This window comes from Macaca thibetana, chromosome 8 (genome assembly GCF_024542745.1).
Source record: "Macaca thibetana thibetana isolate TM-01 chromosome 8, ASM2454274v1, whole genome shotgun sequence".
Taxonomy (NCBI): domain Eukaryota; kingdom Metazoa; phylum Chordata; class Mammalia; order Primates; family Cercopithecidae; genus Macaca; species Macaca thibetana.
Window position 1 is genome coordinate 54,686,804 of NC_065585.1, and position 72,089 is coordinate 54,758,892.

At 38.2% G+C, this 72,089-nt stretch overlaps 1 long non-coding RNA gene across 1 annotated transcript; it reads left to right on the plus strand.

The window, feature by feature from the left end:
* Nucleotides 1–16,464: 16,464 nt before the first annotated feature.
* Nucleotides 16,465–33,766, plus strand: LOC126961849 (uncharacterized). Its single transcript, XR_007728443.1, has 4 exons — nt 16,465–23,122; nt 27,182–27,255; nt 29,582–29,649; nt 30,226–33,766. It is a non-coding gene; the product is annotated as an uncharacterized LOC126961849 (long non-coding RNA).
* The last annotated feature ends 38,323 nt before the right edge of the window (nt 33,767–72,089 follow it).

The following is a 72,089-nucleotide window of genomic DNA, read 5'->3' on the forward strand; positions in this document are numbered from 1 at the left end:
CGTACTTGCAAAAGTCAGGATTAGAAACCAGGTTTGGGCTGGACATGGTGGCTCACGCCTGTAATCCCAGCATCTTGGGAGGCCAAAGCGGGAAGATCACTTGTGGCCAGGAGTTTGAGACCAGCCTGGGCAACATACTGAGACCCTGTCTCCACAGGGGGGGAAAAAAAAAAACAAAAAACAGGCAAGGCATGCCTGTTGTCCTAACTACTTGGGAAGCTGGGAGGATTGCTTGAGCCCAAGACTTTGAGGCTACAGACACCTATGATCACGTCGCTGAATTCCAGACTCAGTAACAGAGGGATACCCCATCTCCCATCTCTCTTAAAAAAAAAAGAGAGAGAGAGAGAGAGAGAAAAGAAAAAAAAAGTTTGCCTGCAGTTTCAAATGCATGGATGCTTGTAACTACTGTAAAATGAGACCTCCTAAAAAGTTGAATGAGCTGAGGCACTATTTGAACTGAGTATCTTTGCTGAGTTTTAGTTTTTAAGAAGAGAAGCTCTTACCCTGGTCAGACCTTTCAACTATAAATCTACTAGAAAGCACTCTGAATCAGGAAAGAAAAATCCAGAAAGTTCTGATACCCTCAAACAGAATTTTTAGATGTCAGTTAGGACCCTTTCTTTAAAAAATTACCAATTCAGAATAGCTCTAATGAAAGAGGTAATTCATTCACTCAAAGTGTCATCTTTAGTGATCCAGGGTAAAGAGTTTTCTTCAGGCATGGCTCAATTTGGGTTACATAAAGTATCATCCAGACTTGCTTTCTCTCAATTCTCTCACTTGATGACTTCCAACACAGCCAGATTCATCCCTGAGGGCATCAGAAGAGCTACAGCAGCCTCTGATTCATAACCTCCCCATTTCAAGTGCAGAAGAAAAGATCAAAAGCCTTTTGGTGGGGGTAGGCCCCCTAAAAGGAACAAGAAGTAGCTTAGTTCAGGTGACCAACTCTAAAATGATCAACATTCCTTGGAAAACATTTTGATTGTCTAGACCTTTGTCAAATGCTCCACCACTGGAATCAAGAGTATAGGCCTGACAGAGCCCTCTGAGGTCATTCCAAGACAGTATACAGTCCTGGGGTCTCCTTGGATATCTGTATAGATAACATTTCAAGGGCAATACCTTGTTGGTTTTGACTGGATATTCATATAAGCTTTTTAAAGAGTTGAGTGATAGAGCTAACTCTTATCTGTAAGTTTTGAATTTATACTGTTTTATCCCATGGGCAAAACCATTTTTTCCTACAAATAGTTTGGGTTTTCGTTGTTGTTATTGTTTTATTTTTTGCATTCGGGGGTTGTAAAAGAAAAGAAAGCAGGATGTTTTATCATGGATTTTGCTTCAGCAGCTTGAGGACAAATTAAAAATCAACTCTAGTGCCAGGAAAAAAAAAAGTTGGAGTAGATTCTGGGTGGCAAGCAACCCTATCCACTAAACCTACTAAAGTACAGGATCCCAGTGTCCTCTCTCTATCTCTCATCATTCAACCCTTATCTCATATAATCAATCACCAAGTATTGCAGACTACTTCTTAAATAATCCCTTTCTTCCCATCGATATTATAACTCCATTAGTTACCTTGAAACATTTCATTCGTTCATTTCTTCAACAAGTACGCATTATCTATAATGTGCTAACATTATAAATTATCACTGAGCAAGGATATATAGATGAAGCAAACATAGATTTTGCCATTAAGGAGCTCACAGTCCACGCAGGAGAAAACAGATTATTATTATAAGATATGTGTGATATAAATATACACAGGGTGCCAAATGAATAGAATTTAAGGCTAATAAAGAATTACTAAAGGAGGTGGTATCTGACTGAAGCTAGGTAATGAGCATTATGACAAACAGAAGGAACACTTGAGCAAGGCTACTGAGGTTACAAACAGCAGAGTCAACATTCTGATTTCAATGATGCATTATAGTTATATAGGATGTCACTACTGGGGGAAACTGGGTGGTGGGTACACGGGACATCTCTGTATTATTTTTGCAACTTACCGTGAGTCTACAGTTATTTTTCCCCAACAGGTTTTTACAAATCAACATGGAATGTGAAGTGTTCTAAACTTCTTGGACACTGCTGGTGCATCTGCTTGAAAGGCAGAGTTTGGAAGATGTTGCAGAAAAGGTGGACAGGTGCCATCTTGTAAAGTAGGCTTACTACTTGTTTGGACCCTGTACCATAGTATTGGAGAACTTGTTGGGTTTTAAGCTGGAGATTGACTTGATTCCTACCTATTTGTGTCATCTTTTCCTTGTGTATCAATGTGGACACTAGTCCTTACTCTGCAACAATTTCTCGAAGCCTCTAGTTTTTAAAAATCTAGTACTTTGCTTGTTTTTCTCAGATTTTTTTACCTTTTGAACTTGGTAGGAAGATTCTTGCCTTATCCTCTGAGTGACTTCAGCAAATTCTCCAAGCCCACCATATGAGTCTTGATGCCAACCCTCTACTATAGGCTAACCTTGATACCTATGTTAGAATGTAATCACAACTGTGGAGAAGTCAGGGTGGAGAAACACAGCATTACCCAGGGGGTCTAGCCAAGAAAAGCTCAGCAACAAAGAGCCATGAAAAACAGTTTTCAGTTTGTTCCAGCGGTTTATTCATTAGCTATTAATACTTGTTTAAAAACATTTATTGTGCACCAACTTCATAGTAGATTCCATGGAAAAATTAGTAGGACAAAATCTCTGTCCGGAATCACCTTCAGCTGAGGGATCAGGGATATAAAAGTCTCAGTAGAAGACAAGAGCCATGCTTGTGGTTCATAAAAGCAGAGTGTTGGCACAAAGAGAGAGAATCAATTCATCCTGAGATGGCTGGGTCACCAAGGGGGCAAGGAATCAAATCTAACTTATGAGGCATGGAAACAGCGATGAGTAGCAATGACCTGAAGTAGATGAACTGAATTTATCTTCATGTCCTAGAGAGTCATCAATTTTGCATGTTACAAAAGCAGTCTGGTACCCTCTCCAGAGTGGAATGTGAAAAGACTTCAGCAATGCTTTCCTGAACCCCTGAACATTAGAGATTAGACATCCCAAGACATAATTTTAATACAAATTCCAGAGGGAGAATTTTCCCTAGAAATGAAAGACTCTAAATGTGTGACAACTATTTTAGATGAAGGACAAGACAGAGACTAAAGGAAAGAAGGAGATTCATTCATGGACTCATTCAATGAATATTTATTGAGCCCTACTTTATGCAAAACACTCTAGTAGTATCTCAGTATTTTGAGAATTACAAAAATCAACCATTGGCATGAGTCTCTAAAAATACTTATCTTGTTAGCAAGTTCTGATGCAGCCTCTCACAACTGCCTTCCCATTCAAAAAAAAAAAATGAAAACACAGTGAAAAAAGGAACAATTATGTTAAAGAAGGTAGGAAGCAACATAAACATTCTTTGTTGTCTTGTTCAGTTTAGAGACCTAGAAACTACTCACCCTGAAAACCTAGGTTGACATTTCTCTATTGGTTAGGTGCTACATTTTAGGTTTGCCAGAGAAGTGTCCCCACCACCCTGATATTTGTATAGCTAAACAGAGAGAGGGAAGAAAGGGTAGAATGTTATGGGAATGAGGGATGGAGGTGTAAGGATGGAGGAGGAAGAGGAGTGGAAGAGGAACTCTGCACTCCCAGGGCTGTGGATTCTATTAAAATGACTGAAGCATGAGAAAGAGCCCTGTGCTTCTAAAGGCTTGCTGTATGCTGTGGGGAGTTTTTGTTTGTTTTGTTTTGTTTTTCAATATATTCCATCATTTCCATAGGAGAAAGTCCCAACTTGGTTATGCAAAGCTTTATGAGATACAGGACTCCCAGTCTCTAGAGTGTTTAGTGGGAGCTATCAAAATGAGACTTCCAATCAAGTATCTAAGGGTTCCAAGCATCCAGATAGTCAGAGAGTGAGGTCACTAGTAACACACACCCCTCACTTAAAGACAATGTCAGAATTTGGAGAAATTTCTTCTCATTTGAGGATGATTGTTAATATTACCATCAATAATAAGAATAAGAATAATTAACATTAATTAAGGACTTTCTATGTGCTGGGCACCGAACTAAACACTCTAAATGTTTTATCTACGATATCATTTCAACTCTGAAATAAAATCGATTACTCCCTAAACTGGTTGTATTTAAAAATTCACAGAAGAGAAATTTTATGGTATAACTTATAATAATTTAATGACAATAATATTTTGTTAAAAATGGTAAGTTCTCAAACAGAACAGGTAAATAATAGGACCAAACTTTTTAAATAAGAAATACAAAAGGTCAACAAATAATGGAAAATGGTACTTTCAACTCATTAACAAAAACAGCAAGTTAAAAACAATAGGTAACAACTACATTTTAGGAAACATTGCAATATTATAATATCTAACATGTTCTTTTTAAAAAATTTTTTTATTATTATACTTTAAGTTCTAGGGCACATGTGCATAACGTGAAGGTTTGTTACATATGTATACTTGTGCCATGTTGGTGTGCTGCACTCATTAACTCGTCAGCACCCATCAACTCGTCATTTACATCAGGTATAACGCCCAATGCAATCCCTCCCCCCCCCCATAATAGGCCCCGGTATGTGATGTTCCCCTTCCCATGTCCAAGTGATCTCATTGTTCAGTTCCCACCTATGAGTGAGAACATGCGGTGTTTGGTTTTCTGTTCTTGCTATAGTTTGCTGAGAATGATGCTTTCCAGCTGCATCCATGTCCCTACAAAGGACATAAACTCATCCTTTTTTATGGCTGCATAGTGTATATGTGCCACATTTTCTTAATCCAGTCTGCCACTGATGGACATTTGGGTTGATTCCAAGTCTTTGTTATTGTGAATAGTGCTGCAGTGAACATACGTGTGCATGTGTCTTTATAGCAGCATGATTTTTAATTCTTTGGGTATATACCCAGTAATGGGATGGCTGGGTCATAAGGTACTTCTAGTGCTAGATCCTTGAGGAATCGCCATACTGTTTTCCATAATGGTTGAACTAGTTTACAATCCCACCAACAGTGGAAAAGTGTTTCTATTTCTCCACATCCTCTCCAGCACCTGTTGTTTCCTGACTTTTTAATGATTGCCATTCTAACTGGTGTAAGATGGTATCTCATTGTGGTTTTGATTTGCATTTCTCTGATGACCAGTGATGACGAGCATTTTTTCATGTGTCTGTTGGCTGTATGCATGTCTTCTTTTGAGAAATGTCTGTTCATATCCTTTGCCCACTTTTTGATGGGGTTGTTTGTTTTTTTCTTGTAAATTTGAGTTCTTTGTAGGTTCTGGGTATTAGCCCTTTGTCAGATGAGTAGATTGCAAAAATTTTCTCCCATTCTGTAGGTTGCCTGTTCACTTTGATGCTAGTTTCTTTTGCTGTGCAGAAGCTCTTTGGTTTAATTAGATCCCATTTATCAATTTTGGCTTTTGTTGCCGTTGCTTTTGGTGTTTTAGACATGAAGTCCTTGCCCATGCCTATTTCCTGAATGGTATTACCTAGGTTTTCTTCTAGGGTTTTTATGGTATTAGGTCTAACATTTCAGTCTCTAATCCATCTTGAATTAATTTTCGAATAAGGAGTAAGGAAAGGATCCAGTTTCAGCTTTCTACTTATGGCTAGCCAATTTTCCCAGCACCATTTATTAAATAGGGAATCCTTTCCCCATTTCTTGTTTCCCTCAGGTTTGTCAAAGATCAGATGGCTGTAGATGTGTGGTATTATTTCTGAGGACTCTGTTCTGCTCCATTGGTCTATATCTCTGTTTTGGTACCAGTACCATGCTGTTTTGGTTACTGTAGCCTTGTAGTATAGTTTGAAGTCAGGTAGCATGATGCCTCCAGCTTTGTTCTTTTGGCTTAGGATTGTCTTGGCAATGCGGGATGTTTTTTGGTTCCATATGAACTTTAAAGTAGTTTTTTCCAATTCTGTGAAGAAACTCACTGGTAGCTTAATGGGAATGGCATTGAATCTATAAATTACGTTGGGCAGTATGGCCATTTTCACGATATTGATTCTTCCTATCCATGAGCATGGTATGTTCTTCCATTTGTTTGTGTCCTCTTTTATTTCACTGAGCAGTGGTTTGTAGTTCTCCTTGAAGAGGTCCTTTACATCCCTTGTAAGTTGGATTCCTAGGTATTTTATTCTCTTTGAAGCAATTGTGAATGGAAGTTCATTCATGATTTGACTGTTTGTCTGTTACTGGTGTATAAGAATGCTTGTGATTTTTGCACATTGATTTTGTATCCTGAAACTTTGCTGAAGTTTCTTATCAGCTTAAGGAGATTTTGGGCAGAGATGATGGGGTTTTCTAAATATACAATCATGTCATCTGCAAACAGGGACAATTTGATTTCTTCTTTTCCTAACTGAATACCCTTGATTTCTTTCTCTTGCCTGATTGCCCTAGCCAGAACTTACAACACTATGTTGAATAGGAGTGGTGAGAGAGGGCATCCTTGCCTTGTGCCAGTTTTCAAAGGGAATCCTTCCAATTTTTGCCCATTCAGTATGATATTGGCTGTGAGTTTGTCATAAATAGCTCAAATGATTTTGAGATACGTTCCATCAATACCGAATTCATTGAGCGTTTTTAGCATGAAGGGCTGTTGAATTTTGTCAAAGGCCTTTTCTGCATCTGTTGAGATAATCATGTGGTTTTTGTCTTTGGTTCTGTTTATATGCTGGATTACTTTTATTGATTTGCATATGTTGAACCAGCCTTGCATCCCAGGGATGAAGCCCACTTGATCATAGTGGATAAACTTTGTGATGTGCTGCTGGATTTGGTTTGCCAGTATTTTATTGAGGATTTTTGCATCGATGTTCATCAGGGATATTGGTCTAAAATTCTCTTTTTTTGTTGTGTCTCTGCCAGTCTTTGGTATCAGGATGGTGTTGGCCTCATAAAATGAGTTAGGGAGGATTCCCTCTTTTTCTATTGATTGGAATAGTTTCAGAAGGAATGGTATCAGCTCCTCCTTGTATCTCTGGTATAATTCAGCTGTGAATCCATCTGGTCCTGGACTTTTTTTGGTTGGTAGGCTATTCATTATTGCCTTCATTAAGGAGCATGTTATTGGTCTATTCAGGGATTCAAATTCTTCCTGATTTAGTCTTGGGAGAGTGTAAGTGTCCAGGAAATTATCCATTTCTTCTAGATTTTCTAGTTTATTTGCGTAGAGGTGTTTATAGTATTCTCTGATGGTAGTTTGTATTTCTGTGGGGTCGGTTGTGATATCCCCTTTATCATTTTTTATTGCGTCTATTTGATTCTTCTCTCTTTTCTTCTTTATTAGTCTTGCTAGCGGTCTATCAATTTTGTTGATCTTTTCAAAAAACCAACCTCTGGATTCGTTGACTTTTTAGAGGGTTTTTTTGTGTCTCTATCTCCTTCAGTTCTGCTCTGATCTTAGTTATTTTTTGCCTTCTGCTAGCTTTTGAATGTGTTTGCTCTTGCTTCTCTAGTTCTTTTAATTGTGATGTTAGGGTGTCAATTTTAGATCTTTCCAGCTTTCTCTTGTGTGCATTTAGTGCTATAAATTTCCCTCTACACACTGCTTTAAATGTGCCCCAGAGATTCTGGTATGTTGTTTCTTTGTTCTCATTGGTTTCAAAGAACATCTTTATTTCTGCCTTCATTTTGTTATGTACCCAGTAGTCATTCAGGAGCAGGTTGTTCAGTTTCCATGTAGTTGAGCGGTTTTGGTTGAGTTTCTTAGTCCTGAGCTCTAGTTTGATTGCACTGTAGTCTGAGAGACAGTTTGTTATAATTTCTGTTCTTGTACGTTTGCTGAGGAGTGCTCTACTTCCAATTATGTGATCAATTTTGGAATAAGTGCGATGTGGTGCTGAGAAGAATGTATATTCTGTTGATTTGGGGTGGAGAGTTCTATAGATGTCTATTAGGTCTGCTTGCTGCAGAGATGAGTTCAATTCCTGGATATCCTTGTTAACTTTCTGTCTCGTTGATCTGTCTAATGTTGACAGTGGAGTGTTGAAGTCTCCCATTATTATTGTATGGGAGTCTAAGTCTCTTTGTAAGTCTCTAAGGACTTGCTTTATGAATCTGGGTGCTCCTGTATTGGGTGCATATATATTTAGGATAGTTAGCTCTTCCTGTTGAATTGATCCCTTTACCATTATGTAATGGCCTTCTTTGTGTCTTTTGATCTTTGATGGTTTAAAGTCTGTTTTATCAGAGACTAGGATTGCAACCCCTGCTTTTTTTTGATCTCCATTTGCTTGGTAGATATTCCTCCATCCCTTTATTTTGAGTCTATGTGTGTCTCTGCATGTGAGATGGGTCTCCTGAATATAGCAAACTGATGGGTCTTGACTCTTTATCCAGTTTGCCAATCTGTGTCTTTTAATTGGACCATTTAGTCCATTTACATTTAAGGTTAATATTGTTATGTGTGAACTTGATCCTGTCATTATGATATTAACTGGTTATTTTGCTCATTAGTTGATGCAGTTTCTTCCTAGCATCGATGGTCTTTACATTTTGGCATGTTTTTGCAATGGCTGGTACCATTGCATGTTGTTCCTTTCCATGTTTAGTGCTTCCTTCAGGGTCTCTTGTAAGGCAGGCCTGGTGGTGACAAAATCTCTAAGCATTTGCTTATCTGTAAAGGATTTTATTTCTCCTTCACTTATGAAACTTAGTTTGGCTAGATGTGAAATTCTGGGTTTAAAATTCTTTTCTTTAAGAATGTTGAATATTGGCCCCCACTCTCTTCTGGCTTGTAGAGTTTCTGCCTAGAGATCCGCTGTTAGTCTGATGGGCTTCCCTTTGTGGGTAACCCGACCTTTCTCTCTGGCTGCCCTTAACAGTTTTTCCTTCATTTCAACTTTGGTGAATCTGACAATTATGTGTCTTGGAATTGCTCTTCTCGAGGAGTATCTTTGTGGCGTTCTCTGTATTTCCTGAATTTGAATGTTGGCTTGCCTTACTAGGTTGGGGAAGTTCTCCTGGACGATATCTTGAAGTGTTTTCCAACTTGGTTCCATTTTCCCCCTCAGGCACCCCAATCAGATGTAGATTTGGTCTTTTCACATAATCCCATACTTCTTGAAGGCTTTGTTCATTTCTTTTTCCTCTTTTTTCTTTAGATTTCTCTTCTCGCTTCATTTCATTCATTTGATCCTCAATCGCTGATACTCTTTCTTCCGGTTGATCGAGTCGGTTACTGAAGCTTGTGCATTTGTCACATAGTTCTCGTGTCATGGTTTTTATCTCTGTCAGTTCGTTTATGGCCTTCTCTGCATTGATTATTCTAGTTATCCATTCTTCCAATCTTTTTTCAAGATTTTTAGTTTCTTTGCACTGGGTACGTAATTCCTCCTTTAGCTCTGAGAAGTTTGATGGACTGAAGCCTTCTTCTCTCATCTCGTCAAAGTCATTCATTCTCCGTCCAGCTTTGATCCGTTGCTGGCAATGAGCTGCGTTCCTTTGGAAGGGGGGATGCGCTCTTGATTTTGAATTTCCAGCTTTTCTGCCCTGCTTTCTCCCCATCTTTGTGGTTTTATCTGCCTCTGGTCTTTGATGATGGTGATGTACTGATGGGGTTTTGGTGTGGGTGTCCTTCCTGTTTGTTAGTTTTCCTTCTAACAGTCAGGACCCTCAGCTGTAGGTCTGTTGGAGATTGCTTGAGGTCCACTCCAGACCCTGTTTGCCTGGGTATCAGCAGCAGAGGCTGCAGAAGATAGAATATTGCTGACCAGCAAGTGTACCTGTCTGATTCTTGCTTTGGAAGCTTCGTCTCAGGGGTATACCCCGCCGTGTGAGGTGTGGGGTGTCGCTCTGCCCCTAGTGGGGGATGTCTCCCAGTTAGGCTACTCAGGGGTCAGGGACCCACTTTAGCAGGCAGTCTGTCCATTCTCAGATCTCAACCTCCATGTTGTGAAATCCACAGCTCTCTTCAAAGCTGTCAGACAGGGTCGTTTGCGTCTGCAGAGGTTTCTGCTGCTTTTTCTTTTTCTTTGTTTGTTTGTTTAGTTGTGCCCTGTCCCCAGAGGTGGAGTCTACAGAGACAGGCAGGCCTCCTTGAGCTGCTGTGGGCTCCACCCAGTTCGAGCTTCCCAGCGGCTTTGTTTACCTACTTGAGCCTCAGCAATGGCAGGCACCCCTCCCCCAGCCTTGCTGCTGCCTTGCAGTTAGATCGCAGACTGCTGTGCTAGCAATGAGGGAGGCTCTGCAGGCGTGGGACCCTGCCGGCCAGGTGTGGGATATAATCTCCTAGTGTGCCCTTTGCTAAGACCCTTGGTAAAGTGCAGTAGTGGGGTGGGAGTTACCCAATTTTCCAGGTGTTGTGTGTCTCAGTTCCCCTGGCTAGGAAAAGGGATTCCCTTCCCCCTTGAGCTTCCCAGGTGAGGTGATGCCTCGCCCTGCTTCAGCTCTCACTGGTCGGGCTGCAGCAGCTGACCAGCATGGATCATCCGTCACTCCCTAGTAAGATGAACCCCGTACCTCAGTTGAAAATGCAGAAATCACCCGTCTTCTGTGTCGCTTGCACTGGGAGCTGGAAACTGGAGCTGTTCCTATTTGGCCATCTTGCTCCACCCCCAATAACGTGTTCTTAAATTGAGGAAATTGTCAAGCATGCTGATAAGGCTATTATATTTTCAGAACTTTACTAAAAGCCTTTTGCGCTTATGTCACAAAACCTGCAAGTAATTCATATGTTTTCCCCTGGTAATTCAGCTCTACAAATCTTATTCTAAGGTATCAAAGATCTGCATAAAAATTTATAAAAATATTATTGCATTATGCAAAAAAGTGAAGACATCCTAAATATTCAATAATTCACAATTTGTTTTGAAACACATTGTGCATTCAAATAACAGAATCTAGGTGCAACTATTAATAATAATAATTTTGAGTTCTCCCACTTTGATTTTCATTTTCTTTTTTTTTATACATATCTATTTATTTGTATATCTACAGATACACATACATGTTTGAATGTTGAATATTTGTACATGCTCCTGTGAATACACACATACACATATGAAATATATGATTATGTGCAGTTGCATGATCTAATCTTATACTTTTCAAAAATCAGGCCAAACTCTTTTTAGGTAAACATAGCAATATAGGGGCTTCATACATAAAATAGATCAAGATAAAGTATTAGTCCACAAACCCAGAGTGAAAACATAGATTCCCAGTCTGTTTTTGTTTTCTTTTCAACACATGGTTTTTATCAGGAGATTCTTTTTTGCCAGAGATTCTTTTTTTTTTTTTTTAAAAACTAGATGTACCATATGACCCAGCCATCCCATTACTCGGTATATACCCAAAGGATTATAAATCATGCTGCTATAAAGACACATGCACACATATGTTTATTGTGGCACTATTCACAATAGCAAAGACTTGGAATCAACCCAAATGTCCATCAGTAACAGACTGGATTAAGAAAATGTGGCACATATACACCATGGAATACTATGCAGCCATAAAAAAGGATGAGTTTGTGTCCTTTGTAGGGACATGGATGCAGCTGGAAACCATCATTCTTAGCAAACTATCACAAGAACAGAAAACCAAACACCGCATGTTCTCACTCATAGGTGGGAACTGAACAATGAGATCACTTGGACTCGGGAAGGGGAACATCACACACCGGGGCCTATCATGGGGAGGGGGGAGGGGGCAGGGATTGCATTGGGAGTTATACCTGATGTAAATGACGAGTTGATGGGTGCTGACGAGTTGATGGGTGCAGCACAGCAACATAGCACAAGTATACATATGTAACAAACCTGCACGTTATGCACATGTACCCTAGAACTTAAAGTATAATAATAATAATAAATAAATTTTTAAAAAAAGATTTTCATTTTCAAGATGGTTTGGCATCTCTTTCAAGATGGTTTGTATTTCCATATGAACTTTAGGATCAGCTTGTCAATTTTTGCAAAAATACCAGCTGATATTTTGATAAGGATTTTATCAAATCAGCAGATCAATTTGAAGAGTATTGCCGTCTTTACAGTCATAAGTGATTTCTTTCCATGAATTTTTGTGGTATTCAGTGTACAAATATTGTACTTATGTCACTAAATTCATGCAAAGTATTTTATAGTTTGAGATGCTATTGCAAATATAATTATTTTCTCAGTTTCATTTTTGGATTATTAACTGCTAAGGTATAGAAATATGATTGATTTTTGTAGGTTGATGGTATGTCCTGCAACATTTCTGAACTCATTTATTAGCTCTAATAGCTTTTAGTGAATTCCTTAGGATTTTCTATACAAAAAATCATACCATCTTCAAATAGACATAATTTTTACTACATCACTTCTGAACTTGATGTCCTTTGTTTCTTTTTTTCTTTTTCTTTTTGTAATTGCCCTGGCTAGAAACTTCATTAAAATGTTGAATACTAGTGATGGAAGCAGACATCTTGTCATCCTGATCTTATAAGAAAAATATTACTCACAATTATGATACTATGAGATTTTTATAGATGTCCTTTATTGGATTGATTTTATAAGGCATTTCCCTTTTGCTTGGCTCATTCTCTCTTGCCTGCCACCATGTAAGACTATGCTTTTCACCTTCCACCATGATTGTGAGGCCTCCCCAGCAACATGGAATGGTGAGTCCATTAAACCTCTTTTTCTTTATAAATTACCCAGTCTCAGGTATGTCTTTATCATCAGTGTAAAAATAGACTAATACAGTAAATTGGTACCAGTAGAGTGGGGTGCTGCTGTAAAGATAACCAAAAATGTGGAAGTAACTTTGGAACTGGGTAACAGGCAGAGGTTGAAACAGTTTGAAGGGCTCAGAACAAGACAGAAGAATGTGGGAAAGTGTGGAACTTCCTAGAGACTTGTTGAATGGCTTTAATCAATAATGCTGATAATGGTATGGACAATGAAATCTAGGCTGATATGGTCTCAGGTGGAGATGAGGAACTTGGTGGGATCTGGAGTAAAGGTGACTCTTGCCATGTTTTATCAGAGACTAGTGGCATTTTGCTGCACCCTAGAGATTTGTGGAACTTTGAACTTGAGGGAGATGATTTAGGGTATCTGGCAGAAGAAATTTCTAAGCAGCAAAGTATTCAAGATGTGACTTGGGTGCTGTTAAAAGCATTCAGTTTTAAAAGGGAAATGGCATAAAAGTTTGAAAAATGTGCAGCCTTACAACACAATAGAAAAGAAAAACCCATTTTCTGAGGAGAAACTCATACTGGTTGCAGAAGTTTGCATAGGTAATAAGGAGCCAAATATTAATTGCCAAAACAATAGGGAAAATGTCTCCAGGGCATATGAGAGACCTTTCTGGCAGTCCCTCTCATCACGGACCCAGGGCCTAGGAGAACAAAATGGTTTCGTGGTCTGGACCCAGGGCACCCCCTGCTGTGTGCAGACTAGGGACTTGGTGGCCTGCATCCCAGCTGCTCTACCAATGGCTAAAAGGGGCCAAGGTACAGCTCGGGCCATGGCTTCAGAGGGTGCTAATCATTGATTTCTGTTTTTTTTTTTTTAATCCTTATTATTTACTTCCAAATTGCTTTGGGTTCATTTTATTCTAGCTTTTCTATTTTCATTGATAAGAGCCTAGATTATGGATTTGAGAAATTTCCTCATTTCCAATGCAAGTTTTAGTGCCTTAAATCCCACCCACCCTCAGCACAGCTTTAGCTATATGCCACATGTTTTGATATATTGCATTTCATTTTCATTCACTTCTATGGGTTTTTAATTTTCTTTGAGACTTTTTCTTTGATCCATCAGTTGTTCAGAATGTGTTGTTAAGTTCCATGTGTTGAGAGATTTTCCTATTGTCTTTCTAGCTTAATTATATTATGATCAAAGAGTGTATACTCTATAATTTCATTTCTTTTAAATTCACTGAGGTTTGTTTCATGGTCCTGGATATAATCTATGTTAGTAAATATTCCATGGGTGTATTAAAATGTGTGATTCTGCTATTGGTGGGTAAAGTGTGCTATGTAAATCAAATAGACCCTGTTGGTTGACTGCATGGGTTAGATTTTCTATATTCTTGTGGATTTTCTGTCTAATAGTTCTATCTGTTGCTGAAAAGGAAATGTCAAAATCCTCATTGAGGACTGTTGATTTGTCCATTTCTCCTTTCAGCTCTATCAGCTTTTGCTTCATACATCCTGACACTGTTTCTTGGTACATAAACACTTAAACCCTTATGTCTTCTTGGTAGACTGTTTCTTTTATCATTACAAGTTGTCCCACTTTTATTTAATAATTTCCTTTGCTGTGAAATTTAATTTATCTGATATCAATATGGCTACATGTCCCTTTTCAAAATAATGGTTGCATTAAATATCTTTTTCCATCCTTTTACTTTCAATCTACCTATGTTGTTGAATTTGAAGTTAATTTCTTATAAACATCATATTGTTGGCTTTTTCATTATGTCCACTCTACATACATCTGCCTTTTGATGGTAAATTACACCATTTACCTTACAGCAATTACTGATACTTAGTGCCTACATTTGCCATTTTATTACTTATTTTCTGTTTATTTCCCCTAAGTCTTATTCTTGTATTTCTTTTTACTTGTCTACCTGAATATTAACTGAACTTTTTGAAAAAATAATTTCTATTTCTTTATAGTGGTTTTGAGTGTATCTCCAATAGTTTTCTTAGTGGTTACTCTGAATATTTTTTTAAATGCATATATGACTGAATTACCAAGCTGGGGCTACCATAACAACATATTACAGAATGGGTAACTTAAACAACCAAAATGTATTTTCTCACAGTTCTGGAGGCTAGAAGTCTATGATCAAGGTGTCAGCAAGTTTGGTTTTTTTTCTGAGGCCTCTTTGACTTGCAGCTGGCTGCCTTCTTGCTGTGTCTCACCTGGTCTTTTCTCCATGTGCACACACATCTGTGTCTTAATCTCCTCTTCTTATAAAGACACTGGTCATATTGGATTACAGCCCATACATATGACCTCATTTTACTCTAATTCCCTCTTTAACAGCCCTATCTCCCAACACAGCCACATTTTGAAGTACTGGGGGTTAGGACTTCAACACATAAATTTTGGGGAAGCACAATTCAGCCTGTAACAGTGACTTATTTACAATCTAATGGTATCAACATTTTATTACTTCAAGTGAAATGTGGAAATTTTATGTGCATTTAGGTTCATTTACCATTTCTACTTTAAATATCATTGTTTTGAATATTAAAAGTTGCTATAATTTTTGCTTCTACCCTCAAATATTGTTTAGAAAGTTCATGAGGAAAAATATACCCATATGTCTGCTGTCTGTTATTTTTCTTCCTTTCTGATGCTCCAAGCTTGTTTCTTTTATGATTTCCTTTTTGTTTGAGTAACTTTCATTTGCCAATCTTTTTTTTTTTTTTTTTTGAGACAGGGTCTTACTCTGTTGCCCAGCCTGGAGTGCAGTGGCATGATCACAGTTCACTGTAGCCTCAATTTCCCAGGCTCAAGTGATCCACTTTATCCTCCTGATTAGCTGGGACTACAGGTGTGCACCACCACACCCAGCTAATTTTAAATTTTTTGTAGAGACAGGGTTTCATCATGTTGCCCAGACTGGTCTCAAACTCCTGACCTCACTGATCTGCCTGCCTCAGCCTCCCAAAATGCTGGGATTACAGACATGAGCTACCACATTCAGTTTTTTAAGAGAATGTTTGCTAGTAACAAATTCTTTTAACTTTACTTTCTCTGGGAATGTTTTCAGTTCCTTTTTATTCCTGAAGAATAATTTCACTGAGTTTAGACTTTGCAGTTGACAGTTCCTTTCTTTCAACACATGAAAAATGTTGTGCCACTTCCTCTGACCACCATGATTTCAAAAATAAACTCACTGTCATTCAAATTGGTATCCCCATGTATGTAATGTGTCATTTCTCTGTGCCTGCTTTCAAGATTTATCTTTGTCTTAAGTTTTCAGAAGTTTAATTATGGCATATCTTAGTATTAATTTATTTGGATTTATATTATTTGTGGTTCACTCAACTTCTTGAATCTGTGGATTCATGTCTTTCACCAATTTGGAAAACTTTAAGGCATCATTTATTCAAAGTTTCTTTCAGTCTGTCTCCTTCCCTTGCCTTTCCTTCTAGGGTTCCAATGATACAAATGTTGGATCTTTGGTTATTGTGTTAATAGGCTCCTGAGGTTCTATTTTCTGTTTTATTGTTTTGGTGTAGTATATTTTTTCTCTGTTGTTCAGACTGGGTAAATTTTATCATTCTATCTTCAAGTTCACTTATTCTATGTTTTGTTATCGCTAGTCTACTATTAAGTCCATCTAGTAAGTTTTAAATTTTCTGTTGTATGTTTTAGTTCTGTATTTACCATGTTTCTCTTTTATACCTTCACTTTCTTTGCTACAATTTTCTATTTTTTCATTTGTTTCAAGAGAATTTATAATTGATTGTTGAAACATTTTTATTATAATTGTTTTAGAATCCTTGCCAGATAATTTCAATGTGTGAGTTACTTAAGTGCTGGCATTCATTATCTCTCTGCTCTCAAGTTGTGATTTCCTTGATTCTTCATTATGTTTGGTTGTCAATTGCATTCTGGATATTTTGTCTCTTATGCTAGTAAACTCTAAGTTCTACTGAAATGCTCTATTTTAGCAAGAAATCAGCACATTTAGGTTTAGCATGCAGATCCTGGCCTACTTCATGGACTGTAGTTCCAATAAGTTTGCTTCTCAGAGCCATTGCAATGTTATTTCGGTCTGCTTTGTTTATCTGTTGCCATGGTTCCTATTTGTACCTGCTAATGCTCTCTGAGGGGATGGAAAGTGTTTCCCTAGGTCAGGCTGCTAGATGTGCTTCGTTGCAGAATTGGGAGGCAATGTGGGTGTTGAAGGAGGATTCCTGGGACTGTGGTGATGAAGATGCCTCCCAGGACAGGGGCTTGTTGTAGTAGTGTGATAGGGCCTGGTCATCCCAGGTGTCTCTGGGTAGGGAATAGGAATCTCAGGTTCACAGGTGCAAAGTCAGGTTGCTTGTTGTGGCAGGGTCTCTTTTGCTAGTGCCACAAGGACATCTCAGTTTCTCTCAGCAGGGGAGTAGTCTCAGGTCAGGTGTGAAAGGAGGGCACTTCCCTTGGCCTCTTGTTATTTGCAGGGCAGTTGATTCTACTTACCAGTGGTGCTGCGCTCACATGGTATTGTTGGAGGTATAAGCATTCTATCTAGGGAGAGGAATAAGCCTCCCTGGGCTGCCTTTTGTGGAAATTGCCTGGTCTTGGTCACTTTCTGCAGTTGAGTGAAGGTAGAAGGAATAGTTCACTATACTGCTGTGTTGTTCTTCCAGTCCTAGGGTTTCTAATTAGTTTGTCATTCTCTTACCACCTTTCAAAGTTTTCCCTTGGTTGCTCCTTGTTCTGTTTTCCAGATTTATTGTTATATTTATCAGGGAGGAGCAGAGAATAATGTATCCATAACAATGTTTCCCAGACTATAATTCCTTTCTTCCTTGGTGACTTTTCAGGCTTATGAAAATTTTCTAAAATCAGAATGTGCTGATGGTTGTATAACTCTGTGAATATACTAAAAACCACTGAATTATATGCTTACATGGATATTTTAATGGTATGTAAATTGTATCTCCAGAAATATATATATTTTTAAAAAGAAGCCAAGGTTCTTTTCATAGAAAGTGGCTTTGGACTTTGCGAAAAAAAAATGTATTTCATATTTCACAAAGCTAAAGTACATTTACAGTGAAGCTAGAAGAATGCTTTTACCAGTTCCAGCAACAGGTGACTATCTGGATACAGTGGTGGTGATGTGAAGTGCAACAAGAAGTGTTTCTGACTCCCTGGATAGTCTGTTGAAATCCATCAAACCTACTGCCAGGTCTTAGTGATCACTGACTGCATGATACATATATAAAGACAAAGTGTCATTTCTGTAATCTTGAAACCCTCAACTAAAGAAATTGCCAGTCAAGTACAGAAAAGGTTTTCATTAATTTTTCCAGTCAAGGGAAGGATATAGTACAAGTTACAAATGTCAGATTTATTATTTTAATCACTGGTTTTAATCAAGAGGATTTCAAACTTCACATATTTCTATAGCGGTTAAACAATGTCTCTGAAAAAACACAGAACAGCAGCATGGAAGACTAAAGATATACTAGAAAAATAAGCCCAGTCATTCTAAGGAAATAGTAATAAATCAAAACTAATTTCTAGAAAACCAGAGAAAGCAATGTACAAGGTATAGATAGATCATATATAGATATATAGATAAGTAAAACACTGAAACTTTTAACACCCTGAGAAAATATAAACAAAGAGTTATTAATGAGAGATTTGAAGGGATATCTCATTCTTGAAATAGAACAATAGAAATTTTCCTTTTCAAAAGAATCAGCTATAATAGTAGAAAATATTGCATGTTAACTAATGCATTAATGCATTTGTAGGACAAAAAGCTGAGAAAGTAGCAAACGGAGAGATATTGAGTTAAGATAAAAGGAGAACCAGACATTCTTTGTGGTATGTACTACAAATTTTGCAGCCTTCGCTTTGGACAGGCAAAGCATAGGAATGATGTTTTCCTAATGTCCATTATGATACCAGCACTGAGGCAAAGCTTTAAATCTCCAAGTTTTTGATGACCAATGTTATTAGGAGTCCCAAACAACAAAATTTTTTAGAAATTGTATACGAGGGTAGGGTCAAAACAATGAAAAGTGGTATTGTATACAAAGAAAAACAACACTCCTATAATATTCTGCCATAGTCCAGCCACATACAGGGACCTGAATTTATTTCCAGATTCAAAATTTTAGGAGGAAGTTTAAAAATTAAAGCATATTCCTAGGAGAGTGACAGGAAGAAGGGTACAGATACCATGTCATATGAGGAATTCTGACAGACATCTTGTCATAGGAGGCTTGGAAATAAGGCTTAATGAGACAAGGTAACAAGATACCTATCTGAAATTTGGCCCCATGAAAGGTAGACTAACAAAAGATGAGACTCTTAGAGGAAAATATCTAGCAACCATAATGAAGAAAATAGTTGACCATTCCAGCTCAGCTGGAAAATAGTTATTAACTTGCATTTTTGTCGCTACCCAGACTTAAAACCAATGAAAATTTAGGTGGGAAGTGGACTATTATTAGAGCGATCTGAAAGTCATTCTATGACGGATGGGCGAATAGATGTAGATAAGTAGAATTCTAGAACTGAACTGAAGCTTTCTATCTAATACCTAATATCTTTTCCTAATTTCTTTCTGGCTTTGGTTTATTCATGTCTTTTACATTTCTTCATATCCATCTTCATTTGTTTAGAATTTTACCTCAAACTTCAGCTAAGATATGAGGAATTCTCATTCCCAGCTATTGCTTAACTATGGGGTCAGAAAAGACTGTCAGGCCTCTCCCAGATTCACAGCTGGACTCAAGATACAAACAAGGTGCCAGGGCCAGCCAGAAGTCTTGATAGCATACACCACCTTATCCCTTCAGATGAGATGCTATAAATATTAACAAATGTTAGGAACTGACTTGAGCCTGTTGAAACTCATTTATTTAAAATAATTTGTTCAAAAGCATATTTCAGATATTTTCAAAGTACTTGGGGCAAATGCAAGGCTGTGTGTTTACCAAGCTCTCTTTCTTTCCCTCCTGGGCACACAATTTATTCACATTTCTGAGTCTTGCCTGCAGCTAGTTTGGGATGTGTAACTCATTTTGACTGGTCAAATACCAGTGGGAGTGGCATGCTTTACTTTCCAACCTTCGTTCCTCCATACTTTTCTCTCTCTACCCTCTGAAAGCAGAGGAGCATGAACAGAGGATGCAAAGCTACCTGATATGTGGATCCTGGATTCCCTAATGACTGTGTGGAGCAGAGCATCCCACTGGTCCACAATGGATGTAGTGTGAGTGAGAAATAAACTTTTATTGGGTTAACTGCAGAAATTTTGGCATTGTTGCGCAGTCAACCTATCTTGCTTGATAAGACAGATATTCATTGCTTGAAAAGGATGCTGCCAAAACAAAACCTAAAATATGTGAAATTGACTTAGCAGTCAGATAGTGCATGGTAAGGAAAAAGATACTGGAGGTTGGAATGTTGACAATTCATGCAGTGTCGGAAACATTTGGTAAAACTATCACCTGCAGCCATACACAGTGGCTCATACCTGTAATCCTGGCACTTTGGGAGGCCAAGGCAAGCAGATCACTTGAGGCCAGGAGTTCAAGACCAGCCTGGCCAACATGGTGAAGCCCCACCGCTACAAAAAAATACAAAAATTATCTTGGTGTGGTGGTGCATGCTTGTAGTCCCAGCTACTCGTGAGGCTAAGGCACGAGAGAATCGCTTGAACCTGGGAGGCAGAGGTTTCAGTGAGCTGAGATCATGCCACTGCACTACTGCCTGGGCAAAAGAGAGAGACTCTGTCTCACAAAAAACAAACAAAAAAAATTGTCACCTGCAATAACTTGGAAAGCAGATGATATGCTTCCAAGACAGAGTCTTGCTTTGTCACCAAGCTGGAGCACAGTGGTGTGATCTCGGCTCACTGCAACCTCTGCCTCCCGGGTTCAAGTGATTCTCCTGCCTCAGCCTCCCAAGTAGCTGGGACTACAGGCGCCTGCCACCCCCCCCAGCTGAATTTTTTGTATTTTTAGTAGAGATGGGGTTTCACCATGTTGGCCAGGATGGTCTTGATTTCCTGACCTCGTGATCTGCCCACCTCGGCCTCCCAAAGTGCTGTGATTACAGGTGTGAGCCACCACACCAGGCCAGTATCTTGAAGTTTTAATCCCCAGTACATGTGACCTTATTTTGAAATAGGATCTTTGCAGCTGTACTCAAGTTAAAAAGGGATTATTTGAGTAAGCCTTATTCCAACATTACTCTTCTTATAAGCAGAGGGAAATCTGGACACAGACAGAGATACATACAGACAGAGGGAAGATGATGCAAAGACAGAAGTAAAGGTTGGAGTGATGCATCAACAGCCAAAGAGACATGAAGGATTGCCAATCACCACCAGTAGCTAGGAGAGAAGCATGGGACAGACTTTCCCTCAGACCCTTGCACTAGAAACCAACCCTGCCAACAACTTGATTTCAGACTTCTAGCCCCATAACTCTGAGACAATAAATTTCTATTGTTGTAAGTCACCCAATTTGTGATACTTTGTTATGGCAGCCCTAGGAAATTATTAATAATCCATATACCTATTGAATCTGTTGCTCTAGGGGAAGTGATTAGCATTAGAGTATCACTATATTTTTATTATCATTGGTTTTCAGTGTCTGATTTTTAAGCAGAAATGAAAGGGCATATAGAATCCAGAAATATGAAGCATCCTAGAGTTAGAACAGTTGATTGCTTCAGATCCCAGTTAGTAAGATAAAAAATTAAAAGATCTTGACCAACAAGGCAGCAGGAAACATTGTCAGTTGATCAACACTACAGTAAACCCTACTGTACAGCACTAGTGTGGTCTTCCTAATCATTGGTTTAGATGATATTAAGGTAATTTATTAAACTGAGAAAGACATGAGGAAAATAAACTTAAAAATAAGGCATGTTTTACAGCTATGGTTAGAAAAGATCTATGTAGTCATTTACATGTGGAACTGACTGGGACCAAATAAATCAGAAGCCTACTGATTTGTTGAGATAATCATATTGCCAAAGACAACGTGAGTCTTTGATGGTCTGTACTATAAAACAAACTTTATGTTTTCCACTTGCTGTAGCTAGAAGCAGTTGAGATAGCTGTGCATATTCCTCAATTCCCATTTCAGATATGGTCCAGTAGAATAATAAACCAAAAAAATCTCTTAGTGTTGAGCCAGATGCTCTGGAGTAAAAACAGACACTGGAATTCTTCCCAAAAAGGGAGATCAGGCCCTAATCAAGCAACTCTCCCCACCTCTAAGTTAGACAGACTTCGGAATGTTTGTCTCAAGCATAGATCTGCAGACTACAGGCCAGGTGCATGTGTACTGTTTTTATAAATAAAGCTTCATTGAAATACAGCTGGGCTTTATGTATTCTCTATAGCTTCTTTTGAACTACAATGGCATAGTTGAGTAATAGTTGAGGCACAGTGGGCAGTATATAGCCTGCAAACCTAAAATATTGGCCATTTTAGGAAATAGGAATTGAATGTCCTTCAGGAAAGCATTTGTTTGGGTGGCTGAGGTGGGAGGATTGCTTGAGCCCAGAAGTTCAAGACCAGCCTGGGCAACCTGGCAAGGTCTCATCTCAAAAGGAGAAAGAAAGAGAAAGAGAAGAAAAAGAGAGGAAGGAAGGAAGGAAGGAAGGAAGGAAGGAAGGAAGGAAGGAAGGAAGGAAGGAAGGAGGGAAAGAAAGAAGGAAGGGAGGAAGGAAGGGAAAGGAAGAAGGGAAGAAAGGAGGGAGGGAGGGGAAAATATTTGCTCACCCCCTGGCCTAAAGTATTTTAATATGCTATGAATAAGTAACTGCTGCATCTTTTATTTTTCACTTTTCTGAATGGGAGATATTATTGAAGTTATTTTGTTCTTGTTGTACCACTATATATTGGGTGCATAAGATTGTAGTGGGGTGGCACTTGCAGAAAATTTGTCTTTCTAATTCTTAACTTCTAGGATCATGGTGGAGAGAACTGAGCATCACCAAGAGATTCTGATCTTTGAGCTGTACACTGTGATTGAATGGGACTCTGAGTTGTCTCTCCTATAAGAGAAAGAAAGACATTTGGTGGCCAGAAATGTGTATTGTGGTATAAGTAATCCTGTGTATTAACTAAATGGCATTTCTTCTTCTCCCTGACCTCACAGTTAGACTTCATTTTCCAACTCCCTGGCAGTTAGGTGGGAACAAGAGACTAAGTTCTAGTCAAAGGAACATACACGGAAGTCATATATACCTCTTCCAGGTCTACCACCTAAAAAGTAGTATACCTCTGCCCCAATTCTTTGTTTTTTTCTTTTTCTATTTTCTTTATAAAGGAGAAGAAAATAGGAGCCTGAAATATGGCAGAGTTGAATAATAAAAATAGCCTGGATTCCTGAATGACTGGGTGGAGCATAGCCTCCACTGACTCAAATTGAACTATAATGTGAGTAAGCAATAGATGTTTATTCAATAAATATTTACAGAATCAAGCCATTGAAATGTTTGTATTGTTTGTTAAAGGAGTTATCCATCCCTGATGAATACTATTAGATACTATATTTCAACATGAGGATGAATAATTTGTGGACCTGTCCTTCAAGGAACTCACAATACAATGAGAGAGACATGTACCCACAAAGTGATGATAATTAAATATTATAAGTTTTACAAAGATAATGTACTTGATACTACAGCAGAGACAACTGACCCAGTATTGGAGAATTAAGGAAGGCTTTCTAGTAGAGGTAATGCCCAAACTTGACCCTGAGTCAGGAAAACCCACAGAAAGAAAAAGTGAAATAAAGCAAAGAGATAATAAAAATAAAGATGCAGAGGCAAGAAATGGCAATTTATTTGCTCAGTGGACTCCAAGCAGGTGTTGATATTAATTTGTAGGTAAGGATGGGCAGAAGTAAAGGCCAGAATCAGATCATGATGAATCACACATTCATCATGTTGGGAGAACAAGAGGGTGAAGAGGTTGGTGGAGTAGTTCATACTGTTTGCAAATCTTATGAATTTGTGTAATTCATCTCAGATTGCTCAGATACTGCTGATGGCCTGGGAAGAAGTCAGTTTGCCCAAGTCCTTTGTCCTCATGAGCTATTGCTCAGGTCCCTGCTCACAGCTCCCACCCCACTGTGGCAGATGATGTGAGTGTTCAGCTCACTCGATGTGTTTAGACAGATGAAACATTAAAAAGTCTATTTCTAAGGTTCCAGTGGAGGAGGTTCCTTATTTGAATTAGAGTCTACCAATCAGACACACTCATGCAGAGTTTTAATTTGAAATGTAGTTACGAGTGGAGAGAAACAGCTGAAAGGCATTCAGTCAGCCATGCACACCCTGGCAGACTTGGCATGGTTCCAGAGCAGGCAGCAAGGACTCTCTCACTCTGAACCATTGGATCAGCAGCAGCACACCGCGGTGGCGGGCGCCTGTAGTCCCAGCTACTCCGGAGGCTGAGGCAGGAGAATGGCGTAAACCCGGGAGGCGGAGCTTGCAGTGAGCTGAGATCCGGCCACTGCACTCCAGCCTGGGCGACAGAGCAAGACTCCGTCTCAAAAAAAAAAAAAAAAAAAGAACCCAATTGTGTGGTGCGGTTTGGGGCTTTCCTGGAAACGAAGAGTCTGCTTCTTCAGGCTTCTCAATGATTCTACGCTGTTTATGCCTTTTAATAAATTCATCTCCATTTAAACATGCTAAAGTGGGTTTTATTGTCTGTAACTAAGAACCCGGGCCAAGACATTCACCAAATAAGTTTCCAGCACATATGAAACTGGCACTATGCTTTAAAAAGATTTATTCACTCAACTAATAGTTATTGAGGCCTTACCATGTGTTGGATGCTGTATACCACCCTTTGTACGTTAATTATTTATTCATTTAATAATAATAACAATATTAACAATACTCAGAATGTGGAAATTATAGCATGAGGTTTAAATGAAAAAGAACATAAACACTTTAAATGTAAAGTACAGTTACACTCATATAATTTTTCGTTGTGGTATCTGTGATACTTAAAGGAGTATATATAAATGCAGCCTTTCTTCAAAAGGACTGGATTATCAAGTAGAGTTGTTCAGAGATAGAATAATAATCTGACACAGATATTGTTTAAGAGATCTCTGCATTGCAGTGAAGTTTGATTAAATAATACTCAGAATCTCAGCTTATCCAAGTAGGGAATCCATATTTCAGCCCCTGCCTCACACCATCAAAGCAAAGCAACAACAATTTGCAGTGGACTCTCCAAAATTGTTCATCTCTTTTATATACGCAATTGGAGCTGGACTGTGGCTCCTTTTGGGAGACAGATGTAGCTTGAAGGGTTTCTTCCCTCCTTGTTCTTAATTCTTCCTGCCCTGATATGGCATTCCATTTCCGAACATGGCAAGCATCTTCCCCCTGGTGCCGCCCCCACCTCGCCCACACTAGGGGAGTGTGGGAGAGCAGTATGCAGCCAATGTGGACACTCTGTTCTATATTTTTGTCTCCTCCTCCAGGTGTCTGAACCTATCCTTACTGGTAATTACAGTACCAGATGCTAGTTGGAAAAAAAAAAAAGAAACCCACAGTTTCACAAAACTGCATCTCCACTCAGACTCCTAATATTCTGTCATTAGTCGCAGCTCATTTATTTGTGTTTTGATGGCAGGAATGGTTTGGTGTGTTTTCCATGGGAAGAAAAATGTATTTCAGTGAAAAGAGCTACATGTTCATGTTCCTAATATATTTATAGAGTCAGTTTATCTAATCTTAGAGAGTTGCAGTTTGAACACTTTGATGTTCAGGGATCACATAAGGGGAACAATAGTAAGCTTAATGAAGAAATCTTCCTGGTGAGCTGCAGGTGTCTCTGTCTAATGAACCATTCATATAACGATCCAGGTCATATATAAAGGTCCTTTCTGGCCGAAATTGCTGCCCACATGAGAGACTCAAATCTGGTTGGTCCCATTGGCTGGTCCCGAGTATTGAAATGTGCCCCTGAAAACTATGACTTAGGAGAAGCCTGAAAACAAACACTAATCTGTATGGCCAGGACCTAGAAGAATCTAGCTTAGTCCTAATGAAAACCAGGCAGTGGGCCAACTCCTTTTATATTTGGTTTTCATGAGAATCTGTCTGTGGGGGAGCTCTGAGTGTTTTTAGTGCAATAACAAGCTTGTGTTCTCTGGGCCAATTAGTATGTAATTAGGTGTTGGCTAATGAGGGGGAGGATAAAAGGTGGAGCTGGCAGAGAGAGCGGGTATGGGTGTGACTCATGTGTATGCAGGTGGTGAAGTGGCACATGTTGAGAACTAAATTGAATTTCTAAAGCCCAATAATTTGTTACACACTATTAGTAAGTTCTGTGCTAGACCTTCAGCAGCTTTTTCATATCTCTATTGAAACATGCTTCTATTCCTCTCTGCAAAATAAGATGTTCAGCACATGCATGTTAACGTTTTTCCCTGGCCATCTTCTAAAAGTTTAAAATGAGAGTTGGTTGGGATGCTTGTTAGTATTGAGTTACCTATAAGAAAAACAAAAGAAAACCATTGGTTTGTTCTTCCACTCAGCATATATTTCTTTGCGTGTTCATCAGTGAGCTAAACAAAGATCCCTGCCCTCTTGGAGCTTGCATTCTAGTGAGGAGAGATGGATCATGAACAACAAACTTAAATATGAAAATTATATACTACCTTAGAAGGTGATGAAAAAATTTAGGGTGAGACAAGGGATCACGTCCCCCCTCCCCCACCCCAACACACACACACACAATGTTAAGGGATGTGTGCAAGTTTCAAAAGATAACGTCCCTGAGAAGGTAAGATTTGAGCAAAGACTTGAAGGCCTTATGGAAGGAAAATGTTGGGGGAAAAGAGGTAAGAATTGACACAAATAAGTAATGTCATGCGCCTAAAATGACTGAAGATTCAGCAAAGACCAAATGAAGAAAAAAAAATTCTCATTTTTTTTTATTCCTCTCATCTTTGATGTTTGTCAAAGTCTGTACTGGTGCAGGCACTTTGAGTGTTTCTGTGGCCGCAAGAGGCTCCTGATACCGCTCTCATTTGAGTTTTTTTTTTTTTAAAGGAGCAGGGCAGAGAGCAAGGAAAATAAAGGAAAATACAGCTTTCGTGAATGAGAAGAAACTGTAGTTTCAATTGCATAGGTGGGCCAAATAGTTTTGGCATTTTTTTTTGTCAGGCAGCAAATGTGTTTTAGTTCTGTGAGTCCTTCCTGAGTACACCAGAAACTGTGATATGAGCTTTTTATGAATGCAGCCTTCACCATGTCTCCTGTTAATTCATCCTGGTCTTCATAAAACTGCATAGTTAGGAAGGTAGTCTTCTTGGTTCTCCTGACTTCTGCGTGTCAGAGAGCTACTGCAAGTGAAAGCACCCAAGAGAGTGTAAAATACTTTAAAGATGTAAGATACTACTTTACTGTTAATCTATGTTGTTAAAAAAAATTCTAAATGATGATGAATGTGCTTGTTCTCCTTCTCCAGGGAAGCAAGGTGATAATTTGATTTTTTAGTTAACCTGATGAGTTTTTGTAGCTGTCAAGAACTCTAAAATTGAGGTAAGCCCCAAATGATAAGTAAATTATGATATTATGGTCTGTTTTTCACCAGACTAATTCAGTAAAGCATCATCCCCACTACTTATCAAGGTACGTCTCACACTGCCTGTGCCAAAGGATTCGCCAATGGCAGAAACCTGAAAAAAATCAAATTCTTTTATTCATAGGTTCTCTTCATATTACCACCTCGCTATTATATTCATACATCATCAAGGAAACCACATTACCCCTGATGTTTACTTTTGCTGTTCTGTGCCTCTGGCAAGCTGATAATCTGAAACTAATATCCTTTTATTATTTATACAACATTTGGCAAGAGTGGAATAAGCACCAGTAAAGAGTGTTTATCTTTTGACTTTGTTTTTAATTTATACTCAAGAGTGCTTCTTTATTGGAAAGGGAACCAATTTTCACATCTCCAATTATGTAAGGAATTTCATGTGACAATATGGTTTAATTGACATTATATATCCAAATTATTCCAGTCATATTTAGTCCTTCTTATAACTAGTTCTGTGGCAGTAGCCTCACCAAGCTCCTGCTTGAAATCTACTCACTGTGAACTTCCTTTCCAATGTAACTTCGCTCTTTCATAAGATTTTACTAATTCATTGACTTCTCCCAGTCCTCAAAGGTAACTGCAGGTGAACATTTTATTTTTGAGCAGACAGACTTAACATTAATATTGTTCTTTGTGTATGAAGGTGACCTTACTGACTGACCAGCCTAGGGGCAGACATTTGATTTTTTTCTCCAGTAATGGGTATAGATTTATTCTGGCATACTTATGGCCTTGCTGAGTAAAGCTGAGGCCATGAATCAGAGTAAGGCTGATTGGCCTCCATAGAGCATTGACCACATAACCATACACTTACTAGCACCATGGGCTAATCTGCTGCATTAATGGTTACAGATGTTGTGTTTAATATCCAAGTCAAAGCTAACCTTTGCAAAGCAGAACAGACTCTGTGCTAAGTACCAGACATAGACCATTTTCTATACTCTACAACTCAGTAAGAGTGGTAGTCTTAATCTATTTAGAGTGAGAAGATGAATACTTAAAAGGATTAGGTAATTTGTCCAAGGTGACAATGAGAATAAGTAGTAAACCCAGGATTCGAACCCAGCTTTAATATAGATCCATCATTTTTAACCTCTACACTAAACTGTGTCCTTCATTAATGGTATACCTAAGTTATAGCCTGTAATCTATACTGTAATCTAGCCCTGTAATAATCAGGAATAAGTTGACTTCTATACAAGGGCTATACTATACTATCCTTGACCAAGAAATATCTCCAAGTTTCAAGCAAACTCTCAAAGCTTCAGGTCAAACTTCCTCTTCAGAGTTAGCCATAGAGAATATAGGCCAATATATGGTATATTGTCCTGATACTTAAAATATTTTCTGTAAGCAAAGATTTATCAGGAAATTGATTTACTGAATGGCCATGGGGGCACCATCACATCCACTCCTGCTTCAGTGAGCTGACCAATTGGGTCTTTATTCCTCACAAGCAGGTTGCTTGCTGAAATCTAATTTATTAAATCCATCAAATTTTGGTTTACAGTGTGTACTCAACAAAAGCAAAATAATCTCAATTTCAAAGATAAACTTATACAAATTGTATAATTCATATAATAGACTGTTCTACTGATAATCAATGAATAAAAATATGTCATATTTTAAGATGATTTTGCAATTAGGGGAAAAAGGAGATTTTCCTCAATTAAAAAATTAGTAGGCATATGTAGAATATAGTATGTTTTAAGTGAAAAATCAGAAAAAATGATTTAGAAATGGCAGTATTTCTTCGTCTTTGAAGGGTTTAAGCTATTTTAAAGAGATTTTTAAACCTTTGAACTTTAGAGGGAAAAAATGGTCTACCCGTAGTCACAAAAATAAAATGTAAATTAATTTTTGCTTTAAGAAGCAAAATATGAAATGCTTCACAAGATTTACTTTTGTGTGGTGTTTTTTTCCTTCTTGTTTTGCTTTTACTTTGAGCAAGAAACACAAAGTGTCATGAAATAATTACAAGTAGTAACAAATTTTTTATAAGACTGGAAAACATTGCTCTTAGACAAGTTTGAGGTCAAATCTCAAGTCTAACACTTACTGACTGTGTTATTTTACATGAGTTAGTTAACTCTCTAAGTTCTAAAAAATGTTTAATATAAAGTAAGACACTCTCCCGCGGAATCTTGGAATAACCAAATTGTGGTAGACTATGTATGCAAAGAGGTGGGCATAGTGCATGCCTTATAGCAAGTGCTCGATGGATGCACATTGCAGTCTTTTAAAAATCTCTATTCTCTATTTTAGACAATGAAAGCAAAATTCAATAGAAGAAAGGAAAAATGAAAAAGACAACATTAAAAGAGAAGATCAAGGTAATTTTACTCTTAAGAGATCGTAGAAAAATACAGAAAGTAACAGGAAAAATGTGATGTTTTAATAGAAACATAATATTAGTGCTTTCAAAGCTTTAAGAAAAAGAAAGTTAATTTATTAATAATGTAATACCCAAGTTTCATAACGGGCACTAAGCAATCTCAACATGAGTAATAAAAGTATTTCAACTGATTTAAAAGATGGACACATAAGACTTCCTGAAGCCTTTTTTAAAAAATTCCAACAGAGAAAGCCCTAAATTTCCATTTTGAGGAATGTGACATCTAATTATACAGGGAAAACCTTTCTACTTTCATTGAACATCATCTGCATACCATAACCTTTTAAGAAAGCATTGTTAAATCACTTAAGGTATGTATTGTTTTCACAACTCTAAGAATAAATGAAGATTATTACCACTTGGAATTTCCCTATAGTGTCACCATCTGAGTAACAGACGTAGCCACATTTCTAAATGTTGCTCCACTACTGACAAGTTACTATTTGGTCCTGGCAGAAGTTGCTTCAGTTTTTTTGTTTGTTTATTTTGTTTTGTTTTGTTTTCTGTTTTTCAGCTTTCCAGCATCATACTGGGGCTTAATAATGCCTTTGGCTTTGGGATTGGGATTTTTTGATGTGACCAAACAGCCATTTATGTTCTCAGAAAACTGGAATAGGAATATCCTATGGTGGAAGAAAAGAATGGACCATGATGAAAATTTCTACACCAGAAGACTTGAGAGTAATTATGTCCTTCCCCACCTCTAGCCCCCACTCCCTACCCATCATCCCTCATTTCACTATATTTGACACATCAGTCAAGGGACTGATGTGTTTTAAATAGCAAATAGAGAGTCTTCCAAGAACCCTGACTATTTGAACATTGCTTCTATGGTCTCGGCAACTGAGCCCTTGCCTACCCTTCGTAGGGCAAGAAAGAGACCCTTACTCCTAAGCTTTTGATACCAAATACAGTCTTCTTTCTACTTACAGTAGTGCAATCAATAAGATTGAGACTGTAAACATCCAAATCTCTTTTAGCTGGATCACATTTGATGGGTAGTAGCTATGATCAGAGTAACCTAGTTGCTCGTTATGTAGTAAACAGTACCCAGGGTACCCTGGGACTGTGCAGTGACCTCATATGACTAAATTACAAATGATTACTCTTCATGAGACATTTATAAGTTGGTATATCATTTCTACTTCAAACAGTTACTCTCGACTTATGATTTTCACAGTGGGGAAATAACAACTGTATAATGAACTAATGGAAGTGAGGGTTTGGAGTGTGTGTGCACTGTGTACTCTCTGATCACAGCTGGGATTTTTTCCCCTCCAATTGTTTGAAGCTATTATACTATATCATTTTGTAGTAACAAATAGTGTTGGGATGATAGAAGAATTATTTAAGTGAAATATTATAAGTTCTCTATAGTAATAACTTCATTGTATCATGTTGAAAAATCACATAATAGAGACACCTAAAATGTCATATTCAGTGATAGTGTATTCATCAGGCCAGGGCAGTAGAACAAGATGCTTCACCAGGATTTTGGATAGAATGTAATGGTCTTTCTGCATAGATATGAGTGGATCCAAGGGTACCAACAGGTATGTTGTGATACCCAGGGACTCAGAACCCATTACTGCTGGTGGACATGAGGGGCTAAAGAGAGATCATGATGTCACTAGAGCCCAGTGACAGTTGGAGCCAAGAAAGGAGGAGAGCATGGCCAAAACAATCACTGACAGAGCCCACAAAGTTGAGGAAGAGAGAGAGAGTAGAGAAAACAGTATCTTGATCTCTCCCTGCTTCCACTGTCAGATCCCCTTCCTGTGTCTTCCACTGGCAGATCCAACCAGAAGCCAGAGGGAAAAGGTGCTCCATTTACGTAGTCAGTAAGAGTCAAATTTCTGGAGTAAAAGCAAGGTAGAAAAGGGTAAGCAGATTAGGGGCGAAGGCATGGCACGAAATGTGGAATAATCACAACTCCTCAGTGCTGGTGAACCCTAGTGTTTGCTTTTGGTCCCACTCAACATTTTTAACCACTTGGGTAAAGAAATAGTGCCAGATTATTAGACTGTGAATAACAAAAAGCTGAAATCTGTGATTAACCAACAAGTCTTCTGTCTATCAAGATGCAAAATTATCTTGACAGAAACCCACAAAATAAAATTTAATAAGAAAATTAGATAAGTTTCCCAGTTAGGATAATAAAAAGTTTTCTTTTTCAGGATAATGGGAAGGGTGGGAAAAGTGCTTGATGACAGTACACGTCCTAAAAGATGTGAATGTCAATTGACGATGGGTCATGATTGCTTACAAAGCAAATGTAATCTGAGGTTGCACTTTCAGTGGCTGCTAGACATCTCCAGCTGCCTATTCTACATGCTTCTCAAATGCAGCTTGCCAAAGCCTAATCCTGTTACCTTCCCAATCTCCCTCCAAAACTGTTTGAACTCCTCTGTTCTTTCTTTGGTTATTGGTATACTGCGCACAGGGTTCTCAGCTAGGAGCCTTGGAATTATCACATGTCTCCTTCCTGTCCCATGTTTAATGCATCACTAAATCATGCTGATTCTATCTGAAAACATCACCTGAATACCCATTTTTTATTTCTCTACTCCATTGTCCTTGCCTTTTTCAAGCCCCACTGTTTCCAGTCTCTAGACTTCTATAACAGCTTTCTCATTTTCCTGACTTCAGTCCATTCTCCCGACAGCTGTTAGTTACCTTCTGATAAACAAATGGGCATTTATCAGTCCTGACTTTACAAACTCTGTTCTCATGGTGGCATTTAGGACTAAGGGTGGACTCATTATTTAGTATAAAAGACACATTCCAGTCTCATGTCCTTGTAGGACTTCTCTTCTAGTATATACACATCTTTACTCCAGCAACAAAGAACTGCTGTTCTGAAGATACCACAAGGCTTTGTGCTTTTGTGCTTGTGTATTCCCTCTGGCCGAAGTGCTTCTCCTCCTTTGCCACTCTTGATACACCCATATTCAGCCTTCCTGACACCTCCTAAGCATCTACCTCTGATTTCCTCCTAGAAAGTGTGCAGCCACAGTTCTTCGCTCTAACTTCTGCAGTAACATCTGCCTGTTTGAATGTATCCTTCCACCACTATTTCTAATTTATTTTTACTCCCCTAGCACTCAGTAGAATATTTTCCATATAGATTTCAATCTAATTCCATTAGATTTCAACTAAATCTTTGTTGACTTATGAGTGCATCAATTAATTAATTGAAATGTATTGTCTAGAACATTCAAGCTAATGATACCACTACATTGGTCAGGCTATTTTCCATGACTTGGCCATTTTAAGAAATCCACAAACTATATTATAACCAGGAGATAACACATGGCATAGAGACCATATCATATTTCATCCTTCTATTGGTCTTTCTTCTGAAATAGGAATAAGATCATTTATTCTGAGGTTACCTCATATTTCTAATCATATAAAAATACCAAGTCAAAAACAGTCCTCATGTTATGAAGTTGCAATACAGCTATGCAGCACATAATGACATTCCAGTCAAAGAAGGACTATATATACCATGGTGGTCTCATAAGATGAGCTGAAGAATTCATATCACCTAGTGACATTATAGCCTCATAACATTGTAGGACAATGCACTATTCATGTTTTTGTGGTGATGCTGGTATAAACAAACATACTGTGATGCCTGTCATATAAAAGCATAGCACACACAATTATATACAGTACCCAATACTTGATAATGATAATAAATGATTGTTACTGGTTTATGAATTTATTATACTATTTATTATTTGTGAGCACACTCTTTCTACTTATTAATATAAAAAATGTTAACTGTAAAACAGCCTTAGGCAGATCCTTCAGGAGGTGTTCTAGAAGAAGGCATTGATATCATGGGAGATGACAACTCCCATATGTGTTATTGCCCCTGAAGACCTTCCGGTGGGACAAGATGTGGAGGCAAAAAACAGTGTGATATTGATGATGCGGGCCCTGCGTAGGCCTACTTTAATGTATGTGTTTGTGTCTTAGTTTTTAACAAAAAAGTTTAAAAAGTGAAGTAAACATAAAAAATTTTTAAAATAGAATAAAACCTTATAGGAGAAGGCTATCAAAAAAGAAAATATTTTTGCACAGCTGTACAATGTGTATTTTAAGCTAAATGTTATTATAAAACAATCAAAAAGTTTTTAAAAACTTAAAAGCTTATAAATTGAAAAAATTACAGTAAACTAAGGTTAATTTATTATTGAAGAAACTTTTTTTATAAATTTAATGTAGCCTAACTGTACAGTACTTATAGTTTATAGCAGTGTACGGTAATGTCTTAGGTCTTTACATTCACATACCACTCACTCATTGACTCATGCAGAGGAAATTCCAGTCCTGCAAACTCCATTTATGGTAAGTGCCCTATACAGTGGAACCATTTTTTATCTTATACCATATTTTACTCTTAATTTGTCTATGTTTATATGTGTTTAGATACATACTTACCACTGTGTTACAATTGCCTGCAGTATTCAATATAGTAACATGCCCCTAGGAGCAACAGGCTATACCAAATAGCCTAGGTGTATAGTAGGCTATACCATCTAAGTTTGTGTAAGTTCACTCTACAATGCTCGTATAATGTCGAAATCGCCTAATGACATATTTCCCATAAGGCATCCTCGTCGTTAAGTGACCCATGACAGTAGTAGAGCAAATAATGCATGCAAAGTGTTTACATACCTGATACATACTAAGTATTCAATAAATACAGAATTAAAATTATTATTGGGATTTTTAGTAGCAGAATGTAACACTATTATCATATACTTTTACTTAAAATGTTATCTGTACCAATTTTCAAGATAGGAGTCCTGCCTAAGATAGCTGTACCTATGCAAGTTAACCTTTAGCTAAGAACAGTACTTTTCACTCAATTATATCAAGAGAAGAAAACTTCCAATGTTATTAATTCTTTCTGCTTTCAGGTTGGTTTCTCCTAAATGACCCCAGATGTCATAATTTACCTCTCTCTGCATTAAATGTTGTTTAATTGCAAGCTACAGAAACACATTCAGCATAACAATACAGTAAGTGCAATGTATCAGGAGGACATCAGGGATTTGCCTGAAACCTGTAATCAGGAAGGACAGCCAGGTTTCACAGAAACTGGTCAGTCTCTGCTCTCCTCAGCACCATCGTCATTTGCTCTTGTATTTGTGTGTATAGGCTGATTTTTTCACACTCCAGGATTAGCTTTGGCTATTCCTCAGGGCACATGATGGGCAATGCCATCACCCCTGGGTTTGTACTGCTTCCAAACCCCGTGTCCGTTAACAGGCTGTGCTTTCTAAATTCCAATGGCACGTTTCTAAGAATTAAATTTGTTGGTCTTGTTTTAGCCAGTTGTCTTCCTATGACCTATCTACTATGGGCAGGAACAGTGAGAACAAACTCTCCTGCAGGCACACGTCCCTGTCCTAAGGGGCATGACTTTCAGGGAAGCTGGGATGGCCGGCTATCTCAACTCTTCCTACTCCACAGTGCAATTTGCTCATGATGCCCAAGGCAGGAAACTAAAATAGGTTTAATCCCATTCTTTAAAAATTTCCATACATAAAGACTTTCTTAAGTCTAAATTAAACACTTTCTGTTATTGGCTAATAATCTCAATTCTTTGTCTATTTCTACCGCATATAAAATTGCTGGGTCATGTTAACTCTGCATAATAACTTTTGGAATAAGATTACCAGTTTCATTGCAGCAAAAGGCTCTGGGAAATTATTTTTATTTCAGCTTCCAAATGTTTAAAGATAAAGAATTATAAATTTGCACTAATTTGACTATTATAAATACCTCTCTGGAGACTTCTGGTCTAGGAGAGCCATTTGCTGATATCTGGGAAGGGAGTGGAACTGTGAGAAAACCAACTCTCCATACAGAATAGGTCATAAGTTATATCCAGGCAGAGCCCAGCTCAGCTGCCAAGAAAGAGAAAAGATAAACAGAATTGGATTTTAAACTGGAAGGATGGTGATCCTCTTTCTGACGATAATAGGAGCTGATGCTGTATGAGGGAATAAAAATGCTGATAGTGTGAGGAAGATGAATAAAATGATGTGCTTTACCCAAAATGCACTAGAAGAGCATAGAATCAATGATCCAGGTAGGACTGATGCATCAGAGAAACTGGCCTCATGTAAAGATAGATACTGACTTAGTATTCTGGCAATAACCACATGATCAGGAAGTTCCATCAGAAGAGAGAAGTCAGAATTTGCTCAGGAGAAAAAATGCAAGATTTGTGGTGGTGAAAAACCCACAGAGAAGCAAGAATAGACTCTCCTGGTGCCAGGAACAGTGGAAGAGTGAGCATGACGTGATGGAGGTCTCTCTGCAAGGTCGGGGCGGGATGGCAGGAAGCCAGTAGCACATGCACAGGCAAGAGAAAAACTTTCTTTTATTCACAAGGTTTCAGGAAACAGTGTATCTCAAGAGGGCAGAACTGGTGGACAGAGTACAAGCAGCAAGTTCTGACGCATGGAAAATCCTGGGACCCCTCCAAGCACCCTGACAAGGGTGTAGACAAGGCAAGGGTAGGACACCAGGAGTGGAGTTGGAGTTCTAATTAGATCTTCCTCTTTCCAGGCTAAGGCAGAGTCATAGGCTCCCATGAGTTACCGAAGGATAGAGAAAGGGCAGCCAAAACTGAGAACAAGACTAGCTCCAGATTTTGGAGGGGTAGCAATCAGACAGGAAGTCCAAGAATGTCTGTATAAAACTACATAAACATAGATGTTACTAGATGTCTATGTGCCTTAATTTTCTCATTTGTAAATTTGAAATAGTAATAATCTTTATCTCATAATGCTATGAGAATTAAATAATATATAAATTACATGTTGTTAACAGAATGTGTATATATGTATGGGCAAGTGAGGGGCAAATTTAGAATCATTTATAATAGGTATAAGAGAAAAAACCTCAAATACTATGATTCTTTGAAATTTTAAAACTTTTCTCCATACATTCCTTCCTATTTCCCAAGCATTTAGATGGGACAGAAAAGAATGGAAATCTGAGAAATGATCTCTAGAGAAATATATTCTCTCAGACATTTTTATTGGGATGAAAATTGGTATAAACTTTGATGGGCAATTTTTTAATGTTAATCAAAATTTAAAATTAATACACATTTTGTTGGAGGAATTTAGCTTCTAAAATATGATATAGCTGCATTCACAATGAGGCAATGATTTTTTACTATAGCATTTTTCTGCAATAATAACATACAAAAAAATTAGCCCAAACATCAATTAAATCAAAATTGGTTAAAAAAAATTCAGCACATTCATAAAATGAAATACTTTGCAAAAGTCAAAAAGAATAGTGTAAACTTACACTTCTGGTCAAGATACATTAAAAGTGACTAGATTATTCTCCTACCTGAAACAACCAAAGAACAGACATTCGAACCAGGCAGTGAAGAATAGCAACCCGTGGGAGAAGAGAACAGATGAGATGAGCCCAACTATTGTTTCAGCTTCTTGCCTTGAGAGTGTTTCCAGGCCACAGTCCACGGGAGTGGCCAGGGAACTCAACCAAAACCTGGTGGACTCCTTAAGAAGATGGAGATGAGAGTTTGGGAAAACCAAGGCAGTGAAAACTCACAGGACAAAGCACTAGAGTAGGGAGAGCTTCACAGAGAGAGAAGTCTGAAAGTCTTCAAAAGTTCTTCAAGTATTAAGATGAGTCCTGGTTAGTGCATGTACCTGAGGCCAAAGAAAGAGCCATATCAAAGGATTAAAGGCAGCAGTGCCTTCTGCTCATATAGAGATGAAAATAGTGCCTCTTCCCACCAGTCAAACTGTAAGGTCTCAAGATTCACAGGACATTGGGTAGAGAACACAGGAGCAAAATGCAGAACCATTTGCCTTGGACTTAGCAATATTCTGATCACACTTAAATCTTAAAAGCAACAATTGAAATGATAAATTGTTTTCAATTAACTTAACTACATGACAGAAAAGTTCAAAAGTATTTATAGGAACAAAAAATACATATAGTACCCAACAAGGTAAAATTTACAGTGTCTGGAATCTAATAATAATTACCAGGTATGCAAACAAACTAGAAAATATGACCCCTAATGAGTAGCTAAACTAATCACTTGAAAGTAACCCAGGCCTAACACAGATATTAGAATTAGTAAACAAAAATAGAAAAAGGGTGTTTATAACTATATTCCACGTGTTCAAAAAATAAAAGTAGAGCGTGAACATAGAAAATATTTTAAAATTCCAAATCAAACTTCTGTAGATGAAAACCACAACGTATGAGATTTAAAATGAAGAAATCACTAGAAGAGATTAGCCTCAATTTAGACAATGCAGAAGAAAAAAAATAGTGAACTTGAAGAGATAGCAATAGAAACTATCCAAAATGAAATACAGAAAGAGAAGTGAATTTTTAAAAAATAAATAGATCAGCGGAAATCAAAGTATGTTGTTATAAGGTTCATATACTATATGTGAAGTGGTATACTATCATTTGAAGGTGGAATTTGACAAGTTAAATATGTACATCATAAAACCCTAAATTAACCATAAGATAAGAAGACAAAGAGTTATAACTAATAAGCCAACAAAGAAGATAAAATGCAATAATAAAAATAAGAGCCAGTTCTTCAGAAAAACCAATAAAGTTACTCAAATTTTTGCAAGCCTATTTAATTAAAACAAAAAAGTAACCACAAATATAGAATATTAGGAAAGAATTGCAGATATCATCATAAAAATGAAAAGATTTTTAAAATTGGGTACACTTATTTCTACAATAGGAGTTGGCAATGTTTTTTATAAAAGTCCACATAGCAAATATTTGATGCTTTGTGTGTCATATAGAGTCTGTTGCATAATTCCTATGTTTCTTTTTACAATCTTTTAAGAACTGTAAGAATAATTCTCAGCTAATGGGTGGTACAGTACAGTGTGCTGGTCATATTTGGCTCACCATTTAACTACATTATGACCCTTAAAGCAACCAGCAAAATTGTTTAAATGTTATATTAAAAAGGACATAAGATTGAATCATAATACATTTACAATAAATACAAAATACAGAAAAGAGGAAAAAGGGAAGAAAGAATGGATTGGACAAACAGAAAACAAACAGAAATATGGTAAATTTAGAACTAATGATATAAATAAATATAAGTGGTTTAGATACTCCCATTTAAAAAGCAGAGCTTGTCAAATTAGATGAAAAAGCAAGATCCAACAATAAACTACCTATAAGAAATGCACTTAAGATATAAAGACACAAATACACTAAAATAAAAGAAACAAAAAAAATTGGCAGTATTAGTACTAATCAGAAGACAGCTGGTGATCTATAGATTCAATGCAATCCTGATCAAAATTGCAGTAAGTTAGTTTGTAGCTGTCAAGTAACTGAATCTAAAATGTGTGTGAGAAGGCAAAGGATCTAGAATAGCTAGCACAATACCCAAGAAGAACACAGTAGAAGGACTGGCACTATTTGGCTTTAAGACTTACTTTAAGGCTACAGTAATGCTGACAGCATGGTGTTGGTGAAAGAATAGACAAATTGATCAATGGAACAGATTTGTAGACCAAAAACAGACACACAAACTGATCTTTGACAAAGGAGTAAAGGTAATTCGATAGAAAAAAGGATAATCTTTTCAACAAATGGTGCTGTGAAAATTGGATGTCCGTATGCAAAAAAAGTGAATCCAGTAGACACAATCTTTATGCCTTTCACACATAAAAAAATCAAAATGGATTTTAGGCTTAAATTTAAGGCAAAACTATAAAATCTGTGGAATAGAACAGAAAAACATCAAAGTAATCTTGGGTTTGGTGATGAGTTTTTAGATACAATATGAAAAGGGCAATCCATAAAGAAAAAAATGGATAGGTTAGACTCTATTAAAATTTAAAGCTTCTGCTTTGTTAGAGAATGAAGAAACATTTTGGGATAAAAAAGTTTGTGAACATATATCTGATAAAGGACTTTTGTTTAAAATTACAAAGAACACTTAGAACTCAACAGTAAGAAAATAAGCAACCCAATTAAAAATTGCACAAATAATCTGAGCAGATCCCTTACCAAAGAAGGTACAAAGATGCAAATAAGCATATGAAAATATGCTGATCATATGTCATTAGGGAATTGCAAATTAAAACAACAAGATACCCTAAATACCTATTAGAATATACAAAATCAGAAAAGCATATAACATCAAGTGATGGTAAGGATGTGGAAAAACAGGCATACCCATTCATTGCTGGTAGAAATGTAAAATGGTGCAGCCACTTCGGCTGTTTGGCAATTTCTTACAAAGATAAACATAGTCTTACCACACTATCCAACAATCGTAATCCTAGATATTTACCCAAATGATTTGAAAACTTAGGCCCACATAAAGAACTGCACACGAATGTTTATAGTAGCTTTACTTACAATCTCCAGAAATAGGGAGCAACCAAGATATTCTTCAACAGATAAATGGATTCACTGTGATACATGCATACAATGAAATTTTATTCGATAATTAAAGGAAGGCCGGGGCACGGTGGCTCACACCTGTAATCCCAGCACTTTGGGAGGCCAAGGCAGGCAGATAAAGAGGTCAGGAGATCGAGACCATCCTGGCTAACACGGTGAAACCCCGTTTCTATTGAAAATACAAAAAATTAGCCGGGCATGGTGGTGGGCACATGTAGTCGCAGCTACTTGGGAGGCTGAAGCAGGAGAATGGCATGAACCCAGGAGGCAGAGCTTGCAGTGAGCTGAGATTGTGCCACTGCACTCCAGCCTGGGCGACAGAGCAAGACTCTGTCTCAAAAAAAAAGTAATTAATTAATTAAATAAAATAAAAGGGAATGAACTAACTAAGTTCAAGCCACAAAACCACATAGGGGAACATTAAATGCATATTGCTAAAGAAAAAAGTTAGTTTTGGTGCAGAGGAACGTTACATGCATATTGCTAAAGAAAGAAGTCAGTCTGAAAAGACCATGTACTATATGATTCCAGCTATATGACATTTTAGAAAAGGCAAAACTATAGAAACAGTAAAAATGTCAGTGGTTGCCAGGGGTTTGGATAAGAAGCAGAGTATAACGAGGGGAGGAATGAATGGGTAAAGGACAGGGCAGTAAAAATATTCTGTATAAGAACTATAATAGTAGGTACATGTCATTATGTAACACATTTGTCAAAACCCCTAGAACCGTAAAACACAGAGTGGAACTTAATGTAAACTACGGACTATAGTTAAAATTAATGTATCAATATTTATTAATTTTAATAAACATATTACACTAATACAAGACATTAATAATAGAGAAAACTGGGTACAAGAGCAGGGGGTGGGGTTGAGAATATGGAACTCTATGTACTGTCTGTGTAATTATTCTATAAACCTTGAAATGTACTAAAAAATAAAATTTATTATTTTTTAAAGGGGGTGGGGCTATATATCTATTTTTATATTGCAGTAGACTTTTTCTAGATACAAGAATGTGAAAGTAATGATTATCCCTGGAGGGGGAGACTGGAAATCTAGGGTGGGGAGGACAGGAATGTACTTTTCACTAAAAACCCCTTTTTACTATTTAAATTTTTAAAACAAAACATGTGCATTGCCTTTTCAATTAAACGAAAGGGAGCCTATCAGGACCCATTCCATTAACATTGGGATTGACCAAAGATGTTTTGAGTTTGGAGTTTTGAAATCCAGTGAACTTGGCAGAGGAGAATAGTTCACAGCTTCAGAACATGCAAATGAGTAGTGACCAGTCAAGGAGGCAAGCATTTGTGCTCGCCTTTACTTCCTAGAGCTGGTCTGTGCAGTCCTACACAGTCATTTCTATTAGAATCAAATTCTAAGAGCCTCAGTGGCAGAGCTATGTTTTCCATTTTTTTTTTCCGTTTCCTATAATGGCTTTGTACTTAGTAGCCACGTAAGCCCACCTGTGGTCAGTATACTCTTGGCATGCTGTGTGCACCACTCTGGTGTTCAAGAAAAATTTGTTGACTGTTTTTGAAAATGATTGCAACTCAATTCCAAACCTGCAGAGCTTTTAAGATGCAGAACAAAAGAATGAATGAATCAGAAATGATGAATGCCTGTAAAGCTTCCTGGCTCAAGAGAAGTCTAAGAAGCTGAGTTGATTGAACCAGAAGAAAAAGGATGACTCAATGCTTATTTTAGAATAGCAGAGTTAATAGGTGTTCTGTATTTGGATCCATTTTGGTAAGGGTGAAAGGGGCAGAACAAGATGAAAAAATGACTTTTTGGGTTTTATAAAATGCTTGTTCCATGCAAGAACATGGTGTTTCAGGAATCCACACGCTCTCCATCTCAGTGGCATGAATATTGTTCTTCAGATACATCTTATTCAAACTTCCAATTACTAAGGCTGGGGCTTTGATTAGTGATGTATTTATCCCAAAGTGTTATTTTCCATGTATGTTCTTCTAAAGCCTGTCTGTCTCTGGCTTCCACAACAGTTTTGTTTTTGTTTTGTTTTGTACATTCACTATCATTAACGTATTAATAAGGCTATTTTCCTAGTTTTGAAACATATCTCTTCCTTTCACAAAAAACAGTAGAAAACGTTATGCTCCTTAGATGATCTTTTCCTTTATTTTAGTTAAGTAGGATGAGCTATAAGCAACTTAAGGATACATAAGCATGCCTATGAATTGCTATAGATCAAAATTTCTATGCACAGATTATTATTTCTATTTTAATCTTTCAGCATGGTATTTTTAAGGCATCTAATAGATTTAGACCTTTATTAATAATAAAATAGTACAAATGACACTCAATATAATGAAATGCTTCCTTTCACATATATATGTATCTGATTTCTTAGAAGTATTTCCTAAAGTCCTGAGGTCTTCCTTCTTGTAGTCACAAATAACATCATAGATCACAAGTTTTCTTACAGCTCTCTTGAAAGTGTGAAAGCTGTCCTCTGTGCCACTTCTTGTGTACTTAAAATATCATTCTGCCTTCCTTACTGCTGTTTATTCAAACGATTATGCCCCAGATTTTCCCTGACTAGCTCTTTCCCTCAATGTGAATTTTATTTCATTTATTTCTTTAGTGGCCATTTGTCATATTGACCAAGTCATATGCTCCCACAGACACATGGAATGCCTCCAGAGAGATGCAAACCCACAAATGTAAGGCCTGCTCAGAAGTGCCCAGTCTAACGTGTCGTCACCCTCCCTGCCCTGCAGACATTTGTAGACACCAGAGTTTACAGGTTCATTGTTCCCTATGTCCTTTTCTTCTTTCATATAAGCCTCCCTATTCTCATTTTGATCTGATGGTAACCTAGTTTAAATGACCCATTTATTTTTATATTGTAAATGAGCACGTTGTTGCTAGCAGTTAATAGTCCACTTGGAAGAAACTTAGCTTTATGAATGTTTTCAATATGTGTTGGTGCTTTTGCACAGGACCTAAATCTCCCTTCTGAGGATTGCACACTGTAACCTAAAAGGATATACCAAGAGCTCCCACTGCCACTTTCTTCAGACATCCCTGTAGTGAAGCATGTAATCCAGCAAACATAAAATTTCACTTGCTAAGATTGAAACCTAACTTCCTTTATCTGGTTCTGCCTTAGTTCCCTTACTCCAGATGGCCATAGTTTGGGGCAGATTTGTATTCTCCTTACTAACTAGTTGAATACCCTTACATAGTTTTCCACTGGCCTTGTCATCATATATTTTATGCAAATTCAGTTCCTATGATAAGCTAATGGCTGGTTTATTTGATGATCAAATCCTAGGACAGGAAGAAACTGTTACAGGTCAACCCAAAATGAAATCACATTTTGTGTTCGAAATCCCTAAAATGTTATGTCTCCTGTGCAGATTGCTTGAGCTTTGCTAGGCATATTCCTAGTGAAAGAAGAGGTGAGTGTTAACTTGTAAACATGTGACTTATAACACACTTCTGACGAAAGAACTTCTTAGTAGGGTCATAGTTCATGGAAGTCTGAAAAACATCCCAGATTATAACATCATTCTCTGCAGCCTATGAAACAGCTCATAGTCTTGCCAACAAGACTTAAGCATAATCCTTACGAAAAATTCGGCTTCAGTTAATGTTATTAATAGAGGATCTTCTTACAAGAATAGATTATAAAGAAAAATGGAATGTTGTTACTATTCAGTCAGCAATGCTATTCATAAGTATCCCTTTTAAGAAGATGCATTATGCATGGAAACATACAGGATGGAAGAAACTCTATCCTTTGTCCCACTCTGCACATAATAACACATGCTAAGTTTACATTTTGTAAAAGGTGCAACCAAAGCACAGTTCAGTGTGAATATGCCAGCTGGGAAGTAAGAGACTCCAGAGGGCTAGACAGGGCTAAGGGATATGGTCCAGAACCTCACATTTGAAAAACCTTTGGCGTCAGACAGAACTTGCTGTGAATCCCAGTTTTACAACAGTTATCTCTATAACTCTAGGAAATAATTTTTTTTGAGACAGAGTCTTGCTGTGTCGGCCCAGGCTGGTGTGGAGTGTGGTGGTGCGATCTTGGCTCACTGCAACCTCCACCTCCTGGGTTCAAGTGATTATCATGCCTAAGCCTCCTGAGTAGCTGGGACCACAGGCGCATGCTACCACGCCCAGCTAATTTTTGTAATTTTAGTAGAGATGGGGTTTTGCCGTGTAGGCCAGTCTGGCCTCAAACTCCTGACCTCAGGTGATCCACCTGCCTCAGCCTCCCAAAGTGCTGGGATTGCAGATGTGAGCTGCCATGCCCAGCTGGGAAATAATTAAAATTCTTAGTTTTTCTTGTCTGTGAAGGTGAAATAATATTACCTACCAATAGAACTGCATAGTTAATTAGGAATTAAATTATGTAACATATATTAGGTTCATCACAGTTTCCAGCATAAAGTAAATTTTCATTAAGTAATAGCTATTTGTTATTATTGCTTCCAAAGGGCTTCAATGCATGATGTTGAAAGGAGTAATCTGAAGTGTATAGATTTTCATGAAAACCAAATTCAAGGCCAGGAAGGCCCTAGAGTCTCAGAATCAGGAAATCGTTGGCATGTTGCTCACATGCCCCTATGATACCACTAGGCCTGTGGCAGACATCACTAAATGAGCATGATGTCCTTCTCCACTGAGCCCTGAAGGCCTCCCAGGGCTTTTCAGCACAAAACTTTAGTATCCACTGCCAATCATCAGAATAGACCCACTTTGCTGTGAGTGAGGATCAGGAAACAGAACTAAAATCAGAGAAAGTAGAAAAGATTATTTGAAAAGTAACACAGCATTTGAAGTAAAGATGGCAGCAGCAGCCATCTACTACATTTTTATTGAAGATGTGGTTGTGAATTTGGACCAGGAACATATTGTGGAAGCCACTGTATTAGTCCATTTTCACACTGTTGATAAAGACATACTCGAGACTGAGAAGAAAAAGAGGTTTAATTGGACTTACATTCTACATGACTGGGGAAGCCTCAGAATCATGGTGGGAGGTGAAAGGTACTTCTTACATGGTGGCAGCAAGATAAAATGAGGAAGAAACAAAAGTAGAAATCCCTGATGAACCCATCAGATCTCATGAGACTTATTCACTATCATGAGAATAGCATGGGAAAGACCAGCCCCCATGAATCAAGTACCTCCCCCTGGGTCCCTCCCCATATCATTCTGCTTCTGGCTCCTCAAAATCTAATGTCCTCACATTTCAAAACCAATCATGGCTTCCCAACGGTCCGCCAAAGTCTTAACTCATTTTGGCATTAACTCAAAAGTCCAAGTCCAATGTCTCATCTGAGACAAGGCAAGTCCCTTCTATCTATGAGTCTGTAAAATCAAAAACAATCTAGTTACTTCCTAGATCCAATGGGGTACAGGTATTGGGTAAATACAGCTGTTCCAAATGGGAGAAATTGACCAAAACAAAGGGGTTACAGGGCCCATGCCACTCTGAAATCCAGTGGGGCAGTCAAATTTTAAAGCTCATTTTCTCTTTGGCTCCATGTCTCACATCCAGGTCATGCTGATGCAAGAGGTGGGTTCACATGGTCTTGGGCAACTCTGCCCCTGTGACTTTGCAGGGTACAGTTGGCTGCTTTCATGGGTTGGCATTGAGTGTCTGTGGCTTTTCCAGGTGCATGGTGCAAGCTGTCAGTGGATCTACCATTCTGGACTCTGGAGGATGGTGGACATCTTCTCATAGCTCCACTAAGCAGTGCCCCAGTAGGGACTCTTTGTGGGGGCTCCGACACCACATTTCCCTTCTGCACTGCCCTAGCAGAGGTTCTCTGTGAGGGCCCCACCCCTGCAGTAAACTTTTTCAGGGCATCCAGGTGTTTCCTTACATCTGAAATCTAGGCAGAGGTTGCCAAACCTCAGTTTTTGACTTCTGTGCACCCACAGGCTCAACACCACGTGGAAGCTGCCAAGACTTGGGGCTTCCACCCTCTGAAGCCATAGCCCGAGCTGTACATTGGACCCTTTCAGCCACTGCTGGAGCAGCTGGGACACAGGGTACCAAATCCCTAGGCTACACCCAGAATGGGGACCCTGGGCCCAGCCCACAGAACCATTTTTTCCTCCTGGGCTTCTGTGCCTTTGATGGGAGGGGCTGTCATGAAGGTCTCTGACATGGCCTGAAGACATTTTCCCCATGATCTTGGGGTTAAACATTAGGCTGCTTGCTACTTATGCAAATTTCTGCAGCTGACTTGAATTTCTCCCGAGAAAATGGATTTTTCTTTTCTATCGCATAGTCAGGCTGCAAATTTTCCAAACTTTTATGCTCTGCTTCCCTTATAAAACTGAACACCTTTAACAGTACCCAGATCACCTCTCGAATTCTTTTCTGCTTAGAAATTTCTTCTGCCAGATATGCTAAATCATCTCTCTCAAGTTCAAAGTTCCACAAATCTCTAGGTCAGGGCAAAATGCCACAATTCTCTTTGCTGAAACATAACAAGATTCACCTTTGCTGCAGTTCCCAACAAGTTCCTCATCTCCATCTGAGACCACCCTAGCCTGGATTTTATTGTCCATATTGCTATCAGCACTTTGGGGCAATGTCATTCAACAAGTCTCTAGGGAGTTCCAAATTTTCCCACATTTTCCTCTCTTCTTCTGAACCTTTCAAACTGATCCAATCTCTGCCTGTTACTCAGTTCCAAAGCTGCTTCCACATTTTCATGTATCTTTTCAGCAATGCCCACTCTACTAGTTCCAATTTTCTATATTAGTTCTCTGTAGGCACATACCCAAGACTGGGAAGAAAAAGAAGTTTAACTGGACTTACTGTTCCGCATGGCTGGGGGAGGGGCCTCAGAATCATGGTGGGCACTTCTTACGTGGCGGCAGCAAGAGAAAATGAGGAAGAAGCAAAAGCGGAAACCTCTGATAAACCCATCAGATCTTGTGAGATTTATTCACTATCACGAGAATAGCATGGGAAAGACAAGCCCCCGTGATTCAATTACCTTCCCCTGGGTTCCTCCCATAACACGTGGGAATTCTGGGAGGTACAATTCAAGTTGAGATTTGGGTGGGGACACAGCCAAACAATATCAGGCACCAATCTGGACTGGCCATGGAAATGGAGTAAAAATAAAAGCCAGAATATATAAAAATAACTACAGGAGTATAAGATGCAATATGCATGTAATATTGCACATGACCACATAAACTTGGTCAGTGTTATGGGTTGAATTGTTTCCCCCCAAAAAGAAATGTTGATATCCTAACCTCCAGTACCTCGGAATATGACCTTATTTGGAAATATGGTCTTTGTAAATGTAATTAGTTAAGATGAGGTCATGCCGGAGTAAGATGGGCTTCTGATCCCACACAACCAGTGTCCTTATAAGAATACAGCCACGTGAAGACACAAAAATACAGGGAGAACACAATGTGAAGATGGAGGCAGAGATTAGAGTTATGCTGTCACAAACTAGGAACACCTGGGGCAGTAGAAGCTGCAAGAGACGAGGAAGGACCCAACCCCTAGAGGCTTCAGAGAGAGCACTGCCTAGCTGACACCATGATCTCAGACTTCCAGCCTCCAGAACTGTGAGAGAGTACTGTTCTGCTGTTTAAGCCACCCAGTTTGTGGTACTTTATTATGGCAGCTCTAAGAAATTGACACAGTTAGTAAGCAAACAAGATTATTGCACACACACCATAATCAGCAGTTTTCATGCCTGCAACAGGCACCTGGAAAGGTAGCCTCAAATCCTCCAGCTCAGCCTCAGCATAGGAAGCCAGGCAGGGAAGGAAAACTTCCTCTTAGCAAGTGGATTCGCTTCACCTCCCTGAATGTGCCACAGGTGTCTCTAGGAGATGGGGACAGAAGTTCCATGATTGTTTTTTTGATAGGCAGTAGAAACACCCAGACACAGTGGGAAATACCCACTTTATGTTCACAGAAAATATCACAGGAATGTAAAGTGGGAAACATCCACTTTAGGTTCACAAGAAATATCTCACATGATAGATGGTGGGGAGCAAGGATGTCGGTGAAGTTTCCCTTGTAGCTGCCCCAGGCTGGTTAACTCATGCCATCTGTGGTGGGCAGAATAATGGCTCCCTGAAGTGTCTTTTTCTTAATCCTCGTAATCTGTGAAAATGTTAGCTTATAATGCAAAGGGGGCTTTGCAAATGTCCTACAATTAAGGACGCTGAGATGGAGAGGTTAGCCTGTCCAGGTGGGCCCAATCTAATCACAGGAGTCCTTAAAGCAGAAAATCTTCCCTGGCTGTGGTCAGAGGGAGATTTGGTATACAGTAGGGTCATAGAGAGGGAACGTTGCAGGCTTTGAAGATGGAGGAAGAGGCAGTGAACCAAGGAATGTGGGCGGCTTCTAGAAGCTGGGAAAGGCAAGGAAATGGATTCAGCCCTAGAGTCTCCAGAAGCAATGTGGTTCTGCTAACGCCTCGGTTTTGGCCAAGCGAAACTCATGTTGGACTTCTGAACTGCAGAACTGTAAGATAATAAATTCGTGTTGTTTAAGTGCTAAGTTTGTGATAATTTGGCAAGTGGATGGGTGTGCTGCCAGGCTTTGGGGGATCTCTGTAGGCACATTCCCTCGGCTGACACAACATTATGCCAGAACCCTCTGTTGTCTTCACACTCTCCCTACTCTCTATCATGTGCTCAGCCCTTTCAGTCCTCCTTGTCTGTCCCTCCACCTCCAAATTTCCGCTTCTCCCAGCTTCCTGGGATGACTCCTTTCACACCCCCAAACCATCTCTTTTTTCGGATGGTGGAAATCTTCGGCCTCCTAGATGTTCTTCCTCCACCCATTTCTATTGCTGAGAAAGGACATTTTCTGAGCTGCAGAAAGGAGAGATCTTTTAAAATACATTTTTACAATGTTTATAAATTCTAAATTTGGGGGCTGTGGGAACAAAATCCCAATTGCACTTTCCTTGCTAAGGCACCAACCGTATGTCTGATAGATTCATTCTAACCAACTCTGCTAAACTGCAGCCAAATCAATCTTGTAGCAGTTTGCACAAACCCATTAAAATGCTCAAAAAGGACAGATAAGGGTTCATTTATTTCAAAAGATTAGAAATGGTTCCTGAGTTGTCATCAGCCCCAAAACGCTTTATTTTCCATTTGAAAGAACTGTATTAAAATGTTTTTTTGTGGGTGATGATGCTTCTCAAATGAAAAAGAAAAAGAACTGAAATGATTTAAGGTTTTCAAGCAACTGCTAGGCACTTAAAACAACCAAAAGCAGAGCATTTTATTTTTTTATGTGGCACATATATACCATGGAATACTAAGCAGAGCATTTTTTAAGTGGAGATGAGTGAGCCTTCTCAGTTTGTAAGTGGGACAGGATGAGTTGTGAAGTGTCAGTGGAGTGGAGTCCTTCCCATTACTGTGGATTCTTCTCCCATCTGGAGGCTAAACCTACTGATTTCCAATGCATTGGAGAGGGTTTACCCCAACAGCAGAGATTCTGACCCTAAATTGCTACATCTAGAGAAGCTCTATTCTTAATGTAAAACCAAAAGATTAGAGATAGCTTTTTTCATAGAAGAGAAAATTTGATTGGGTTGTTGTTGGGGGGGGAAGGGGGGTATAGAGGGGGATGGTAAGGAAGGGAGTAGTGACCATTCCAAGCACAAAACAGTGTAAGTACAAACAGTGAGAAAACTGATGGATGTTGTTCCCCTTGACCTCTTAGAGCAGTATTTTAAGGGAGTAGGGGTGAGAGAGGTTGGGACAGAGGGAACAAAACACAAGTTCCTCATGAAGTTTAGAGGACATTTAAAAGAAGAGGGGTTAGAATTATTTCCTGTCTACACCTTTAGAGTGACAAACCTACAAATTGGTCTCACCCAACTGAGTTGGAGGAAGCCAGAGAGATGGCCGCATGGCATGAATAGTTGTAACATCGACCTCAGGCTCTCCCTGACTGTCACTTGGTGAATGGTGGCCCTCAAAACATAGGTTCACGTCTGAAGCTCTGCAACCTGTGAAAGGGAACTTATTTGGAAAAGGGGTCTTTACAGATGTAACTAAGTTAAGGATTCCAAGATGAGATCATCCTATATTATCTGGATGAGCCCTAAAATCACAAGAACAAGTGTCCTTATAAGAGAGACAAGACATGGATACAGGGAGAAGAGAGGCCATGTCAAGAATGAGGTAAAGTTATGCAGCCACAAGTCAAGGAACACTGGGAGACACTAGGAGCTGAGAAAGACGAGGGAGAATTCTCCCCTACAGCTCTGGAGAGGCCCTGTGGGTAGACTGATCTGGGATTTCCAGCCTCCCAAACTGTGAGGGAGTATATTTCTGTTGTTTTAAGCCACCAAGTGTGTGCTAATTTGCTAAGTCAGCTCTAAGATAATAGGATTCATCCTTTCTGTAGTGACTGAGGACCCAAGAGGAGTATGGGGAGGATTCATTCATAAGCTTGCTGTGCATCCGGAATAAGGAGGGAACTTTCCAGTTCCAGACAGGGTGTGCTGCAAGGGCAGGCAGAAGCAGCTGAATCACTTACGAGGGATGGGGGAAGAAGAGAAGCTGCATCACTGTGGGATTTTTTTTCTGTCTCTTGCGCTGTATGGTTACACTGGAGCCAAACACGCCACCCAGCAAAGCCACTACTAGGTATCATCTGCACTGTGAGTGCAGACCACAAAGACAATGATTGCTGACCAGAGTGGGAGCCTGAAGTGGAAGAAGTCCAAGGAGTGCAATACTACCCCTCCCCTCACAGCCGACCCCCACAACAGGCTGTGGCTGTGTTAATTTCCAGGGAATTCCTTAGCACCAACATGAGCAGAAGAGGAACTCAGCTGAGCCTAAGTAATGATTCTAGATTAGACCAAGAAATCACTGAATTTAGGAGTTAATTTACACCTGACCGCCTACATAAAGTTAAAACCAAGAGAAGAAATGCTTAGGGCATGAAAACAGAATGAACAGATGGTTTGAAATAAAATACCAACTTTGGACACTTGAATTTTGTAGACTATTATAAATAATAATGTCTCCTACTTAATTAAAAAACAAATTCTTCAAATTATTTAATAGTATATAAATAGCCTGAATAGTACACTTAAAAAAAAATACTATTTAATATAGTACATAAATACATTTTGGGAAATGTTGGAGGAGGTTATCCAGCAATAGGAAAAGTATAAAATAGGGCCAGAATTGTGTTTTAAAGGGAAAAGTGGATAATACTAGAGAGTACAAGTGAATTTTTTCAACTTCCCAAATATTCCCCATTCCATTACTGGCAGATACAGAGTTTTTTTCAGGTATTCACCTTCCTTGTTGGGGAAGTGGGCCCCGGAACGAAGGTGATCCTATCCCCAGCCCCCAGGCAGAAGATGGTGGCTTTTCAAAGTCAATAATGATTATTTGATTCTCTTTTCATTAAATTGTATATTGGAGACAGGTGACCTGCTTCTAGTTGAAACATAAGAAGTCTGCTAGGAGGTATTTGGGAATGATCCTTGACAAGAAATAGACGCATGGAAAAATTTTCCCTCTTCATTTATTGCATGTTATAGTGACTGCACATGATGTTGGGAGCTATGTCGTTCATCTTGTGACATTAAGAGACAAGAATGACAAGCAGCTGAGGGCAGAGAAGAAGGATGGAAGAAACTTGGGTCCTTGAACTTGCGTTTGAACCTCTGAATGACCTTCCCTGGACCACCATATATAGCTACAAAGACCTGTTGTGTGAAATAGTGAGTCTCCACTTTTGTCACATGTGGCTAAAAACATCCTAATTAAAAACAAAATAAATTATTAATTGCTGGTATAAACCTCATAAAGAAAACTTTAATTGAAGAAAAATAAAGGAATTGTCTAAAACTAATTTTACATTAAATATGCAAAAAATCAGTTAATACTAGTAACTAAAATGCAGATCACAGTATGAAATAAATTTAAATGAATCCTTACCTTGTAATCTAGACAAAGCAAATGTCAGTACAAATTGATGAAGCAAGGCATAAAATGCAATACATTTGAATGAATGCCTTCACAGATATCTATTATATATATAAATAAATTCATAAAAAATGAAGAAATGTTAAATGCGTCCTTGCACATACAGTGAAAACAAGTATTTTTCTCAATAGGAACAAGCAAAAGGAAAAAAATTGAATGAATTTTAAAAGAAATTAGCCTCAACCAAAAAAAAAAAAAAAAAAAAAAACAATGATACTGCTTTTGAGTCATGGATTTTGTAGGATGCTGATATATTTATATCTGAAATGTTAAGGTACTAATCCAGGATCTGTGTGGCTGCTTGATTACATTTTTAATAAAGAAAATTACTCAGCCTGAGAAACTTCCTCTTAGTTCAATGATAGTTTGAATTTCCATTCTTTACCACTAGAAAATCACATCATCTTTGCTGTCTTATCCCATGTTACCTTTCTCCCTAGTCATGTGAAATTTGATATTGTTGGTGATATTTAGGGGAAGAATTTTGTTAAAAATATAGATTTCTATATTTCTATAGAGTGAACCCTCTAAGGGCTTGTAGGAGTTCATGGATCTAGAAATGCTTTAGAAATTGTTAAGTGCTACACAAAAGTATATGTAGTTAATTATCTTATTTCAAAAGAGACTTTGAATCATGTGATCACTTTTAATAAAAGTATGTTAGAAGAAACAATTTCGAATACACAACTATTGAACAATTATATAACAAAATGATAACAGCTTAGTGTTTAATATTTTCAGTGGAACAATTATATAACAAAATGATAACAGCTTAGTGTTTAGTATTTTCAGTGGCTAGTTATGTAATGGATAAATAGCAATCACAGAACAGTCAAGGGTAACTCTGATTTGGGGAGAAGGGAGGTAGCCACACGTTGGGCAAAAGATTCAGTGTTCCAAATGACTTAGGCGGATGAATCAGTTATTCAGAAGAAGCTGAAGAGGCTCAATAAGTGAATCTTCAGTAAATTGCCCTTGAAGAAAAATCCAATGATAGGGAAGAACGGAAACCGCATTGAAGTCATGCCACCTGCAAGAAGCTTTTTTCAACTATGCCTGCCAGCTTTTCCGTTCAGCATGCCTACTGCACGACATGAATACTAGTTATTCCAGTTCCGTGAGTACTGGTAAATCTAGTTAAACCTTGTAAGTTTTATGTATGACCCACAAAGTTTTATACTTATTCTCATTTATAGAACATGAGTAAGATATCAAGAATATGATTAAGAATATTTTAAATATTCTTCCAATGTAATATTTCCAGCTCATCAAGCAGGCTGTGAATTCATAGAGCAGGGATCATGTTTTCTTATTTTTTTTTCTTTTCAGTACCCTGATGCTAAATACATAGAACATACTGAATAAATATCATTGGTTTGTGTAATGGTTAAAAGTACAGGCTTGGGCTTTTGCCAGGTGAAATTTCATGTCTCTCTCTAGCAGTTATTTCCACATGAAACTAGGCAACCATTTTAGCTTTTCTGGACATCATTTTCCTTATTACAGGTCACATGAAATTATGTAAAGCTGCTGGTCATAATATTGTAATAACATCTTTCTTTTCTTGGGCACAATATTATGACCAAGAGGAATGGGATGTACTGGCAAACAAGCCAGAAGTCAGAAAAAAGACCACAGTTACTAAAGAACAACAAAAGATAGTCTCTGAAATAAAAGATGTGGATGGACTCATAGCAGAAGACATGGAGGATCAATGACACAATGGCTATTTCAAAGACAATAACCTGTTCTTAGTGTCTACTTAATATATAAAAGAAGGCAAGGCAACATGAAAGATTTTGGATGGATATAAAGGAGGACTTTCCAATGGGTATTATAATATTAGAAGATATTATAGATAGAGATGATAAAATTCCTTGAGCTACCCTAACAATAGTTTGTGGAGAAAGGTAAAATAAGAAAAATATGTTTGTGCAAATTTTATGGCCAAAAAAATGGTCTACAGTAGAGTAATTAAAGAAATGTAAACTTAAAAAAACTGAGATTCATAAAATATGATGCTATAGTTAGAAATAATATCACAGTTGAGAAAAAAGAAATAAGATATAATTAAAATAACGTACAGTGTCTATTGAGATGAAGAAAATGTGACTATGGCACACAAAAGGAAGAGTGATAGCTTAAGTATAGAGCTCATTAAAGCACAGCTCAGTTCTCATAGCATACCTAAAATGCAGTTATTTTAGCAAGTTTCAATGATATGCCTTATAAAACCTATCATCCACAGATCTGATTTACAGTTCCTTCAGGGTAGTTTGAATACGATTTCAAAGCTGTCATTTTGAGTTTGCCCTTAGCAAGTTGACTTGCTGAACTTACCTTTGTATGCCCTTTACTACATCCCATTTCTCACCTAGACTCTAATTTTGCCTCTGTCAAGTCATCTAGTTTTTCAAACTCTTCTCAAGGCCTATCTCCTTGGGGAATCTTCCTAACCTTTCAGGAAAATTAGACAATATCCACTGTTTCAGATACCTGATGCATAAACAGACCTCTGTATCTATTCACAACCCAACATTTGAAAATTTTTAAAAGTCAATAATTTAAGAACAAACCTTGAATAATACTCTTCGTTACAGGATGAAATTTAAGATAAAGGTCACTCTTGGATCTCATTTTTCATTAAACAGGATGAAACCTTATTGTTGCTCATTTGATGATAAAATATTTCCTAAGGTAGGCTAATGATCTTTTTTTTTTTTTTTTTTTTTTTTTTTTTTTGAGACGGAGTCTCGCTGTGTCGCCCAGGCTGGAGTGCAGTGGCCGGATCTCAGCTCACTGCAAGCTCTGCCTCCCGGGTTTTTACGCCATTCTCCTGCCTCAGCCTCCCGAGTAGCCGGGACCAATGATCTTTTAACAAGCAAAAGTCTCTTACTATATTGAAACACTGAAGAATTATCTTCATAAAAATTTTTATTCCCCAGGAAGCTATAAAACTTTGGTGAACTCAAGTCATTGCTAGTAACATCAACTCGCCTCCTTCTAGAAACATTTCAGGGAATGCCTAGACAGCAGTTGCTGCTTGAAAACTCTGTTGGAGGAAGCTTGTTCTAGAAATTTCCCTTTTTCTGATTGCAAAAACTAGTTATATTTTCATCAGCATCATGATGTCACTTTAATGCTTGTTACCCTTTCTCTGATACATAGAAGAAAAATAAGGACTCTAGTGATGTTGAAACCTATGGAACTTAAAAGGCAGTTCCAAGTAGAAAGCACTCAGAAGAATGATTCATTTGGAAGATATACCTGAAGGAAAAGCTGGGGATTCATAGTGAATCTTGATGGCCAAATATCTTAAAAGAAGGATCCAATAGCAATTTAACAACACCAGTGTGTCAGAAAGAAGCATTCTAATTATGGTTCTAAAAAACATGGTTGTATGAATAAGTCATATTATCTAAGATTAGTAAGTTGCAGATACTTTTGTCCCTCCATGCATCTTCCTTTTATTTTCCCCTCTGTGGGATTTCTATTGTTTAATATTTTAGATTAGTATTAATAAAAATTTCTAATTATCAAACATTTGATAAAACAAAATGAATTTAACATACATTCATTTTAAAACATAAAGTGTTTTCTCATTTCCCCTAGCTTTCCATTAAGATCATATAATGTGACTGGTGCATAGTCCAACTCGAGATAAAATTCTTACTGGTAAACAACCATGTTAACATGAAGGAGAACTGTGAAAGTAGAAACTAGGTAATCAGATAAAATATATTATTGCACTGAAAATATTAAATATATGCTGTTTCCACAAATCAATAAAGATAACTCAATAGGAAAATAGGCAAAAGGCTTGAAAAGTTTCACAGAAAGCACATCTACGTATCTACATGACCCATAAATATATGAAAAGCTGCTAAGCTTTGTTAACTATCAGAGAAATGCAAGTTAAAAATACAATGCAGAAGTAGTATGTACCCATCAAATTGGCTAAATTAAAAATTTTAAAGAATGCAATGATGATGGTGAGGATGTGGAGCAACTAGAACTCTCATTTTCTTCTGGGAGTGTAAATTGGTACAACTCTGGAAAATTCCATGGCAATATTGTGTACAACTATAATTTTCTTTTAAGTACTTTAGTATAAATAGTTATGTGTATGTGTAGTTAATCTATATCCTAGATGCAGTTCATTAACATTTGGAAGATTTTAACTAGAAGCTCACACTGTAATAGCAGCTAGTTAACATTTGAAAGATCCTAATCAAGAGTCTTCTTAGGGCTTGCAAACACGTCAAAAATGAAAGTGCTTTCTAAAGTGTTTCTAACTGGCAAAAACAGTAACAGAAATGATTTTTCATTTGTAAAATGAGTGGTGTTCAGGAAATGTGGTTGCTTGAATATGTTCTGCAGGTATCTTCACCTTTCTAGGTATAGAATAAAATAACCTGGTGAACCCAGCAACTTAACATCTTTAAGTTATGTCTTAGAATCAAAATCAGCTTCTAGTTGTCTTCCTTATGGAGAATTTAATATCTAATTCAGCTGGAAGGTTAACTTCTTCTGCCATCAGCATGTATTTTTCATTCAAGGTGCTTGTGGCATACCCAAAATGACAGAGAAAAGGGACTTCAGGAGCCAGCAGAACAGGTTACATCACTGTGTCACTTGCTGAGAAGTGTTCATATGTGTGGCACACTCTCAACTGAGACCCACTTTCATTGTAATATAACACTCATCTGCGGCAAGGTTGTGGGAGCCCAGTCTTTTTGTCCTCATCCACCTCTAGTCCTTTCAGACTGTAGATATCTTTTTGTTGTTGTTTTGTTTTGTTTTGTTTTGAGACAGTCTTGCTCTGTTGCCCAGGCTGGAGTGCAGTGGTGTATAGTCTCGGCTCACTGCAACCTTCCCCTCCCAAGTTCAAGCAATTTTCCTGCTTTAGCTTCCCAAGTAGCTGGGATGACAGGTATGCACTACTAGGCCCAGCTAATTTTTGTATTTTTAGTAGCGACTGGGTTTTGCCATGTTGGCGAAGCTGGTCTCAAACTCCTGACCTCAAATGATCTGCCCATCTCGCCCTTCCAAAGTGCTGGAATTAAGGCATGAGCCATGCGACTGGCCTTGTAGATATCTTCTAAAAACAACTGGACAATTATAAAGGCCAAACCATCTTAGGTTAGTTCACAAGTGGAGAACAAAACTCCTCAAAGCAGAATCAATAAGCATTGTTGGTAGACAATGTCAAATAAATCCATTAAGGTACTTATTTACAAAACATCAAACTCTTAATTTTCAGCTATTCATTGAAATCATAGACATAGCCCAGTACAAACCTGAAAAGTAATCTGACAAAAGAGTATAATAAGGAGTTAGGATTCTTTCAACAAATATGTGTTAACCACCGAATATATTACAGCCACATGCTCAATGCTTCAGGAAGCTATAATGTTAATTTGGTCAGTCCCTGACCCCACATTGCTAATTGCCCAATGAGAGGGACAGATGCATCAATTGCAATCAATGTGGGTGCTATGATAAGGGCCATACATAGTACAATAGGCACCCAGAGAAAAGCAGAGAGGTTTCATCTGAGTGACAGTGAAGGTGCAATTTTATTTTGGTCAAGAGCAGAGGAGGGCCGGGCACGGTGGCTTGCACCTGTAATCCCAGCATTTTGGGAGGCTGAGGCAGGTGGATCACCTGAGGTCAGGAGTTCGTGACCAGCCTGCCCAACATAGTGAAACCCCACCTCTACTAAAAATACAAAAATTAGGCAGACGTGGTGGCAGGTGCCTGTAATCCTAGCTACTCGGGAGGTGGAGGCCAGAGAATCACTTGAACCCCAAGGCAGAGGTTGCAGTGAGCCAAGATTATGCCACTGGACTCCAGCCTGGGTGACAAGAGCAAAACTCTGTCTCAAAAAAAAAAAAAAAAAAAAAAAAAAGGCAGAGGCGGGAGAGTGTCATTAGCAAAGTCTTTAAAATCTTCAGGATCATGGTTCTCTCCCTGCAGGAATGTAGGAAGTCAGAAGTATCTCAAGCCTAGAACATAAGAAGAGGTGTGGCAGGCCACACAGAGTACATTCAATCCCTATTCCTTTTAAAATTGCATTTCTTAGTAAAGTAAAAATACAATGCAGTAGCACTACATACCCACCCGAGGCTTAGCAGCTGTTCATGTATTTATGGGTCATGTAGATATGTAGATATGCCTTTTGTGAAACCTCGCTTCAAGTACTTTGCCTATTTTTGTATTGAGTTGTCTTTGTTTCCTTTATTGATTTGTGGAAACAGTAGATTTTTAATATTTTCAGGGCAAAAGTACACATATCTTCTCTGATTACCTAGTTTCTACTTTTGCAGTTCCTTCTAGCTATTTAACACATTAAACCTCTCTACTGCAGCTTCCTCATCCACATACAAGAAATAAAAGTAGTACTATCTTACAGATGTTGTGAGTACTCAATAAGTTTACAAACATACACTGTATGAAACAAAGCATGGCACATAGTAAACACTCAAAAAACATACTAGCTATTATTATTTATCTCTCTCTCTTTTTTTTTTTTTTTTTTTTTGAGACAGGGTCTTGCTCTGTTGCCCAGGCTGGAGTGCAGTGGCACAATCACGGCTCACTGCAGCCTCAAACTCCTGGGCTCACGTCGTCCTTTCTCCTCAGCCTCCTGAGTAGTCAGGACCATAGGTGTGCACCACCACACCCAGCTAAGTTTTAATTTTTAATTTTCTTTTTTCTTCTTCTTCTTCTTCTTCTTCTTCTTCTTCTTCTTCTTCTTCTTCTTCTTCTTCTTCTTCTTCTTCTTCTTTTTTTTTTTTTTTTTTGTAGAGGCGAGGTCTCACTACATAACCCAGGCTGATTTTAAACCCCTGGGTTCAAACAATTCTCCCACCTCACCCTCCCCAGGTATTGGGATTATAGGCATAAGCAACTGTGCTGAGCCTATAATTATTTTTTATAGTAGCATTGTGTTAGTTTGCTAGGGTTACTTAACAAAGTACCACAGGCTGGGTGGTTTAAACAACAGAAGCTTATTTTCTCACTGTTCTAGAAGTCAAAGATCAAGGTGTTGGCATAGTTGGCTTGTTCTGAGGCTTCTTTTTTTCTGAAGCTTGTAGATGGCTGTCTCTTCCCTGTGTCATGTGATCTTCCCTCTGTACATGTCTGTATCCTGATTTCCTCTTCTTACAAGACACCAGTGATTTTAAGTTAGAGCCCACCTTAATTACCTCATTTTATTGTAATCACCTCTTTCAAGACTATCTCCAAACACAGTCACATTCTGAGAAACATATTTCAATTCATAACAAACATATCAGAGATACTAGCAGGCTATGTATCTTGGCAGTGAGAAAGGTTTAATCTTTACTTTTTGTAGAGATGGGGTCTCACTATGTTGCCCAGCCTGGTCTCAAACTCTTGGACTCAAGTGATTCTCCCACCTCAGCCTCCTGAGTAGCTGGGATTATAGGCAAGTATGTACCATTTGTGCTCTGCTGCTTTAATTTTCTTTGGCTTGGTTTGGTTATATTTGTTTTATTTTTAATAATCTACCCTAAATTTAGGTCTTGATGATTCTTTTTTCCAGTAAACCTCTCCTCTAGCATCAGTGGCTATACTACCCCCTTGAGGCTGAATACAAGAGGACAGTAGATGGAGGACTAGGTTGGTAGAAGAGAGGTAAGGAATTAGATAGACCGAGGGACCATGGAGAGGGTAAGAAGCAAGATGTCCCAAACAAAAGCTGTCTCTTTCCTTCTCAGCCTCAATTTGCACTTTCAAAGCTACTGTTCTCATCTTGACTCTGCAAATTGGGTTCTTAGACTGCTTCAGTGTGAGAAATGGAAGGCAGGTAAAGCAAGCTGGCCACAACCATTTTATTATCATTTTTTAAAATATTATACTGCTATGGATAGATAAGAGCTCTGTTTGAAAGAGCTTGCCAGCCATCTTGAGTTTGCATTTTATCTTGTGAATGATGGAAAGCTGATCTATATTTCTAGATACCGAATTAAGATGGTCAAAGTTTAGAGAATTGTAATTTTGTAAATAAAGAAGAGGAAATAAAAGAGAGAAAAATGAATGACAGGGCAGCCAAACAAGGCAGGTGACACACACCTAAGATAAAGTAAAGGCTGCAGAGGTAGAAGAAACAGCTGGATTAGAAAAATGATCTCTAATCTCAAATGGGCAGGGTTTGGGTGAGTGCAAAGTAACAATTGCTGATTGTGGATTACAAGTCAGAAATGATGTCATTAACTAACACGGAGAATACAGGAAGAGAAGCAAGTCCAGGAACAGAGCCTATCCACTAGGCTGTGGAGTCTTTTATTTATTTATTTTCCACTCTTTTATTTTCTAGTATAAACATTTAAAGCCTATAGGTGTGTCTTGGTCCAGTTAAGCTACTATAACAAAATACCATAGACATAAACAACAGAAATGTATTTCTTACAGTTCCAGAGTCTGGGAAGTCTAAGATCAAGGTGCTGGTAAATATGGTGTCTGATGAAGCCCTGCTCCCTCATAGACAGTGGTCTTCTCATTCTAATCTCACATGGCATAGGAGCAAGGAGCCTCTCTTAGACCCCTTTTATAAGAGTACCAGTCCCATTTATGAGGGCTTCAACTCCATGACCTAATCACCTCCCAAAGGCCCCACTTCCTAATACAACCACCTGAGAGGTGATGATGTCAACAGATGAATTTTAGGAAGATATAAACATTTGTACCCTAGTAACATGTAACTCAAAAATGTGGAGCCATTTTTAGACATGTTGAGTTTCAGGAGCCTGTGGAATAATCAGGTGCTGACAGCCAGAAGTCAGCTAGAAATGGGTTTGGTACTCAAGGTAGAGATATGTATTTGGAAATATATTAGTTTTTCATTACTAATCCTGGAATTGATACCAACCAGGAGGAAACAGAGTGAGAAGAAAAGACAACTGTGGGTATTGCTACCTAGAATGAGACAAAGGCAGTGGGCAACATGAGGACACAGAAGAGAAGGCGAAGGGTGCCCAAATGAAGGCTAATCAGGAAGGGCAGTAGAAAAAACACAACTGACGCTCATCAAAAGAGGCAAGGTCACCGCATGCTTGACTGTACCTTATTGTCCTTCATTCTCCACTCCAAGACATGCACAAATCCTATTTTCTTTCAGGCTCCTGACACAGTTTGGGTAGTGTTTAAACCACATAGGCTCTGGAGCCAGACTATTGAATTTCAATACCCATCTCTATTACTTAGCAGGTATATGACCTTGGACTAATTACAGAACCTCTTCCTTCAGTTTTCTCATTTATGAAATGAAAGTAATTTATGAAATGATTTTATGAAATTATTTTGAAATTTCATAAATTATGAAAGTAATTTATGAAACGATTTTATGAAATTATGAAATGATTTATGAAAGTAACTTATGAAATGAAAGTACCTGTAACATAGGGTTTGGTCATTAAAAAACAATGAGAAGCTGTATGTATAAGGCTTAACACTCAATAAGTGTTAGTTGTCATTAATATGGAGCAAAGGTACCATGTTGTAAGATGGTTGCAACTTAAAGCAGGTCTTGCCATGCGACACCAGAGAGAATCCACTGAATTAATTTGCAAGTGAATAAATGCGTTTATTCCTTTCAATTTTAAGTCTTTTCTAGAAAGAAATATGCCCAGGAGTTTTACTTAGCATCATCTATCATGTTGCTGCCACTTGAGCCAGTGTAGGAAAACAACTAAGTAAAAAACTTGAGTCAGGATATTCAAATGCACAAATTCCTAAGTCCATACCTCCTAATAATTATAAGCAAGGAGATTCTTCCAGGTATCTAGCTAGACAACTGCAATGGCTTCATCTCTGAAGACATGCTACCATTAAACAAACTTGGGTTTACATTACCATGACATGTTCTCATCATACATCAATTATTGCGGCCCACAGCATACTCAGAGTAGAATAAGTATTTTTGCATGGACTTTCACTCATATACAATAAGCTCCTAAGAGTCAAAATCCATAAGGAAACAGTTGTCAGTGCAGCACCTCAGGGGTACCTTCCATTTCTAGATTGAGTACAGCCTTCTTCACAGTTTACACAGGGTTTGGTTTTCTGATTTACTGTTCAGCATTTTTTTTCCCCAGACAGTTCAGAGAAATCAAAGTGTTCCTGTGTTTTCTCCACATTCACATATGTGAGACAAGAGCACCCAGGGCTGGAAATGAGTGAAATCTAGGCACAGCAGGGCAGGAGTGGAGCTCAGGTCGGCCTTGGCTGTCATTCTTCCCACCTGAGCATTTCAGCCCAGTGTGTTATGGAGTGGTGAGAGAATCCCATTTCCTATTGGCAATTTATATATTTCCTCACACTCTCTCTGCGTGGAAACTCACTGTTTCAGCCCTCTGCCAGCACCTGCCACTTCCTTTTCTTTTATGTATCTTTTATCTCCTCTTTATCTCTCCTAGCTCCAACAATGAGGTTTTATTCCAGTTCTTTTCTTCTTAATATGAAACTCTGATATCACTAGAGCCCAGGCTTCACACTTCTGTCAAATTCCTCAGGACATTCAACCTTCCCCAGAGTTATAGGGAGTGGGAGGAAGCAAACAAGGCTGAATAGGAGGGCCATGCTGCATCGCGCTGACCTCTGAGTCAGTTTCCAAGTGGGGATAACGATGTTCTGTGATGAGGACAGGATTAAAGCAGTATATAAGAAAGAGCAAAATGTATGAGTCTGTGATAAATACCAGGAGGGGAATGAGTCACGATGTTCTCTCAGAATCCATTGTGTTCACTCAGGAGGGGTCAGGTAGAGAGAGGTTTTCTGGTGAACAGCTGCTCCTGTTTACCTCCAGCTCCCCTTTTCCAATCATTTTGAACATCTTGTAAAGAGGATTAAAATTCATGGACTGAATCTAAGGGATCAAACTGCTAATAACATATGCATTAAATCTAGAGGTCATCATTTGCTCTAGATGGAGGACATCACTTGAACTTGGATGTAGAGCTCTTACAAGTCCTCCATGGTGTATAGTTTAATGAGGATCTTTAATTCATGAGCTGGTCTGATTTTTAAAAGTCACATTTTCTCAATTAAAAGTGTTAAAGCATTAATTTAACTTAGCTCATGTTTTCATTTTATCTAGTAGTTTTTGAAAGATCTAGTTTTTCTAAAAAAAAAAACCTGTATTACCGAATCTAATAGGTTGGTCTTGACATCCAGTGGATGAGAAAAGACAATCAAAGTCCACAAAATATGTCTAGGGACTTTATCTACTCTTGTTATTTTGTTACAAGTAAATATGGTCAAAAATCCTCAGAGTTGGAGAGCATATATTTATGATCTTCCCACCCCATCCTCCAAAAAGCCACACCCATAACGCTAGTCCTGGCAAGTACTTTAATATAGCAAATAATTGCCATTTGCGAGGATGCAGCTAATGATACAAGAATATGCAAGATCCAGAGACTGTAAAGAAAACAAAATAAATAAGGTGAAGGTGTAGAGATAAGGAAGTTCCATAGAGGAGGAAGGAATGGATGGAAGGATTAATAAGCTCTTTTCTTGCCGCACAAATGAGAATCCAACCTATGATCACTCGCTAACAATGTTGCCTGGAAGCCAGATAAGATGGTATGTATTAACCATATTGCCAGACAACCTTACTGGTGGTAGAATGGCCCCTGATTGACAAATTGCATTTAGAGTTAGTGAACTACAAATATCAGATGGGGGAGCCATAGCTTCGAGTTTCTCTGAGTATAGTGACCCCTGGAAGCAGTGACTATGGACTTTCTACAAGATCTATTGGCCCTGTGAGGCAGGTATCTTCTTCTATGCCAGGGCAGAAACTATAGTGCCCAGATGTGGATTTCATCTCATTGCCCTTGAGCTGTCCCTGGGGACATGATAGTCATATGGGTGTTTTCCCTGAGACTCCACTTGGTGATACCCTGCTGGCAAGCTGTGGTTCCTATGTGGCACCTTCTGATAAGTTGATGCCAACTGTGGCCTAGTCTAGCCCTGTGAGTCTGTGTGTTTAATAGAGCCTTAGAAGATCCTTTGATGAGCATAGCAAAAAGGGAACCAAAGGTGTTGGCAAATCAGACAAGGCAGGAAAAATGTATTCAAGGAACAGAAACACTTTCACAGGAAGGAAAAAAGTCTGGGAAATTAATCAGTGTTGTTGGGTGGAGAAGAATGGTGGAAAACTAAGTAGGGAGGTGGGCAGGCGCCAGATCGAAGCTTGAGAAGCTGTGCTGTCATCAATGGGAAGCTACTGGTGTATTCCAAGAAAGGGAGTGGTATAATTTGCAATTTAGAGAGATTATTCTGGTTATAACATGAAGAATGGACAGGAGGGGATATGATCAGAAGCAGGGAGACTACAGAAGAAGCTATTGCAATAGCCCGCGTAACAGGTGATGAGGACTTGAACTAGGGCTGTAGGAATAAATTGGAAAAGGGGAAACTGATTTGACAGCTACTTTCATGAGACAGAATTTAGTGACTGATTAAATGGAAAATGAGGAAGAGAAGTCTAGGTGATTCTCAGGTGAGGCTTGAATGACATCTTTAGTAACAATGACGAGCCATTATCCTGAACTTTGGCAGACTTCTTTTACAATGAAATATTAAAAACGATTCTCAACATTTCTATTTATCATTATACTCCTGGCATTTTATTTCAGAAAACTGTACAAATCCTGCTGCCTTGCCATTTCCTAATTAATAAGGGCTATTTTTAGTTCATTTCATTGTATAAATAATGTTTATTGAATGGGCGAACACAGCTATGCCAATCAGAAAAATCTTTATTTTTCTTCTCCTGAAAGTCCTTCAAACCCACTCTAGTTAATCTCCCTTCTAATCTCTCCTCCCTGCCTCTAATAATATCTCTGACAGATCCCAATTTTAAGCAATATAACAATCTCATTTCCAGGTATTAACATAACAAGTCAGATCTATATAAGCACTCCAACTCCCTTGCAGTGCCAAGATTTTCCCCCTGCAGTAGTGGTAAGGTAGGTAACTTACTGCTTTCTGCCCCTTCCCACCTCCTGCCCTCTGGCTCCACTGCCTCTGGCTGTTCCAGAATAAAGGAGGGGAATGAGATGAAAGATCTCACTTGGTTGGGACTGTTGTTCTCTGGCATCTTTGTCTGGAAGATAACTGGTACTACCTTGAAATTCTTGGGAGAACTAGCGCTGTGTCCACTGGAATATGCAATGGTGTGTCCCAGAAACTGTGGTGTTTGACTCTCTCTGGAAAGGCCTGAAGGTAAAAGGGTTCCAGGCAGATCAGACAAGGCAGGAAAAGGGTATTCCAGGAACAGAAATGCTTTCGCAGAAAGGAAAAAACTATTTGGGGAATTACTTAGTGTTGCTGGGTGGAGAATCTGTCTGAGTAGTAAATGGGGCCTTTCTGTGAGTTCTGGGACTGCGTGGAAACCAAGCAATTGCCTCTCCCTTTGTCTTTTTGGTAAGGTCTCAACAATTGCTCCCAAGGCACAATCCACTTTTCTCTGGCAGGCAGTCCTCTCTGACAGTATTCTCCCAGAATACTCGAGCCCAGCTGCTTGTACATTCTGGTCCCTGGGAAGCAAAGCCCATCTGTACCCTCCTCAACCTTGCATGTGCAGAGTCTTTCCTGTGGTCTTGCTGCTCACTCTCCCTCACAGTTGTCCCCACCCAGCCCTTTATCTTCAGGTCTGTCCAGGGAAAGTCAAACACCACGATTTCTGGGACATACTCCGGTGGACAGAGTGCTAATTCTCCCATGAATTTGAAGGTAGCTCCAATTCTCTTTCATTTATCTTACCAATTATTTTTTAAACTTCCATTTCTTAAATAGGATGAAGAAAGCACCACAGAAGCAGTTCATGTCTCCCTAAGGCTAGACACTGATGGGTCTAACGTCTCTCTTTGGAATTTATTGGCATTTAACACCTATTATAGTCAACTCTGGGGTCCTCAGCTAAACTCTAAGAGTACAGGCAAGGTACCATTAATCATCCAGTTACATGCATTAATTGCATGTCAATGCAAGTAAGCCAAACACTTTTACACTGGACCAGAAGCACAAGGGGTAATTAATGGCATAATGGGACTTGCATGACCAGGCAGATGAAAATAAGGGTCCACCTCAGGGAGGGGAGCTCAGTGATTTTTTTTGGTTTTGGTTTTTGTATTTACCTGGCAACAAGGGTATTATCTGCACGTTTATAGCTAGTGTGCTAAATGGCACTTTGACAGCCTGCCAGGAAAGTCAGTCAGAATTTCCCACTGATGAATGCTTCTAGGCTTGAGTTTTGTTTTCCTTTAGGACCAACAAAAAACTAGCAAAAACAGCAACAAAAAAGAGCTATGCAGCTCACGTAAAGCAATTACCCTAATTTGGAATTTTATTTTTGCTTTTTGCTTTGGAAAATCATCAATTAATTTTTCGCTGACAGCCAATATGTAGAAGAACCACCTCTCTTCAAAAATGTTTAATTCAGCATCTGCAGTGTATATTCATTATTATGAAATTTTCTCACAAAGTTTACTCAATTTGGACACCAGTTCAAAAAACTAAACAAAGGTGTGGGTATTGAAAGAATTGAGGTGGGGGCAGGGAGTTATGAGTAGTTATTTTGCTTTTAGACAAGCAATTCATTCCATATTTGTTAAAGCTTGCTGGATTGAGTCCTGTAACAGCTTTTATGCAATAGATTTGTTCCTGTAAAGTTGTATATAAATCAATTTTTTTAAATAAATTGATTCATACTTTGAATGCATTGAAGGCTTGCTATTTAAAGAAACCATACTCTCAATCTTCTTGTAACAAGAAGAATTCATCTTGTGAAATGGATACGAGACAGAGAGAACAGCTTTATTTAAAGACATGCCTGTATAATCGGTCATAGGAGATGATTTGAAAAAGTATACAGGTGTATGACTTATTTTTAAAGCAGCCTAGCACTGGGGTCACAGAAACTATGATGGCTAACAGCTTTGTGACAAAATTGTATTCCCCAAATCCTGTAAAGAAATCTTTACGCTACAATGCATGTCCAGAGGGCTCTTGTTCTCATTTCTGCTTTTGAGTATCTCACATTGGTGAATGGAAAGGAATCAATAAGATCACTTTTTGTTCCCTAGCAGCAGGCATGAAAATGCCCAAAAAGTTAAGAACATTACTGGAGATACAGGACAAAATTAATCTCAGCATTCAGAACAATTCTATGCCATGCCAACTGCCATTAGCCACATTTTACAGATAAGGAAACTGAGGCAGTGAAAGGTTAAGTAAATGCCCAAGGATGCTTCATTGATAGCTGTCAGAGTCAAGGTTTGGACATCAGCAGTCTGACACTCGAGCTCAGATTCTTTAATAACCATGCCTCACACCTCAGAGACATATGTGGATGGATGGATGGATGGATGGATGGATGGATGGATGGATGGACAGACAGATGGACAGATGGATGGATGGATGGATGGATGGATGGATGGATGGATAAATGGGTGGATAGGTGGATGAATGAATGGGTGGGTAGGTGGATAGATAATTTGAGATAATGATATAAAATATGTAAGTGCTAATAAATGATATAAAATTACATAAATAATTTGTAACTAACATTTTTAGTGTTAAATAAAATAGTCCTTGTCAAAATGGATCTTGGATATAGCTCATTGGTTTTCACTGTTCAAGAGGCCAAACATTTGTCACATTTATAAGATACAAAAGTTTACAAGGGATATCAATGTTGATCCTGAAGCTTAGATCCTCTCATCGCTTTGCTTTGTAGCATACAAGGGTGTCTCTCATCGGGAAATTCTATATCAAATTTCAGCATTTTAGCTTCTCACAAAATTGAGTATTTGGCAATACTAGCTCACATTTTTATAGGGAGACAATCAGTTTGGGACTAACTATGCTCTTCAGTTTACCACCATTGCTGTAATGCCACTTAGTTTTCCCCATGGCCTTCCTCATGCATTCACTTACCTCTTGGCATCTCTGGGTAAGAGAGTTTTTGAATCTTGAACCAAAAATGCAAATAGACAAGCCTCATTGTTACAGAGCTCAAAGTAAATTTGTGTACATCAGATAACTATTTTATGCAAAAATATATACAGTTCTGCTAATCAGAAAGAACTTTCAAAAAAATTATAAAAAACACAAACCACGTGCACATAGTTTTAACATAATTATTTATTTAATTAATATTGAAAATTTCCACTGCAAGGCAGCATTTAATATCTTAGTCCTACCAGATTTGTTTTAAGGATTCATGGCTCTGCAGATGAATGAAAAAGGGTGAAGAAGTTATAGAAGAAAGATAAGGTCCTCTAGAAGCCTTTGCACACAGGAAGAAAACTGGAGAGTTTATATCATTTTTGTGTATATTCCAAGTATGAGCAAAAATGAGGTAGCAAAAAGGATCTCTATACACACATAGACCAGAAAGTGATTTTAAAAAGCATGACACAAAAAACACTTCTTTCCATGCATTCTTAAATTCACAACCAGATGGAAATTATCACTTGAAAGTTACAGTTCCAATAGACATATATTTAAAATCCTATCATTTGATAGAAATATTAGCTGGCATAAGTCTTTCATCTTGTTTTATTTGTACTCTATTCTATCTGAAATTAGGTTCTGATTGTCTCAGTAGGAGACTCAGGCAATATTTGTAGGAATTATAGTACTTTAAAGGAAGTCTATGAAAATAATTGTGTGCTGTTATATTTCTTTTCACAACTCTCCAAACACCATTAATGAGGAATCAAAAGTGCCCTGCAATCAGAACAGGAATATAAATACCCACTCACCCTCCTGCGTAGCCAGCACAAACAATGGGTGCAAGTTTCCTTACTAAACAAATATGTTCCCTACTTCCTGTTCCATTGGGAGAAAGATGCCAAACGTACGAGGCAGTCATGAATTTTGTCCACTGAAAGGGCCTCTTTCAATGTGCTGCTAGTCGTATTTTAAAGAACATTTTGTAATCGGCCTTGACAACTGCCTTCCAGAAGGGAAACACTGAACCATTTTAAACCCCAAACATTTGGAAGCCAGTTGAAACAACATACCACTTGTGAAGAGGTTTATCATGCTTGGATATCTACCACCAAACGAACAGAAAGGAAAAACAACTGAGTTGAGGATCAAATATTTTATAAACTCCTTCACAAAAACCAGGACTTGTTTTTTTGTGAGCATGGACAGAATCATATGTTTAAAATGTCCTTCGGACAGTTTATGAAATGCTTGATAATTTCTTCTTCTACACCCAAGATGAATATTTTTATCTGTGATTTTGCTTTCTGTGATTGCCTTGGCTGAGTTGGTATTCAGTATTTATTAAATTTAACTTTGCATTTGCCCAAGCTGTTCACCCAACCTGATATTTCCTCCCTTCTTTTTTTGTGCTTAGCTACATATTACCAAGTCTAGAAGCATTCGTGGATTATATCAGCCATGAATGATCCAATCTCTGACCTATGTATACTTACACTAACACTTCAATATCTAAAACATTTATTCATGTCTTGCCACTTTTTGTATTTCAACTGTAAATGTATATGTGTCTTCCTTGCCAAGCCTTATTTCAGTTTTTGAGTGGTGGAGACTATATATTATGCTCATTGATATTCTCCATAACATCAAGTATCATATTCCTAAACCTTAGGTGAAATAGAGAATGATAACATTTTTAGTTAGTAAAGGATGTACATAAAATTCCTTGCAACATCATTATGAAGCTCTATCATCATGAAATAAGCTAAAAAACTGAAAATCTAAACCGTTAATATTTCAGGCTTTTCTTTTTCTGAAGTCATTTTGTTTATGGGGCAAAAATCAACATATTGGCCTATAGGTACACAAATCTAAATGTATACTTACAAGTAGAAATTTACAAACTGGACAAAATATGAGCAGTCATGTTAGTAAGAATTTCTTGCATTGAGGTATTATCTTTTACATGAGCATCTTAAAATATGTATTTTCCCCACACACTATATTGTAGAAGTCTCTTCCTGTGCCTATAAAATTTGGAACCATTTATAAAATTGGCAGTTTATATATAAACACACTGAGGAAGAGTTTGTGATACTCAAGTTTTAACTCCTCATCCAGAGCTTTCTCCACAAGACCATCTTTTATTCCTTATTTGATACCTCAGGTCCCATAAACCACGGAAAGAACAAAAGACAGCATCATTTGAGAATCTGAAGGATGGATAACCATCTGGCTGCTGGATTGAGAGTTGAGAAAGGGAGAGCTGGTCAATAAGTCAATGAAAGGCTGTTGTTGCTGTGCCTGGCAGTGCATATAAGATTAGTGGTATAGTCACTACAAAGCTGGCAGTCAGAAAGAAGAGCTGGTTGCACAGCAAGGAGAGCAAGGACAGCTGGAACTTACTAGGGCTTCTGTACGCTTTCTCAGCATATTTACCCACTAGGACCTTAAGAGACCAGTGGCTGCCTGCATACAGCTGCCTTCCAAACCCTGCACACATTTCTTTTTAGGACAAAATTGGCCATACAGGAAATGGGATTCTGGAAATTATAGTTCCAACTTAGCCCTTTTCCTCCTGAAATCAATCTTTCACTTGGGTTTCCAGCAGGTCACTACCTCATCTCTCCCTTACTGTTTCTCTGAATGCTGCTTCTTAAAAATAGATCAGGACATGAGTGTGAATATAAATATGGATATGTATCTAGATATATGGATATGAAGATTAATTCTATTTGGACTTGGATTTGTTTAGGTATATTTAGATAGATTAGAAAATGATTCAAACCAATTAGGTTACTCGACAAATGTTAGATTCTTTTAGTAAATATTAGTAGACTCTGTAAATAGTTAAGTGGCAATTTTATATATATCCCTTATTTCACAAACTTACTAATAGATGCTATCTTACAATCAAACCAAATTTCAGACCAAGTTCCATCAAACTTATAATCATTTGTTACCAAAATGGCTCCTAAGTGGTTATGCAACAGTTACACAGCTTGGAGGAAATCCAATTTCTGCCTAGATACATTGATTTTACCACCTTGTATGAGAGGCTCCCTAAAGTGAATGCACTGATGTTCTGACAGCGTATCAAGTCAGGCTTAGAGTAGAATCCTTCATCTGATATCTCTAGGAGGTAGAGAAACAGGACCAATGGGACTGTAGACTTTGGTTATTCCACCAATGACATTAAACTGCTGGGCTTGTTGAACTTTTGTATTTGACTTATTCAAGGTGGTGAGGCTTCTACAATATATTTTAACCATGCATCTACCTTGACAATTGTCATTTTACCAATTATGATTAACAAACACTGTGGGATATATTTCAATAAATATATGTCATATGTTAAGTAACCATTTTGAAAATGTTGATTCCTGGTTAAATGGACTTCAAATGCTGATAACCACATCTAAAATGGTTAGAGTTCATTTACACACTCACACACATACACACACACCTGTTTATGTAAAACTATTGTAAAGTAAATCAACACCTCAGCAATAGGATTATAAATAATTAATAAACAATCTAAGTATAGCCATGTATAGCTGTATAACCCACCAGCTGAGCTACTCTATGTTTGGAAAGGCAAAAATAACAATTATGTTTGGAGAGTAATTTACTATAACATAGTCCATTTCCAAAAACCTTTTGCTGTTATTTAAGCAACATCCTTTACACAGAGGACATAAGATGATACTTATGTGTGCTTATGGCTAGTTTAGCAATTCGTCCCAGTTTGCCTCAATAGATGGACCCTACAGTCTTCTTAAATCAGAGTTCTAATCATAGGATATCTGCTTGACAGCCTCTAGTGGCTCATTGGCCATCTCCTTTTATCTTTTACCACACCTTTTTAAGCCGTCAGTTCTCTGGGAGTAACCTGGAAG